The 72089-nt window shown below is 33.4% G+C and overlaps 1 protein-coding gene across 1 annotated transcript; it reads left to right on the top strand.

The window, feature by feature from the left end:
- Positions 1-12317: 12317 nt before the first annotated feature.
- LOC139502275 (low-density lipoprotein receptor-related protein 6-like) lies at positions 12318-51718 on the top strand. Its single transcript, XM_071291706.1, has 16 exons — positions 12318-12568; positions 20908-21301; positions 22118-22518; positions 32225-32362; positions 36095-36295; positions 37235-37430; positions 37941-38191; positions 39072-39212; positions 39942-40234; positions 43309-43535; positions 44226-44410; positions 45334-45537; positions 46263-46403; positions 47179-47393; positions 47923-48122; positions 50092-51718. The coding sequence occupies exons 1-16, from the start codon at positions 12556-12558 to the stop codon at positions 50846-50848; spliced, it is 3957 nt and encodes a 1318-aa protein (XP_071147807.1). The 5' UTR covers positions 12318-12555; the 3' UTR covers positions 50849-51718.
- Positions 51719-72089: the final 20371 nt, after the last annotated feature.

Genomic DNA, 72089 nt, shown 5'->3' with positions numbered 1-72089 from the left:
TTGCCACTGATCGCAATCATCAATCAATTAACATTCTATGTCGTCCTAGCAATCATTCGATCAAGCTATCAAGACTTTTAATTTAATAAAAGTTAATTTGCACGTCACTTGTGTATCAGATGGAGATTACTCGATAGAAACACGTGTTAACTGTTTTCATATTAGAGGTTTTCAATGGAGTTAAAAAGGATAAATAGTTGTTTTATTTTAAAAGCTGTACGTGTATTGCCTCATTAACAATCCCATCAACATCTTCTTTTTTATATCTTATTCTAATTTTCCATAAGACATAAAATTAATGTACTAGGATTGTTAGTTTTAAAAATATTTGTTTTTCTTTACATTTTCCAGCCATTGATTGATTTTCCTTCAGGAAGATGAAACCTTGATAATATTATGTTGCATTGTGGCAGCAAGTTTTGCCTTTCCTTTTAAATTCAAATTTAAGGAAGGATCTGCCGTTTATGAAGCAATTGCCCAAAAACTACATCGGTACGTAGAATATAATTAAGGAATCACGTTTCAAAAGCATTAAATAATTTTCCAAAAATTGCCAAAATGACTTATAATCTTTATGTATTTCATATGCACAAAGAGATCATGTATGTATTTACTTTAAAAATTAAAAACAACACGTTTAATAATTACAATGCGTCAAGCGCTTCTCTGGATTTACATTCATCAGGAACGATCAAATATAAAAAAGAAGACGTGGTATGATTGCCAATAAGACAACTATCAACAAAAGACCAAAATGATACAGACATTAACAACTATAGGTCACCGTACGGCCTTCAACAATGAGCCAAAAAGCCCATACCGCATAGTCAGCTATAAAAGACCCCGATAAGACAATGTAAAACAATTCAAACGAGAAAACTAACGGTCTTATTTATGTAAAAAAATGAACGAAAAACAAATATGTAACACATTAAACAAACGACAACCACTGGAATTTACAGGCTCCTGACTTGGGACAGGCACATACATAAATAATGTGGGCGGGGTTAAACATGTTAGCGGGATCCCAACCCTCCCCCTAACCTGGGACAGTGGAATAACAGTACAACATAAGAACGAACTATAAAAATCTGTTGAAAAAGACTGAACTCATCAGATAGACAAAAATACAAGTGGACGTGGCCGGGTACTTACACATCCCGACACAAAAAACACAATGAACAGATCTGAGAGTACTCGCAGTTATCTGACAGCTAGTTCAAAGCCACTAACAACTAATAAAAAACCATGCATCTAAGACTAAACTATCAATCCGTACACATCCAACATCCAATGGATTTAGTATAAAAACGTCATAAACAGCCAGAGAAAAACATGACCTTGTGCAATGCCAAGTTACAGGTATCGACAGATTGTAGATCCATGAATATGTATATGTATATAACATACTAGTAATATTTAGTTAGCTTTTAATTTACTGATAACAAATCAATATGTATACCAATAAAAACAATATTCAATGATCTTATTACAGTGTTGAATAGGTAACCTTTTAGAATAAGTTATTTAAAGGAGCGACAAGTTTACATGGATCATTTCAAAATTTCTGGGAACGGTTAACAACATTTCCGTAAAAATGAGGATGTGCTATCCCGTTTGAAATAAGTTTTCTACAGGTACAACCAAACTTCAATACCAAATCTTTATATCTATGGAAAAATTTAGTAAAGGTTTTAAGTAATTTATGGTAACGATATCCCTGGTTTAAATTAATAATTTACCAGTAATACATAGGTTGTGTTCGTTAAAATAAAAAACGTCACAACAGACACGGGCCATAGCGAACAAGTTGTGAAATATAAACACCGTAAGATGGTGCCAAGGAACATCACCATCTAAAAATGGAAAATTAACAATAGGGAACGAAAAATCGTCTCTTTTGTCGTAAATTTTAGTGTGGAGTTTCCCGTTTAAAACCGAAATATCTAAATCCAGGAAAGGACAGCTATTACCGAATAAATTTGATTTATTTAAAGTAAGTTCCTTGGGGTAAATTTTAGCACATTTGAAATCCGAGGATGTATAAGTACCGAAACCGTTGAAGAGCTATATAACAAAAAGACCTAAAATTGATAGCCAACTTTGCCTGAGGGAGTTGAAATAAATTTCTTAATAATTTCAAAATAAATAGACGGAAATTTTAGAGGAGACAATTCAAGAACCATATAATATTGTTTACAATGTGTTGGCATGTATTTTGTATTATGTTCTTAATTCACGATGTTCAAACGAACATAACATATTTATGTGCTAAACTGCTCTATTTTTCTTGTAAAACTCTGCTCCTAATTTCTGTTCTAAGCTGACTCATATTGTATATATGTATATAAATAAGACTATTTCTGATACTAACAGGCACGGTGACCGTTTATATTTAATCATCATAATTCACAATCTACTAGTAATCAATTTTCTATAAATGTCATTTCATTTCATCAAACAATGTCCTAAACATCTTTGCATAAACACTTCATCATTTCAAATCTATAAAATACACATTACAATAAGTATACTATAAATACATATTCACTGCAGACGTCATATACACATTTAACAATATAAAAAAAAAATTGTCGGCAAGTCGAGTGGTCACCGCCCAGCCTTCGATAAACTTAAAAACCCGTTTTCAATCTATTAAATACCATACTAATTTGCATAACTAGTTTATTCTATTGTTAAACAATAGACTAAAATAGATCCGAAAATTCATACGCATACCGCACATAAATTTATTGTCGAAAGATGCTGACATTTGAATCTCGCAATAATGTAACATTTCCATACACAAAAAAAAAGATTTTTCTGCATTGTTTGTTTTTCTATTTGTGATCTGGTTTTATCTCGCATAGAACTATTCAATTTTTGGGGATGTTGTTAAAAGTATAATCGATATATATATCATAACATATCGGTCAATATGCTAGTTATCAAAATATCTTTTCTTTTACTTATTTAGTGGTACCTAACACTATAGGGAGATAACTGTGTAATTTAGCTAAAGGTTTTAATCACATTGTATAGTTAAGTAAATATCAAGCTTCTCAATGATCAAAATTAGTATTTGTCAAACTGCTATATATTCAACCAATTCTGTAAGAGAAAGTGATTTGTTCAAGTGTTTTGAATTTTTTATATTTTTTTCAAAGGAATCAAGTAAACATTTTGTCAAAACTTTATCAAAATTAAACAACCATAATTAATTTTAGTCAAGGTTTTGGGTACCACCTTGAATGTGATAGTTTCCGATCTTAAACCCTCACGCCATTTATAATCTATGCACATATTCCTTAACTTTTGCTTTTGAAACAATCAAATAGTAAGTGATACAAAATTTCAATTTAGATGGTACGAAAGAGAGACACTGCAAAGAGAGATTCCATTGCCATTTCCTTTAGGTCGATTGATTCAAATAATGATGGGCACATTACTGCTTATGAGTTTGCCTCACATAATGCCAAAATATACAGACTTGGAAGGAACTACAGCTTGGCTCAATGGAGACGGGCGTTCGTCTTAGCCATGCCTCAACTTGATACTAACGGGAATAACATGCTAGAAATTGACGGTAGGTTTGATAGATTCCATATCTTTAACTTTAAAAGTCGTACCTTGACCTATAATGGTTTACTTTTATCAATTGATATTTGGATGGAGAGTTGTCTCATTTGCACTCATACCACATCTTCCTATATATATCGCCTGAAAACATATTGAATAAATTCATAAAAAAACTAAACGTTATATATGTCACGCGTCCAATGCGCCTTTCAGAACGCTTATTCCGAATTTTTGAAAGCCAATGATATACAATGATTGAAATCGTTAAAAAACTATAATAGTGGGAGATATTATGGACATAATTGTACAAATCGTGATACAAGCATGAAATTTGGTATAAAGGTTGACTACATGATACTTATAAAAAATCCTTTGCTGGCCAGAAAAAAAAATCATTTTTTCAAGATGGCCACCACTAATTTTGGAAATGGCGTCATTACAAATTGGCAATCATTCGTTAATCCGTTGAATGGTATGTTTAGATGTAAAATCCAATGTTAGATTTAATAAAAAGTAACTGACAGTTCCTAAATTACGACTAAACAATACATTAATGAAACTAAGGGTGACTTCCAGTTTCAAAATGCCGGCAAAAAAGTCAAAAAATTGTATTTTTATACTTTCAAGCAACTTCACAAGGGATGTAAATCCTTGAAAGATGTGATATAGGTATAAACCAATGTAAGTTATGATAAAACGTTAAAAACAGTTCCTAAGTACGACAAAACAACACATAAATGCAGAAAAATAGTGATTTCCGGTTCCAAAATGGAGGAAAATACGTAGAAAATATTTTTATAATTTCCATCAACTTAACAAGTGATAACACTCTTTGTTAAGTTTAAATGTCTAGTTTAGTTAGAAAGAGAGGTTGCTTATCTTAAAATTATTTGACAATTGGCTTTACAACAACCCGTACAAGGAAAGCCAGAAAGGTAGCATTAACAGTTACCAACACAGCTGGATTTTTGCCTCCGCATTTCAAAAGTTCCTGAAACGAGAATGCAACGGCAGTCACAGAAGTCCATTTCTGTTTGCAACTGTCATTAATTCTTTCTTTCATCCAACCCCAGTGTTCATGACTTGGTACATGTACCTGTCGAATACATGAATCAGGCTGAACTTAAACAACACCTTGATTTACTTCTCTTTGGATGTGCTCTGGAAAGGAACCTCTTGTATACGGATTTGCATCACAATGCCGTTGCTTCCGGGCAAACAATTCACATCGTCCCTTGCTTCATACTTAAGCCAAAAATTAACGTCCTTTATATCTGACAAAACCTTCCATTGTTAGCCGAGCTGACCCCTTTCCTTTCCCACGACAATTCGACAAAATGTCACATCCACTGAATGCATGGAGGAAAGGAAGAGCAGCTACACAAAGACCAAACGCATTTGATATGTCACGTACAGGAAGCCAACAAAAGTCTTTATTCCTTCTATTACCTATCCACAATGTGTTCTACCTAGTATTGCGATTGCTGCAATTATTGATACTATTAAATCTGTGTCAGTACTACCTAAAATTACATTTAACAACACTTTTCATAATCATGCCGAACATGGACAAACATTCGTGTATCTGCTTCTTCATGATTACAAGTGGTAGATAGGAAGTATCCTTATTGAAATTGCAAAGAATATTTTCACAATGAATAACATACACATTTTAGTCTCTTTTGTCAGCAAGAAACTTGAACAATTTCATTTCGTTGTCATCTTCACAGAGAAAACTACTCCAAACCCTTGGTGTTCTACAAGAACCATCACCTTTCCATCTGGCACAAAAAACCTTGCCTTTGTCTTGCCTTTGTCTTGTCACAGCCTTTAAATTATTCATTTAGTAAACATCAAATACAATGTCTACTCTTGAATACTTATCGATGCAAGATTGTATGTAAAGCAGTATGACATCGTTTGCATAATCATCAACTATCGTTGCCAAACCTTGTGACCTGGAATTAACCATTGCTGCCCACCAACGATCAATGCGTCCCAATTTGGATCAGCAAATCGCAGAATGTTTCAAGTAAACCCATTTGTAGCGATTTAATACCACTATTTCAAGAAACATCCTGAGATAAAGACGGAGGAGAAGTTTCGTTTTTATGGATAAAGAAATATTTCAAGTAAAATTGTCTACTGTGACAAGAAATGAAAAGTCTAGAAAAGATATTGCAATCACTTTTAAGGTTTTCTAGCTTTGTTTTTGACAAAGACGTTTCCAGTTTCAATTTTGCAGCCAAAATAAGACGTTGTTATTTTTATCTGGTTATAAAAAGCAGGTTCTCCTTCGTTTTGTATTTGTTTCAACGATCTTCGTATTGTTTGGACCAATATCTTGGAGTTTACTTACATATCTTACCTGTTCAACAATTTCTTAAATGGAGTATATTTTTTTCCTAATCTGACGACTCTTCTAGAAATGAATTTCCAAACTCGTTCATCACTTTACAAAGCCTTTAAAGCTGTTTAAAGACATCTTTTCGTGTTTTCGTAGCGTCTGCATTAGGTCGTTCATCTGTTATAGAATGACCCAAACCACAAGATCTTTCAAATTCATCGTCTAGTATACTGACTCCTGGTCCAGCTACTAATCATCTGTCTAAATGGGATCTTCGGTTAATCCTATGGCACCAACATCGCACTTCACAATTGCATTATTCAGTTTTTGTGACTGATCAATTGTGTTATAAGAAAGAAATTTGCTGGTCTTACGTACAGTAAAATTATCATTTTCAAATTCCATTGACACCTGTGGGTGATGTTCGGGACGGGAAGTCATATCTTGGAGATGGGTCGGTAACGATCGAGCATAATTAACACGATCATGAAGAAGCAGATACACGAATGTTTGTCCATGTTCGGCATGATTATGAAAAGTGTTGTTAAATGTAATTTTAGGTAGTACTGACACCGATTTATTAGTATCAATAATTGCAGCAATCGCAATACTAGGTAGAACACATTGTGGATAGGTAATAGAAGGAATAAAGACTTTTGTTGGCTTCCTGTACGTGACATATCAAATGCGTTTGGTCCTTGTGTAGCTGCTCTTCCTTTCCTCCATGCATTCAGTGGATGTGACATTTTGTCGAATTGTCGTGGGAAAGGAAAGGGGTCAGCTCGGCTAACAATGGAAGGTTTTGTCAGATATAAAGGACGTTAATTTTTGGCTTAAGTATGAAGCAAGGGACGATGTGAATTGTTTGCCAGGAAGCAACGGCATTGTGATGCAAATCGGTATACAAGAGGTTCCTTTCCAGAGCACATCCAAAGAGAAGTAAATCAAGGTGTTGTTTAAGTTCAGCCTGATTCATGTATTCGACAGGTACATGTACCAAGTCATGAACACTGGGGTTGGATGAAAGAAAGAATTAATGACAGTTGCAAACAGAAATGGACTTCTGTGACTGCCGTTGCCATCTCGTTTCAGGAACTTTTGAAATGCGGAGGCAAAAATCCAGCTGTGTTGGTAACTGTTAATGCTACCTTTCTGGCTTTCCTTGTACGGGTTGTTGTAAAGCCAATTGTCAAATAATTTTAAGATAAGCAACCTCTCTTTCTAACTAAACTAGACATTTAAACTTAACAAAGAGTGTTATCACTTGTTAAGTTGATGGAAATTATAAAAATATTTTCTACGTATTTTCCTCCATTTTGGAACCGGAAATCACTATTTTTCTGCATTTATGTGTTGTTTTGTCGTACTTAGGAACTGTTTTTAACGTTTTATCATAACTTACATTGGTTTATACCTATATCACATCTTTCAAGGATTTACATCCCTTGTGAAGTTGCTTGAAAGTATAAAAATACAATTTTTTGACTTTTTTGCCGGCATTTTGAAACTGGAAGTCACCCTTAGTTTCATTAATGTATTGTTTAGTCGTAATTTAGGAACTGTCATTTACTTTTTATTAAATCTAACATTGGATTTTACATATAACATACCATTCAACGGATTAACGAATGATTGCCAATTTGTAATGACGCCATTTCCAAAATTAGTGGTGGCCATCTTGAAAAAATGATTTTTTTTTCTGGCCAGCAAAGGATTTTTTATAAGTATCATGTAGTCAACCTTTATACCAAATTTCATGCTTGTATCACGATTTGTACAATTATGTCCATAATATCTCCCACTATTATAGTTTTTTAACGATTTCAATCATTGTATATCATTGGCTTTCAAAAATTCGGAATAAGCGTTCTGAAAGGCGCATTGGACGCGTGACATATATAACGTTTAGTTTTTTTATGAATTTATTCAATATGTTTTCAGGCGATATATATAGGAAGATGTGGTATGAGTGCAAATGAGACAACTCTCCATCCAAATATCAATTGATAAAAGTTAACCATTATAGGTCAAGGTACGGCTTTTAAAGTTAAAGATATGGAAACTATCAAACCTACCGTCAATTTCTAGCATGTTATTCCCGTTAGTATCAAGTTGAGGCATGGCTAAGACGAACGCCCGTCTCCATTGAGCCAAGCTGTAGTTCCTTCCAAGTCTGTATATTTTGGCATTATGTGGGGCAAACTCATAAGCAGTAATGTGCCCATCATTATTTGAATCAATCGACCTAAAGGAAATGGCAATGGAATCTCTCTTTGCAGTGTATCTCTTTCGTACCATCTAAATTGAAATTTTGTATCACTTACTATTTGATTGTTTCAATAGCAAAAGTTAAGGAATATGTGCATAGATTATAAATGGCGTGAGGGTTTAAGATCGGAAACTATCACATTCAAGGTGGTACCCAAAACCTTGACTAAAATTAATTATGGTTGTTTAATTTTGATAAAGTTTTGACAAAATGTTTACTTGATTCCTTTGAAAAAAATATAAAAAATTCAAAACACTTGAACAAATCACTTTCTCTTACAGAATTGGTTGAATATATAGCAGTTTGACAAATACTAATTTTGATCATTGAGAAGCTTGATATTTACTTAACTATACAATGTGATTAAAACCTTTAGCTAAATTACACAGTTATCTCCCTATAGTGTTAGGTACCCCTAAATAAGTAAAATAAAAGATATTTTGATAACTAGCATATTGACCGATATGTTATGATATATATCGATTATACTTTTAACAACATCCCCAAAAATTGAATAGTTCTATGCGAGATAAAACCAGATCACAAATAGAAAAACAAACAATGCAGAAAAATCTTTTTTTTGTGGGGAAATGTTACATTATTGCGAGATTCAAATGTCAGCATCTTTCGACAATAAATTTATGTGCGGTATGCGTATGAATTTTCGGATCTATTTTAGTCTATTGTTTAACAATAGAATAAACTAGTTATGCAAATTAGTATGGTATTTAATAGATTGAAAACGGGTTTTTAAGTTTATCGAAGGCTGGGCGGTGACCACTCGACTTGCCGACAATTTTTTTTTATATTGTTAAATGTGTATATGACGTCTGCAGTGAATATGTATTTATAGTATACTGATTTGTAATGTTTATTTTATAGATTTGAAATGATGAAGTGTTTATGCAAAGATGTTTAGGACATTGTTTGATGAAATGAAATGACATTTATAGAAAATTGATTACTAGTAGATTGTGAATTATGATGATTAAATATAAACGGTCACCGTGCCTGTTAGTATCAGAAATAGTCTTATTTATATACATATATACAATATGAGTCAGTTTAGAACAGAAATTAGGAGCAGAGTTTTACAAGAAAAATAGAGCAGTTTAGCACATAAATATGTTATGTTCGTTTGAACATCGTGAATTAAGAACATAATACAAAATACATGCCAACACATTGTAAACAATATTATATGGTTCTTGAATTGTCTCCTCTAAAATTTCCGTCTATTTATTTTGAAATTATTAAGAAATTTATTTCAACTCCCTCAGGCAAAGTTGGCTATCAATGTTAGGTCTTTTTGTTATATAGCTCTTCAACGGTTTCGGTACTTATACATCCTCGGATTTCAAATGTGCTAAAATTTACCCCAAGGAACTTACTTTAAATAAATCAAATTTATTCGGTAATAGCTGTCCTTTCCTGGATTTAGATATTTCGGTTTTAAACGGGAAACTCCACACTAAAATTTACGACAAAAGAGACGATTTTTCGTTCCCTATTGTTAATTTTCCATTTTTAGATGGTGATGTTCCTTTGGCACCATCTTACGGTGTTTATATTTCACAACTTGTTCGCTATGCCCGTGTCTGTTGTGACGTTTTTTATTTTAACGAACACAACCTATGTATTACTGGTAAATTATTAATTTAAACCAGGGATATCGTTACCATAAATTACTTAAAACCTTTACTAAATTTTTCCATAGATATAAAGATTTGGTATTGAAGTTTGGTTGTACCTGTAGAAAACTTATTTCAAACGGGATAGCACATCCTCACTTTTACGGAAATGTTGTTAACCGTTCCCAGAAATTTAGAAATGATCCATGTAAACTTGTCGCTCCTTTAAATAAACTTATTCTAAAAGGTTACCTATTCAACACTGTAATAAGATCATTGAATATTGTTTTTATTGGTATAAATATTGATTTTGTTATCAGTAAATTAAAAGCTAACTAAATATTACTAGTATGTTATATACATATACATATTCATGGATCTACAATCTGTCGATACCTGTAACTTGGCATTGCACAAGGTCATGTTTTTCTCTGGCTGTTTATGACGTTTTTATACTAAATCCATTGGATGTTGGATGTGTACGGATTGATAGTTTAGTCTTAGATGCATGGTTTTTTATTAGTTGTTAGTGGCTTTGAACTAGCTGTCAGATAACTGCGAGTACTCTCAGATCTGTTCATTGTGTTTTTTGTGTCGGGATGTGTAAGTACCCGGCCACGTCCACTTGTATTTTTGTCTATCTGATGAGTTCAGTCTTTTTCAACAGATTTTTATAGTTCGTTCTTATGTTGTACTGTTATTCCACTGTCCCAGGTTAGGGGGAGGGTTGGGATCCCGCTAACATGTTTAACCCCGCCACATTATTTATGTATGTGCCTGTCCCAAGTCAGGAGCCTGTAAATTCAGTGGTTGTCGTTTGTTTATGTGTTACATATTTGTTTTTTGTTCATTTTTTTTTTACATAAATAAGACCGTTAGTTTTCTCGTTTGAATTGTTTTACATTGTCTTATCGGGGTCTTTTATAGCTGACTATGCGGTATGGGCTTTGCTCATTGTTGAAGGCCGTACGGTGACCTATAGTTGTTAATGTCTGTATCATTTTGGTCTTTTGTTGATAGTTGTCTTATTGGCAATCATACCACGTCTTCTTTTTTATATTTGATCGTTCCTGATGAATGTAAATCCAGAGAAGCCTCGTTTAAGGGCAGCCACTCCTATAGATATATCATCAAAATTTGGCTAGTTTGTAGATATTGCCTGGCTGATAATTGTTTTTGTTAATCAAAGTTTTATTTATCTATTATAACTATCATATCAGGCAAAACACAAAAAGGTGAAATTGTCATTAAGGGCTATATAAAAGCAACAGTAATATACCGATGTTTAAAAATAGCTTCAAACAAGTATGGTCAGAGGATTTATTATATTTGTATTAAGGATGTTTGCTTGTCATGATTTGCTGGTAATATCCTTTGTTTTATGTAAACATTGTCATCAAGCGGCAATTACTCTAATGATTGACGCTTTCTACAGAGTTGTCTTACTTGTAGATCTTGTCTTGCTGGTTATATCCTTTGTTTTATGTAAACATTGTCATCAAACGGCAACCACTCTAATGATTGACGCTTTCTACAGAGTTGTCTTACTTGTAGAACTTGTCTTGATGGTAATATCCTTTGTTTTTTTTTATGTAAACATTGTCATCAAATGGCAATTACTCTTATGATTGGCATGTTCTATAGAGTTGTCTTACTTGTAGATCTTGTCCTGATGGTAATATCCTTTGTTTCATGTAAACATTGTCATCGAACGGCAATTAATCTAATGATTGACGCTTTCTACAGAGTTGTCTTACTTGTAGATCTTGTCTTGCTGGTAATATCCTTTGTTTAATGGAAAAATTGTCACCAAACGGCAACTACTCTTATGAATGCCGCTTTCTATAGAGTTGTCTTACTTGTAGATCTTGTCTTGCTGGTAATATACTTTGTTTCATATATAAACAGTCATTCTTTCTTAACAAAACATGGTTTTATATCTCTTTAAACAAAATTTAAATAAGATTTTTCCTTCACGTTTGTCCCTTTTAAATCATTTTTGTTTGTTTTGGGCCGTACATGTACCATTATAAATAATCTTAACGTAGAATGTCTTTATAATTCTATCCTCTTGTCCCAACTACACGTGTTCTTCACTCCACGTACTAACACCTTCTATAATTCTTTTTTCATCATGGAAGAGAGCCTTTCCAGTAGCATAACTGAGATTTCACATATTATGTTCCGTTTTTATTGCTTATTCATGTATAGTTTGTGCTTATAATTTATTGCATATGGTCGTTTATAAGGACATATTACAAGGTAGTTTAATAAAGTGTTATGTCAATGGGTTTTTAATATCTCGTAATCGTTTATAAAGTTGAAATGTATTAAACATTAGATATCTAAGACGAAAGTGAGATCTGACACAAGACAACAAATGACAAGGTTACAGACTCGATACATGAAAAATGAATACGAGGTTATGAAAGGGTTTACACAATTGAAAACAATAGGCTAATAACAAATAGACACACTTGCTTTGTACTTTGCAGGACATTAACAAAAGAGGGGCATACAAACGTAAAACGTCTAAACTTGAAGCAGAAATTGAGGTGTTCTACTGGACTGATGCTGATGGCAACGGTTCCATCTCACCTCAAGAATGGGCTAATTTCTACAGTACATTGAAAGATGGACTTTTACCAAAATATAGTTATAATTTGTGGTTACGTTCATTTTATAATCAAATCACTGAGCCTGGTTTTGACAAAAATAATAACAGTCTAATGGAACTCGGTGGTAAGTTTAATAGCAGTTTTATAGTGTTGCAAAATGTCAAATTGTTTAAACTCTGGAAGTTAGTACTAACTGTTTCATGACCGACATTAATCAATTAATATGTACTAGTATATTATATAATAGTAATATTAGAGTATAAATTTCGTTTCTGGTTTTATAATGTTGTTGGTTTACTGCATGTCTCATTGGCGAATGCCAATCTCCTTTGATTTATAAAAACAAAGTATGAAACATTAATTAATATGCACTTGTCATTTTCTTAGTCACAGACAAACATACGTTATGAAGATTTTTTTTCAAACACGTAGACTCGACTAAAGATTGTAATTTATTGAAAGCTACAGAAAGGAGAATTAAAACCATATATTTATAAATGGAAACTAACGGTATAAGACTTTTTGTTGCAGAAAGTTTTCAAAAGAGAGCACTTCTTATATATGTACATAGATATGAAGATGTCTATAACAATATGTTATAAATAAACTCATCACAGATATCAGGATCAAATTTTGTATTTACGCAAGACGCGCTTTTCGCCTACCAAAGACTCATCAGTGACGGCCGAATTCCAAAAAGTTACAAAGGCTAAATAAAGTAAAAGGTTGAAGAGCATTAAGGACCAAAAATTCTTAAACGTTTTGCCAAATACAGCTAAGGTAATCTATTCCTGAGGTAAAAAAGCCTTAGTATTTCAAAAATTCAAAGTTTTGTTAACAGTTAATGTGTAATTTAGGATAAATGTAATTTTAGCCATGTGTATTAATATCCCAGGGTTAGCTAGTTTGAGACGACCCCTTACTCATGCGCAGCCTCGCAGAGATAGTGACCACATGGCACTGTGATCAGCTTTCGTAAGCATGCCAGCACATTTTTTCTTAAGCTCCTAATCCATAATGGCTAGTACAAGAGAAAAAAGAGATAATGCTGGTGAAAAACTCAAGACATAATTGACAGTTTGAAGCCGAAACACATGGAAACTGAGAGTGATACACACGACAACAAAGAAGATAGCGACAGTGAAAGTGATGGGGAATTTGCGGAGTCCTTTGAAAAGTTAACTGAGGATAATGAAAATGAGGAAATTAATGCCTTAGAAAACGAACTTAAACGTTTGAAAACAGAGAAAAGAAAAGTGGAATTAAAACGAAAAATTGAAGAGGAAAAGGACAATCTTTTAAACCTCTAACTACTGCCAACAGTTCAGCCGTCTGACGCCGCGTTGGTTCAAAATTCTACAAAAGGTGAGCAAAATCATGAATTTTCTGACATTATTGCATGTAGCACAGAGAAATCAGGCAAAGCATTGCAGATTGTTGATTTTCTTTGGCCAGAGCATATCCCTCAGTATCTTATGCCGAGATATGGACTTTCGGGTAGGCAAAAAGAAAACCTTAGGCAAAATTTCTATCGAAGAGTGGGGTTACTCTAACATTAGAATTTTACAGGAATTGCTAAAAAGGAATACCGCGTTAAATGTTAATACATATCTTAACTATACAGCTGACATATTCCCTCTCGTCTCAAAATATGTTTGGTACTCTGTCCTGCTCTATGACAAAGAGTACAGAGACAGGCAGGCGGGGGGAACATTTATATGGGGGCGTATCGTCAGGATTTAAGAGATTTCCAACTTGTGTCCAAACGTGAAAATCCAACAACGAGAGCCATGAATGGTGCTACAATAATAACTCTTGTTACCACCAAGATTGTCGAATGATGCATCATTGTGCCATTTGTGTGTCAAGCAGTCATTCTGCTATCTCAGCTCACGGACACAGCAGTGCCACTTATATGGATAAAGTCGCAAAAAAAACGTATGAGCCTCAGAACTAGGATAACCCATGCAGCAAAAAACTGAAATTGTTTACGTTTTGAGGCGTGGAACCGATTGCTGCCTGCTTCTGTTGAAGACAGATATTTTATCTTAAACGGTGTAAAAGATGGATTTCAGCTTAATGTTGTTTATCGTCCGCATCTGCTTGTAGTTAGAAAAAATTACTCGTCCGCTTTCCGTTTTCATCGTGCTGTTGAAAAACAAATTAAACTAGAAATTGAACTCGGGAATTATGTAGTTACTAAAACTAAACCGATTATAATCAGTTCAATAGGTGCAATAGAAAAATCAAATGGCGATGTGCGTATCATTCATAATGCTAGCCTACTGAAAGGCATTTCTCTTAATTCATACACTTCGGATACTAGTTGTTCTTACATGGATTTACGACACGTATTGAAGATAATTAAATGTGATGGTTATCTCGGGAAAATAGATTTTAAAAGTGCTTATAGATCTGTAAAGTGTCATGATTCTGATTCTGACAGGCCTCCAGTGGACGTTTGATGGGGACGATTCTCCAACATATATGTATGATGCTAAACTTCCGTTTGGTCACGCGAGAAGCCCTAAAAATTTTCAGCAATTAAGTGCTTCTGTCTGAAATCATGAAACGTACATATAATATTACTTGCATTGCGTATTTAGATGATTTTTTAGTGATTGAAGATACGTTTCATAAGTGTCAAACAGGAATTCGTTTTCTAATCGATACTTAACGTAGATTAGGTTTCAACATCAGCTGGAATAAAATTGAGGGTCCATCTCAAAGTTTAACATTTTTAGGGATTGCCATAAACACATGTTCTCTATCTCTCGCTATGCCTGATAAAGAAACGACGAGAATTCCATGATGCCATTTTATCTTTTCAAAACCGCAAACGAGCCAGTGTGAAACAACTACAATCTTTGTGTGGCAAACTTAATTGGGCTTGTCAGATGGTAAAGGGATGTAGAACTTTTGTAAGGTGATTAATTGATAACCTATTAAATGTAAATACAACGAATAGGAATGCAAAAATACTTTTATCTACAGATTTATTTTCTGATACTGCATGGTGGGTTAATTTATGAATGTGTTCAATGGAACAGTAACTTTTTTAGATTCTAAACCAGTTACTTGCTTGCAAACTGATGCTTGTTTACATGGTGGTGCTAGATATTATGAAGGTGATTTTTTTATGTGAATTGGGACACAGATTTACCGAATTTTAAGAACTATCACATGAATATTAAAGAGACTATGGCTGTTGTGTTCTCCGCGATGAGATCGGGACATTTGTGGACTAATAAACGTGTTGTCGTTTCTACAGACAACATGACTACAAAATGCATCATTAACAAAGGTAGTTCTAGAAACAAAACTTTAATGACTCAATTGAGAGAACTTTTCTGGTTGTCGGCTACACACAATTTCGACATTAGAGAAAAATTTATCAGTGGTCGTAATAGTGTTATTGCTGACGCCGCGTCAAGACTTCATGAACCAGGACAATTATCTAGGCTTTATGATAAACTTGTGAGCCACTTATTTTATATACCGTTTACGACTATCGAGCTACTAAAACACATATCTTTTGACTTTTTTAATTCCAGATGGAGAAACAATGGAAACGCAAATGTTGGAGAACAGCGTGGTTCGCTTGAAAAGCAAGGGGTGGGCTAGTTCAACTTCAGGAACTTACCGTACCCATCTCAAGACTTATCTCCAATTCTGTAAAAAATTATGACCTAAAACCAGTGCCATGCACAATCAAAACTGTAGAACTTTACAGTGCTTTTCTTGTAGATGTGAAAAACTTTGCGTTTAGCTCGATACGATCGTATTTGAACGTTATTGTTGTGCTGCATAAATCGCACGACAAACCGGACCCTATTGCAAGCTGTTGGAATGTCCGACATTAACTAACTGGTGTCAAACGGGAACTTGGTACCAGTCAAAATTGTAAGGCACCTGTTACGCCAGAACTGTTAATAAGATTTAAGTCAATTTTAAATCTTGAATGTCATAGTAATATTGTTTTTTGGGCTGCTTGCCTTACCGGTTTTTATGTTTTTTTGCGACCAAACATTTTTTAGTCAAGGTCTTTTTGATCCAGAAATCAATTTGTGAAGGGTAGATGTGCTGCCTTGTAACTTGGGTATGCGTGTAACGCTCAAAGTAACCAATACGCTGCAGTTTCGTTCTAAGCCTATTGAGGTAATTCTCCCTTTGTTACACGGTCACCAGATTTGTCCGTATGAAGCCTTATCCCGCGTGCTTGCCTTACCAGGAGATCCTTTAGATCCTTTATTTAGGTTATCTGACAAAAGTTGTTTGTCTTATACTGTTTTTCTCCAATGCCTTTGTTTTCTGTTGCAACACCTTGTCTGTAATCCTCAAAATTACGGGGGACACTCTTTTCATAGGGGTGCTGCCACTTGGGCAGGATCTGTAGGTTGTTCGGACAGTGACATTAAATTGCTAGGTTATTGGTCAAGTGATTGTTTTTTACGCTATATTGATTCAGATAGAGACCAGCGTCTCAAAGCCATGACGTCTTTCTGTTCTTTAATACCTTCTTTTTAACAAACTACCCCCTTATTGTTTGGGTTTGGGGTTACATTTTTATACGACCGCAAAAATTGAAAATGTTTTGGTTGTATATTGGTATCACGTTGGCGTCGTCGTCGTCCGTCGTTGGCGTCCGAAGACTTTTGGTTTTCGCACTATAACTTTAGTATAAGTGAATAGAAATCTATGAAATGTAAACACGAGGTTTATGACCATAAAAGGCAGGTTGGGATTGATTTCTTGAAGTTTTGGTCCCAACAGTTTGGGTATTAGGGGCCAAAAATGGCCCGAATAAGCATTTTCTTGGTTTTTGCACTATAACTTTAGTTTAAGTAAATAGAAATTTATGAAATTTTGACACAAGGTTTATGGCCACTAAAGGAAGGTTAGGATTGATTTTGGGAGTTTTAGTCCCAACAGTTTAGGAATAAGGGGCCAAAAAGTCAAATAAGCATTTTTCTTGGTTAAGGCACCATAACTTAAGTATAAGTAAATAGAAATCTATGAAATTTAAACACAAGGTTTATGACCATAAACGGAAGGTTGGGATTGATTTTGGGAGTTTTGGTCCCAAAAGTTTAGGAATAAGGGGTCCAAAGGGTCCAAAATTAAACTTTGTTTGAATTCATCAAAAATTGAATAATTGGGGTTCTTTGATATGCCGAATCTAACTGTGTATGTAGGTTTTTAATTTATGGTCCCATTTTCAAATTGGTCTACAATAAGGTCCAAAGGGTCTAAAATTAAAATAAGTTTGATTTTAACAAAAATTGAATTCTTGGGGTTCTTTGATATGCTGAATCTAAATATGTACTTAGAATTTTGATTTTTGGCCCAGTTTTCAAGTTGGTCCAAATCGGGGTCATAAATTAAACTTTGTTTGATTGCAACAAAAATTGAATTCTTGGGTTTTTTGATATGCTGATTCTAAACATGCACTTAGATTTTTTATTATGGGCCCAGTTTTCAAGTTGGTCCAAATCGTGATCCAAAATTAAACTTTGTTTGATATCAACAAAAATTGTATATATGGGGTTCTTTGATATATGCTTAATCTAACCATGTATTTAGATTTTTAATTATGGGCCCAGTTTTCAAGGTTGGTCCAAAATTAAACTTTGTTTGATTTCAACAAAAATTGAATCCTTGGGGTTCTTTGATATGCTGAATCTAAACATGTTCTTATAATTTTTATAATGGACCAAGTTTTCAAGTTGGTCCAAATCGTGGTCCAAAATTAAACCTTGTTTGATATCAACAAAAATTGAATCCTTGGGGTTCTTTGATATGATGATTCAAAACCTGTATTTAGATTTTTGATTAAAGGCTCAGTTTTCAACAAGGTCCATATTGCGGTCCAAAATTAAACTATGTTTGATTTCAACAAAAATTGTATTTGGTTTTTTGATATGCTGAATCTAAACATGTACTTAGATTTTTTATTATGGGCCTAGTTTTCAAGTTGGTCCAAATCGTGGTCCAAATTAAACTTTGTTTGATATCAACAAAAATGGAATAATTGGGGTTCTTTGATATGCTGAATCTAAACCTGTATTTAGATTTTTGATTATATGCCCAGTTTTCAAGTTGGTCCAAGTTGCGCTCCAAAATTAAACTTTGTTTGATTTCAACAAAAATTGTATATATGGGGTTCTTTGATATATGCTTAATCTAACCATGTATTTAGATTTTTAATTATGGGCCCAGTTTTCAAGGTTGGTCCAAAATTAAACTTAATTTGATTTCAACAAAAATTGAATCCTTGGGGTTCTTTGATATGCTGAATCTAAACATGTTCTTATAATTTTTATAATGGACCAAGTTTTCAAGTTGGTCCAAATCGTGGTCCAAAATTAAACCTTGTTTGATATCAACAAAAATTGAATCCTTGGGGTTCTTTGATATGATGATTCAAAACCTGTATTTAGATTTTTGATTAAAGGCTCAGTTTTCAACAAGGTCCATATTGCGGTCCAAAATTAAACTATGTTTGATTTCAACAAAAATTGTATTTGGTTTTTTGATATGCTGAATCTAAACATGTACTTAGATTTTTTATTATGGGCCTAGTTTTCAAGTTGGTCCAAATCGTTGTCCAAAATTAAACTTTGTTTGATATCAACAAAAATGGAATAATTGGGGTTCTTTGATATGCTGAATCTAAACCTGTATTTAGATTTTTGATTATATGCCCAGTTTTCAAGTTGGTCCAAGTTGCGCTCCAAAATTAAACATTGTTTGATTTCAACAAAAATTGTATATATGGGGTTCTTTGATATATGCTTAATCTAACCATGTATTTAGATTTTTAATTATGGGCCCAGTTTTCAAGGTTGGTCCAAAATTAAACTTAATTTGATTTCAACAAAAATTGAATCCTTGGGGTTCTTTGATATGCTGAATCTAAACATGTTCTTATAATTTGTATAATGGGCCAAGTTTTCAAGTTGGTCCAAATCGTGGTCCAAAATTAAACTTTGTTTGATATCAACAAAAATTGAATCCTTGGGGTTCTTTGATATGCTGAATCTAAACCTGTATTTAGATTTTTGATTATATGCCCAGTTTTCAAGTTGGTCCAAATTGCGGTCCAAAATTAAACTATGTTTGATATCAACAAAAATTGTATATATGGGGTTCTTTGATATATCCTTAATCTAACCATGTATTTAGATTTTTGATGTTTGGACCCGGTTATCAGATTGGTCCACATTGAGGTCTAAAGGGTCAAAAATTGAACTTTATTTGATTTCAACAAAAATTGAATTCTTGGGGTTTTTTGATATGCTGAATCTAACCATGTATTTAGATTTTGGATATTGGACCAGAATAGGTAATGTCCAATTTAAAATTTAAAGTTTTTAAGTTGAAGTTCTTATACCACATTCATTATGTGTCAGAAACATGTGTTGTGTCAACTATTTAATCACAATCTTAATTCAGAGCTGTATCAAGCTTGAATGTTGTGTCCATACTTGCACCAATGTTCAGGGTTCGAACTCTGCGGCCGTATAAAGCTGCGCCCTGCGGAGCATCTAATTTAACATATATTATTTAGCCCTCTGTTAAACAGCTTCCACAGCTGTAATATCATGAATATAATACATAAAAAGAATTGAGCTATAATCATAAAAATGCGGTGAAATTTGACCACCAGTGACATGAGTTATTTTGTATTGGGGTTCTTTTGAAATTGATGTAAAATGGCATGCTGAACAAAACCTGACAACTTAACATGTGAAATGTAATTATGAGTTAAAATTAAATTAAAGAATTGTATTTAGTTTTAAACAATGTTCAAAACAGTTATTTAAATCTTAGTTTTAATTAGAATAAGTTATAACATGAATAAGAAAGTATAATGTCAAATATAGTGGAAATTTTTGACACACAATGTTTTTGCATATTAGGTGCATTTTTCTAGTTTATGTTTTTTTCATGTTTGTCATGATTTTTAATTGAGATGGACTTGAAAAGTTTTCTCTCTGAAGACCAAATTTCAATTAATGAAACAAAAGAATAATCTGAATTACAGTATCAGTTCATAGCTGAAAAATGCATACTAAGTGGAAAATAGTCTTGAGGTCAAGTTACAGTAAATGGGCTACATCACAGATTTCGGTAAAATTTTGCATACAACTCTGGCTCAATGAGCTACAACTGAAGATCGAAAAAAAAAATGCATTTATCTCATTTTTCATTTGAAATATAACTGATTGAATTCTTTCAAAATAGGTGAACATTTGTATAGACAGCACATAAAATTAGTGAGAAAAAAACGCCACGCTGTAAATTTTTGTCTTGAAATGATAAAATCTCTGCTTTCTACTCCATAGATTATTCTTTAAAAAATGTCCGCCTTTCTCAGCCCGACACTCCATTCTTCCCATTTTTTTAAGCTTGTTATTTAGACATGTTATTAAAAAACAACAATTTCTAAATATTTTTCAGGAAGTCCCTTGCTGCTTTTTGCCAATCGTAAAGATGTCAGAATGGTGGACGGGAACAATTCTCGAGGTAGTTCCACCGTTGTCGCAGGAAACCTCGAGGATGCTGCAGCAGTGGATTTCCTTTATGAGGACAGATCGGTCTTTTTCACGGACGTCAGCCAGAAAATGATCAAAAGGACATGGTTTAATGGCTCGGAAATTACGGTAAATGTCATCACAACAGGTCTCATCTCTCCAGATGGACTGGCTGTTGATTGGTTGGGTCGAAAGATATACTGGACTGACTCAGAAACGAAAAGAATTGAAGTCGCCAACTTGGATGGAAGTTACCGAAAGGTGCTTTATTGGAATGACCTTGACCAACCAAGAGCCATTGCACTGGATCCATTAAATGGGTAAGTTTGTTTAAGCTATACTTCAGACACGGTGTTCTGGGAAAGACTGAAAAGCAGGTAGATAACTCTTGATTAAACTTTATGACATGATCATATTTTCAAGTCTATATTTATTGAATAAACATACAAAGAGATATTATGTGGTAAACCCCTGAGAATTGCTTCTATATTTGCTGTGAAAAAAACACTACCAAGTTGAAGAGTGTTGTTTGAACTGTATTTACAGAAAAAATATTGGTATTAATTTCAAAAGACTAAATACAAGAAGACAATTTCCATTACAAAGTTGTTCCTTTACTCTTTGTGTTTTGCAGTGCATGTACTGATTTTGTGTCATGGATGGATACCCCTTGTCCTTTCTTTTCTATTAATATCAGAATGAAAAGATGTGGCATGATTGCCAAAGAGATAACTCTCCATCAGAGACTAATTAACATAGATTAGTCAGCGACTTCAATTTTGCTAATAATGGCTAGGTTTAAATAATAAAATTTAAGTAGAAGTCATTTTAATTGAAATATTGAAGATCTAAAAGTATTATCATTCTATTAGTTAAATACATTAATTATTATTTTAACTGGTTTAGTATTATATTAACTATCTTATGTTAATAGTTAAGTATTGTATTAACGTTCTCATGTTAACAGTTAAGTCTTTTATTAACAGTTAAGTATCATATTAACTATCTGAAGTTAACAGTTCAGTATTAGTAATATTTTAACTATCTGAAGTTAACAGTTCAGTATTAGTAATATTTTAACTATCTGAAGTTAACAGTTAAGTATTAGTAATATTTTAACTATCTCATGTTAACAGGTACATGTATTGGATTGACTGTGGAGAGACACCAAAAATAGAACGAGCTGGAATGGACGGAACACATGCACATCGATCTGTCATTATAAAGGAAAATATTCATTGGCCAAATGGACTTACGTTAGATTACGAAGATTCACAAATTTATTGGACGGACGCTAAAAATGCTTTCATACACAGCTGCAAATTCGATGGTTCTGATCGCCGTGTGGTCGTTGAAGGGGAACTCCCTCATCCCTTTGCCTTGACATTGTACGATCGAACCTTATACTGGACCGATTGGAAGGATCGGTCTATCAATTCCTGTGATAAAATTACCGGTAGTAATCGGAGAGTTATACTTAGAGATATATATTCACCAATGGACATCCATTCATTTAGTGCTAGAAGACAACCAAAAGGTAAATAGTATAAATAGTAGAAGCAGTGTCTCTCTATTTATATTTTTAAAAAGCAACATAGGATATGAAATAGCACTTTCCCCTAAATTCACACCATATTTATAAAGAACCATGGTAAAATATAGGACCATATTGTTCTATAAGTCCTTTTGGGAACACTGAGTGGTTGGTTTAATACTCATGTTTACACTATGTTTGAAAATACCATTGAAAGTTATTATGTATTCTACATTACACATCGGAGTAAAAGTTTGACCTAACTTCTCCACATCTTTTTTTCACAGGTAAATTGTAATGAACCTGACAATAAAAACTTTAATTTTACAATTAACACTAAATGTAGAGCATGTAGAGAGTAAGATTTGTTCATGGGGATCCTCAATTAGAAAATGATCTTTCGGTGGTATTTTTAGATTTGGTGTATATGTGGCTCAATAGGGCCTTCTATTGATGTTTGAAAAGAAACACCACTTATTCTAAGATTTCTGAAAAAGGTGTCAAAGAATTACATCATGTAATACAATACAATACAATACCATACAATACAATATTTTTATTTTCCAAATTAAAGGGCCCATTAAGAGCATAACATTAATTACAACATGACATAAACATTACAGAGTGATTAAAGAAACATAAAATAATAATTCAAATGCATGAGGAAAGAATCAGTGGTCAAGGGGGGATAATTTTGATATCTTTTAGAGTATTTAAGTTAACTAGTTTTCTGATTTTCTAAGTTGCAGGCCTTTATCGAGGTATGCACATAAAATAGATAAAAATCTGCTATCTTCATAAATCATGATCCATGAAAAAAGATCTTTTCTGTTTGAATTATCTAAACTGGGGTATTTTTTGATATAATCAGTCACATCTCTTCTGATGTTATTGTAAAGAGGGCATTCCAGAAGAAAGTGCATTTCATTTTCAATACAATTTAAATTACAATATAAACATATCCTCTCATGTCGAGGTAATATTTCATATTTACCACATACATTGGTAATTCGTTCATGTCTGCCAGTTTCTATTCTTAAACAGTGATTGCTGAGTCTGTATCATGTGTATTTTGTAAACAAATGTTTTTGTGGATGTTTTAAATCTAAATAATTTTCGTAGTCAAATAACCTATTGAATGAAAAATAAGTGTCCAATTTGCCTTGATTCTGTAAATAAAAATCTCGCATTTTCTCCCAATCATTTTGAAAATTTAATTTGAGCTGTTTTTTCAGTAAATTTTTAATTTATTTTTGCCTAAATTTTTACATATATTTAGGTCAATACCCACTTTTTCACTGTATAAAATGATATTAGAGAGCCATGAATTATTGGAGCTAGTTTGAGCTTTTATAACTCTCAATCATTTTTAACTCAGCATAAGCACTTTTCAATAAATCAGATGGAGAATTCACTAGTCTATGCCAATACATAAACATATGTGTTAGCAAATTTATATAAAGAGGATATTGACCCAATTCAGACAGGACTACTACATTTGTGCACATCTTTGTAACACCAATAATATACTTACACAATTTTAAATTTAGCTTCTCAAACTCCCAATCTTTAAATATGTCATAAAGGGATAAATTTTTCCTTTTAGGAGTATTGTTGATAACACCCGAATTTTTACAACCATAAGTTACAATTGGCTGTATACAGTGATCAAATAAATGCAAAAGAGTTTTAATAGGAGGATTTAATGATTTCAAATCTTTATAAAGTTTAAAACTGGCCTTTTGACCTTTTTGGAATAATTGTTTCCTGGCTTCATTAAAGTTTCCAGTATTTTGGATGACTATGCCAAGATAATTGTATTGTTTAACACATTCAATAGAATTATTTCCTACATTGAAATCTTCATTAAGGAGTCTACCACTCCTATTGAATATAATAATGTACATAAACATACATGTGACATCCACATGATAAAAAGGCACAGAAAATACAAACTCTCTATGAAAACATGTGCTTTGGAACAGTTTGCGGTTTGTGTAATCTGCTCTGTCATATGTCTGTCCCTGAATCTATTTGTACAAAAAGGATTTTTTAACGAGGAACTATGCCTAACATTGATTTCCATGTTACATAACTTTATTTGTTAAAAATGCTGAAATTTTGAAAAAAATGGCACATTTATATAATGCTATTTTTTTAACAGCAGCTGCTGTTTGAAATAAATAAAGCAAAAACAATTTACATCTTTCATAACTTTTAGCTGATAACAATTAAGACAATAAATTTCTTAATGTAATGTAAATGTTAGGATAGACACCCCGTATGAGAATATTAGGAGGATTCCGCTTAAAAATAGCAGGAACCCAGGCGGAATCCACCTAAAAATTAAGACTTTTAGACGGAATTAAGGCGGACATGGAATATTGAAAAAAATCCGCCTGAAGTATCAAAGACCTTAGGCGAAATATTTACTACTTTCCTGTTGAGTTAACAGGATTTCTTTAGTAAAAGAAATATCATAGACGGAATGCTGGACTTAGTATATTTGTTCAAGTTTGTTAGGAGGAAATTGGACTTAAAAGATTTTGTTCAAATTTATCAGGCGGGAATTGTACTTAGAAATTTTTTCTAACTTTTGAGGCAGAATTGTTCTTTTAATTTTTTTTTCAAATGAAAATGTATCATTACTGATGAGAGAGTGCATGCATGGTGATTATTTGGGCCATAAAGCCAGTATTTGTACCCCCCTGAAATCTAACATATTGAATATTTTTATATTTAAAGAGTCTTATAAAGATGGCATATTAAATTCAATTAAATTTAAATTGTGATAGCATTGTTAGGTAATTTATAACTTTATGTTATGTGTTGCTATTTATTTACATTTAAACATATAAAAAGTGACTAGAATATACTTATTTCACTAACAGTGATAACAATAACTTGTTTTTGAATTTTCCAACATAGGAATTGCAGGTTAAATTAATTTATTTTCAAGTACAATTAATTATTAAGTGTATCTCTATTTAATTAAGTAATAATCATGATAATACACAAATAGTATTTCCATGCAGTCTCTTTCTTATCAGTTAGTGATAGGAATGTTATGTAGGTCCCCCATCTGTTTTCCATTTGCCTCTGTGAAATGGACAGGAAATGATATTTACACACTCAAGAGTTGGGGCCTTATGAAGGAGACCACATTGCTTTGTACATTTCTCTTAAATTGCTACAGTCCAAAATATAAAAATAATAGATAAAAATTGGTGAATATTATTTATTTATTATTATAAATCAAATATTTAAGATTTAGGTAATTAATAGTATAATGATTAGGGAAACATTTCAAGGAATCAAACAACTCCCAAAATAACCCCAACACTCAGGTCAGATTCAAAATTTGAACTTGCAGACATTACAAGAAAAGATGTCTTATTTATCTTGACCAAAATATGAATTTTACCATGGATGTAGAGTTGTGGACTAAAAAGAGCCAAAGTATTCTATTAACATTAAAAAGTGCAGATTTATATATTCTTATGATGACATGACTATTGGATTTGTGAAGATTGATGTTTTCATATATTTTGGATTGAATCTTCTGGTAAGTTGAAATTATGAATATAAGTATTTCAACCTTTTTGAATATTATGAAACTGCTATTTCCTTCAAATAACTTGTGACATATATATATATAAGTACCATGTAGGATCAAGAAAATAACTATATAAGACCATTCAATTTTTGCATAATTACATCATGTACATAATTACTGTGGTATTTGTATATGACACAAGACTTATATCTTTAAGAAAATCTCTTTTATATGATATTATTTAATAGTTAAGTTTTGGCAAAATTGGAGATCTGTTGTATGACTGTAATAATTAAATATATATAATAGACATCTATTCCGAAAAATCATAAAGTGTTATCTTTTAAAATTTAGTACATATGTACTCAATTATCATGATTATGGATCAAATTTAAGATTTTTAAAATGGCAAGACAAACATTTTGTACATGTAAATGCGGGCCTATGATGTTAAAGTAAAATAAAAGCCAATACTACATGTACTAATCAAAGTAAAGAATAACCTATACAATTCATGCACATGAGTATATGTAATAATTATTTTGTTTAATTGTAATAAGACAAATTTTTTTTATATTTCAGAACTGGTAAAACCAAAGAAATTGTTTTCTGATAGGACTGAAGAATGGGCACATTCAATCAGACTTGGAGTAAGTAGTTTTATATGAAAGAAATCCTTATGAATGCTTTTTAAGTAACTTTTGCACATATTGGACTTTTAAAACAATTTGAAAAAAATCAAAAGTTGTAAAACCATCTGTAATATTTTTTTGATATAAACATGATATATATCTTTAAAATAAGCAAATTGAAAACAGGGGTTACAGCCCACAGGTCTTATTTTATTGAGAAAATCCCCAAAACAGGTCATACTAAATTCATTATAATTATCTGCCCTTGATTTTACAAGGATTTTTTTCTTAAATATAATTACTCTTTAAAACATGCTTAACATCTTATTTTTCATAGTTTAATATTATAATTTCAAGTTTTAGATGTTTCTGTTGTACAATGTATATTGAATGATATATGGTAAAAATAGTAAATTCAAGTCAATATGTCAAAATGAAGGAAAACCCCACCTACTTAGGCAGCTCACAATTTACCTGTATAACATAGAGAAATTTGTCAAATTCCTTTTAGTTAAACCAATAATGCATGGTAATTTTAATTTATGTCCTCTTTTTTTCAGGTTATGTTACTGCTTGTTACACAAAACACAACAGATCCATGCAAGATGGTCATATCAATGATGCTGTTACAGAGCAAATCAGTTATGCACGAAATAAATTCAGGAACTTGTGATAATAATTTATATTCAAAGAACACTGAAAAAACCTTAAAAATATGACTAATAACTGAAAATGAAGAAATTGTGAAGAACTAAAAATGAAGAAATTGTGAAGAACTAAAAATGTCAAAATTATACATACATGTATAGTAATTTGTAGTTGCTAAAATAAATTCGATCAAGTTTGATAACACTTTATGCATTTTATTGTATGAAGGCCTTGTTTTTCTTCGCAAGAAGGCATGGCAGTGGTAAAAACCTGAATCTTTGGAATGAAAAAATTCTTTCATTGAAGACAGAATTTTTTCATATTCTTAAGGCAGATTTTTTTTCATATTCTAAGGCCGATTTTTTTTTCGAAGGCGGATATATTTTCCGTTTCATTAGGCGGATATATTTTCCGTCTCTTTAGGCGGATATATTTTTGAGAAAAACATTTTTCCTTTTAATTAGACGGAAATTTTTCCTCCTAAGACAGGCGGATAAATTTGCATATTTCGGCTCTATTCCGCCCGTAACCCGCCTGGAATCCATGTAAGAAAGATTCTTCGTGTAAAAGTGGACTTTAAACGGATTCCCTCTAAAATATCCGCCTGGAATCCGTGTAAAAGACGCCTGGATTTTTTCGTACAGGACATTAGACAAAGTTATTTGTAGATCTATAGTCGTATTGGGCATGATGGATATATTATTTATCTTTTTTTGCCTGCCAGTCAAAAAATCACAAGGTATGCATGGATGTTGTACATGTGTTGATGTTTACATGTGTGTTGATATGTGTACATGTGTTGATGTTTACATGTGTGCTGATATGTGTACATGTGTTGTTGTTTACAATTAGTTAATCAAGCTTGATGAAAACCATGTACTTTTCTATTTTCAATTTTGTTATCGAGAATACATGTTTTCAATGCATTGAGTTTTAAGCCCCCATCTTAGTGGAGGGGCATTAAGTTTTATCCTTGTCCGCCTGTACTTCTCAAAATTAGTTTCCGTTCTCTTAACTTTATTTTGCTTCAACCAAATGTTATGACACTTATACCCACTGCTTTTTATCACAAAACACAGATCAATTTGAATTTTAGTTGCGTCACTTATACTGTTTTAGAGTTATGCCCCTTTACAAATGGAATAATTGCTGAATTTTACGTTTCCGTTATCTAACTTCAGTTTGCCTGAGCCAATTGTTATGAAACTTATATACAACACCTATTACCACAAAACACAGATCAAGTTTGAATTTAGGTGGTATAACTTTTACCTTTCTAGAGTTATGCCCCTTTACAAAAGGAAATATCACTGAATTTTTCGTTTCCATACGCTAACTTAAGTTTGTTTAAACCAAATGTTATGAAATTTATACTCAAGGCTTTTTACCACATAACTCAGATCAAGATTGAAATTTGGGTGCATCAATTTTACCGTTCTCGAGTTATGTCCCAATATATCCATGTTTATTCTGTATAATTATTTTCTGAACAGTGCATAACACTTTCTATACAATATATTTTGTGTAGATAGTGTTGTGCGCTGCACAGTATATTCTATTGAAAATGGTTTATCTTCTTTGTAATAGAAAGTGTTGTGCACTGCACAGAACATTAAAATACAGAAAAAAACAATGAATTTTATATTAAAAAAATTTCAAGCACAAGACATTATGCAAATTCCATAATCAAAATTAACTCCAAGTTGAAATAATACAAAACTTTGCACAGACTAGTGGAAAACCTTTGAAAACATGTAGGATAAAGTTAACCAAAGAAGAATCAGAATTGTCACAATAATTCAGGATATAACGAAAAATAATTGTTGTAAGCATACAAAATCATCTTAACAACTGAAGGTTGAGTACCTTTGATAAAGATCTATAAATTTAGATTAAAGCGAAGCTCATTTCAAATTTCATTATTTTCATGATATATCAGGATTTCATATACATTCAAAAAATCATAAAAAAGAAAAATAATTGTAAGCATGCAGAATCATCACAGGCATGTACTTGTTTCTATCCATAGGATGACCCACTCTCAACGTTTATTTACTTAAATATACGTTGATGAATAAAGTGGATCTTCCTATGGATAGAAACAAGTGCTTGTGAAAATCATCTTCACAATGTTGAGCTAAGCTAACCCAAGACACAATCAAATGTCTCAACATATCAGGATTTCCTATATATTCAAAAAATCATAAAACAGATAAGTAATTGTAAGCATACAGAACCAAGTATCCTTGATATCTATACATGTACATGTAGGTTGAAGCTAACTCAAGAACAATCATAATATTTCAAATTTTTCTATGCATTGTATATAAAAATCATAAAACAGAAAAGTAATTGTAAGCATACAGAATCAATAGAGATTTTGTTGATGTATATATTTTTAGCTTGAGTTTAATCAGATCCATCGCTGGTAGATTACTTCTTAGAATAATCTGCTTAATATCGAGATACTAGATGACTTTATTTATCATGGTTTTTAATCAGTTGGCAGAAAACGTAAAATTTGGCATGGTAGTGTTTGACAGTCTGTTACTTCTCAAGATATATATGTTGTGACGTAACAAAGAATGTTTTATTGTTATTTCCTCAAGCCTGTCTTAGAGGCATGTTTTTGTTACGTAACTCTTGGAGCATATAATGGCTGTTAATTGGCGTTTTTTTCTTGAAAGATTATACTTTTTATCATGTTTATCCAGTCTGCAGTTTTACTTATTAAATAGATGTCAATTATTTCAAGGGATTTTTATAAAAAATAAATTGCATTGCCAATGAGACAACTACCCACAAGCATGACAAGAGATGAACAAAAAAAGTAAAATCAGAAAAATACTGAAATTTGAGGAAAATTCAGAACGGAAAGTCTCTAATCATGCTAATCAAATGACAAAATCAAATGACAAAACACATCAAACAAACGGACAATAACTAATATTCCTGACTTGGTACAGGCATTTTCAAATGTGAAAAATGGTGAATTGAACCTGGTTTTAAAGCGCTTTGAAAGACAGCTGTGTCATATCTCCTTAAATTTTAATTTATTAATATACTAATCTGAGTCCAAGGAATCTTGTAATTTTTACCATTCCAAAACAGAACACAACGCTTTTCAAGCAAATACTAGGCTTCAAAGATTTGATAAATATATACCTTACTACATTTGTATGCTATGTACAAATGTATGAAAAAAAAAAAAAAACGGTTTCATGTTCAAATGTACAAAGTGCAAGTACGAGCCATGTCACACGCTACATGGCCTCAGATGAAAATCTAAAATTCATTCATAAAGCTGTTGATACTTAAGTAAATCTAAGTACAGGACTAGATGACGTCATAGAAAAAGGAAATACTTCATACTTAATACTAACTAAAATTGAAAATTTGAAGAAATAGAGTGGTGTCAAGTGATACCAATTTAATCATGTGGAAGTGTTATAACTTGTTAACTTGTTATTCTGAATATAATAGATTTTGTTAACAATTTCTAATTTCAAATTTCAATTTTTCAAATATTCATTGTCATATAAACTCTGAACAACAAGTTTGTGACAAATAATATAAACATACACAAAATACATTTAACAAACAAAACCATGAAAACAAAAAAAAGCAAAAAAGCAAAACAATCTATCTTTATGATATATAAATATATTTTATAAATAAATCAAGAGTCCCCTGTCCTTAGTTCTAATGCCTGTTTAAAATAGGACCCTAAGCTTTCTACTTCTTTTGAGGTTGATGGACAAAGAAGATATTTAATTTTTTCATTTTCTTGCCAGGACATAAAATCTGGCATATGTTTAATTACATTTCCTATAAAGTTATCTCTAAGTTTAGCATTTTTTTTGCAGTATAAAATAAAATGGGCTTCATCCTCCATTGTATTACATGATGTGCATAGTCTTTTTTCTCTAGGTATTTTTAAATATCTTCCTTTTTCTATTATTAAATTATGATCGCTAATTCTCATTTTTGTTATGTTACTTCTCTTTTCAAAAGATTTACAGTTTACGTAATTCTCCATTTCTAAATTTTGCTTTAAACTTTTATATAAATACAATTTACTTTTTTGATCTATTTTTTGAAATTTTTGTTCAAATATATTTGTGTAGAAATTTAAGAATTGATGTTTTAAGGTTTTTTTTTAACAACTTTGAGTAGTTTTTTCTTTTGTTTCCCTCAAGAATGGATACGTCCATGTTTACCTCTTTCAATATATTTTTAACATATGTAAACCAGGTATAGCAACCTGAATTATCTAAACTTTTAGAAAGTAAAAAGGATTCGTATAATAATGGATTAATTTCAGAATTTAGTAATCTTGATAAGTAAAGTATACTTTGAGTTTTTATATGCATCTCTAGTGGGTATCTCCCTAGCTCTGTTCTCACAGCTATGTTTGATGAAGATTTTCTTGTTCCGAGAATATATTTACAGAAAGACAACAAGCTGATGTTTTGAAACTCATATTTTAGCAAAATCATTACCTTTGAGTGCTTGTAGATTATTGTATCAAGTTTCTTTTATAAGTTCAAGGCCATAAAAAGAATACCATTGTTTGCCCTAGCCCTACTGTAACCCATGAGATAGCTGCTTTCTCAATATCTTTTTAACTTATTGTCCTGGTGTTAAAAAGGTTTTTTTTTATCAGAAAGGCATGAAGACTAAAAACATTTTGACAATTCAATTTCTCTTTGCTGAAAAGAGAAATAAAATGCCACCTATATATATAGCTACCTACCAACTGTCTCTACCGTTTAGGGTTTGAGCAAACCAAAATATTTAACTGTAGCTCAAAAATCTGTAGTTTTGTAAATTAGCTCTGCATTGTAGTAATTTTGGATGATTTATTCTACAGATACAAATGAGAACGCCTGTGATAAACATAATGGTGGCTGTTCACACTTGTGTCTTATGTCACCAGCTCATCCTTTCTACACATGTGCCTGTCCTACAGGAATCAAACTTAAATTGGACAACAAAACATGTAATGAAGGTAGGTATCCACACAGGAATCAAACTTTAATTGGACAACAATACATGTAATGAAGGTAGGTGTCCACACAGCTCATCCTTTCTACACATGTGCCTGTACTACAGGAATCAAACTTAAATTGGACAACAAAACATGTAATGAAGGTAGGTATCCACACAGGAATCAAACTTTAATTGGACAACAAAACATGTCATGAAGGTAGGTGTCCACACAGCTCATCCTTTCTACACATGTGCCTGTCCCACAGGAATCAAACTTAAATTGGACAATAAAACAAGTAATGAAGGTAGGTGTCCACACAGCTCATCCTTCTACACATGTGCCTGTCCCATGGGTATCAAACTTAAATTGGACAATAAAACATGTACATGTAATGAAGGTAGTCGTCCACACAGCTCATTCTTTCTACACATGTGCGTGTCCCACAGGACTCAAACTTAAATTGGACAATACATGTTATGAAGGTAAATGTCCACACAGCTAATTTGTTTACACATGTGCCTGTCCAACAGGAATCAAACTTAAATTGGACAACAAAACATGTAATGAAGGTAGGTGTCCACTCAACTCAGCTTTTCTACACATGTGCCTGTCCCACAGGATTCAAACCTGAATTGGACAACAAATCATGTAATTAAGATAGGTATCCACACAGCTCATCCTTATCCATAAGTGCCTGTCTCAGGGGATTCAAACTTAAATTGGACAACAAAACATGTACTGAAAGTAGGTGTCTACACAGCTCATCCTTTCTAAATGTTCTACACATGTACCTGTCCCACGGAAATCAAACTAAAATTGGACAACAAAACATGTAATGAAGGTAGGTATCCACACAGCTCATCCTTTCTACACATGTGCCTGTCCAACAGGAATCAAACTTATATTGGACAACAAAACATGTAATGAAAGTAGGTGTCCACACAGCTCATCCTTTCTACACATGTGCCGTTCCCACTGGAATCAAATTTAAATTGGACAACAAAACATGTAATGAAGGTAGGTATCCACACAGGAGAAAAACATAAATTGGACAACAAAACATGTAATGAAGGTCAGTGTCCACACAGCTCATCCTTTCTACACATGTGCCTGCCCCATGGGAATAAAACTTTAATTGGACAACAAAACATGTAATGGAGGTAGGTATCCACACAGGAATTAAACTTAAATTGGACAACAAAACACGTAATAAAGGTAGGTGTCCACACAACTCATCCTTTCTACACATTTGCCTGTCCCACGGGAGTCAAACTTAAATTGGACAACAAAACATGTAATTAAAGTAGGTATCCACACAGGAAAAAAACTTAAATTGGACAACAAAACATGTAATGAAAGTAGGTGTCCACACAGCTCATCCTTTCTACATATGTGCCGTTCCCACGGGAATCAAATTTAAATTGGACAACAAAACATGTAATGAAGGTAGGTATCCACACAGGAAAAAAACTTAAATTTGACAACAAAACATGTAATGAAGGTACGTGTCCACACAGCTCATCCTTTCTTCACATGTGCCTGCCCCACGGGAATCAAATTTAAATTGGACAACAAAACATGTAATGAAGGTAGGTATCCACACAGGAAAAAAACTTAAATTTGACAACAAAACATGTAATGAAGGTACGTGTCCACACAGCTCATCCTTTCTTCACATGTGCCTGCCCCACGGGAATCAAATTTAAATTGGACAACAAAACATGTAATGAAGGTAGGTATCCACACAGGAAAAAAACTTAAATTTGACAACAAAACATGTAATGAAGGTACGTGTCCACACAGCTCATCCTTTCTTCACATGTGCCTGCCCCATGGGAATCAAACTTTAATTGAACAACAGATAACAAAGTTTCCAGTGGAACTTCTGTTAGGCGGAACAAATAAACGTTTACATCACACTTAAAAAAAAATCGACCAATCCTGCATAACACTTAGAACATGTAATGAAGGTAGGTGTCCACACAGCTCATCCTTTCTACACATATGCCTGTCCCACAGGAATCAAACTTAAATTGGACAACAAAACATGCAATTAAGGTAGGTATACACACAGCTCATCCTTTCTTCACATATGCCTGTCCAACAGGAATCAAGCTTATATTGGACAACAAAACATGTAATGAAAGAAGGTGTCCACACAGCTCATCCTATCTACACATGTGCCTGTCCCACGTGAATCAAACTTAAATTGGACAACAAATCATGTAATGAAGGTAGGTGTCCACACAGCTCATCCTTTCTACACATGTGCCTGCCCCATGGGAATAAAACTTTAATTGGACAACAAAACATGTAATGAAGGTAGGTATCCACACAGGAATTAAACTTAAATTGGACAACAAAACACGTAATAAAGGTAGGTGTCCACACAGCTCATCCTTTCTACACATTTGCCTGTCCCACGGGAATCAAACTTAAATTGGACAACAAAACATGTAATTAAGGTAGGTATCCACACAGGAAAAAAACTCAAATTGGACAACAAAACATGTAATGAAAGTAGGTGTCCACACAGCTCATCCTTTCTACATATGTGCCGTTCCCACGGGAATCAAATTTAAATTGGACAACAAAACATGTAATGAAGGTAGGTATCCACACAGGAAAAAAACTTAAATTTGACAACAAAACATGTAATGAAGGTACGTGTCCACACAGCTCATCCTTTTTCCACATGTGCCTGCCCCATGGGAATCAAACTTTAATTGAACAACAGAACATGTAATGAAGGTAGGTGTCCACACAGCTCATCCTTTCTACACATATGCCTGTCCCACAGGAATCAAACTTAAATTGGACAACAAAACATGCAATTAAGGTAGGTATACACACAGCTCATCCTTTCTTCACATATGCTTGTCCAACAGGAATCAAGCTTATATTGGACAACAAAACATGTAATGAAAGTAGGTGTCCACACAGCTCATCCTATCTACACATGTGCCTGTCCCACGGGAATCAAACTTAAATTGGACAACAAATCATGTAATGAAGGTAGGTGTCCACACAGCTCATCCTTTCTACACATGTGCCTGTCCCACGGGAATCAAACTTAAATTGAACAACAAAACATGTAATTAAGGTAGGTGTCCACACAGCTCATCCTTTCTACACATATGCCTGTCCCACAGGAATCAAACTTAAATTGGACAACAAAACATGTAATTAAGGTCGGTATCCACACAGCTCATCCTTTCTACACATGTGCCTGTCCAACAGGAATCAAACTTATATTGGAAAACAAAACATGTAATGAAAGTAGGTGTCCACACAGCTCAACCTTTCTACACATGTGCCGTTCCCACGGGAATCAAATTTAAATTGGACAACAAAACATGTAATGAAGGTAGGTATCCACACAGGAAAAAAACTTAAATTGGACAACAAAACATGTAATGAAGGTAGGTGTCCACACAGCTCATTCTGTCATATGCCTGGCTTGATGCAGGCATTTTCTTAAATAGAAAATGGTGGATTAAACCTGGTTTTACAGCTAGCTAAACCTCTCACTTGTAGAACAGTCACTTAAAATTCCATCATATTGACAACAATGTGCGAACAGAACAAACAAACATAACAGATGAATATGTTAAAATAAGGGTACAGCAGTCAACATTGTATTACAATCTTAATCACAATAAAAACCAACAAATATGTCAAGTAACAAAAACTAAAATGCATATAGATTATGCAAATCCAAGTAAAATTATTTTGTTTTGTTATTTGTAGGATATGAGCAGTTATTACTGTTAGCCAGGAGAACAGATTTAAGGAGGATATCACTAGACACACCAGACTACACAGATGTGGTATTAGAACTCACCAATGTACAGCATGCAATAGCTATTGATTTCGACCCGGTTGATAACCAAGTATATTGGACCGATGATGAGGTCCATGCTATTTGGAGGGCCAATATTGATGGAACAGGTAAAGATGGAGTAAATTCTTATTTTCAGTTTTATGCTCCATTTATGGGCATTATGTTTTTCAGTCTGTGTGTCCGTTTGTTCATTCTTCTGTCCTAATTCAGGTTCACGTTTTCGGTCATGGTAGCTTTTGATGAAGTTGAAGTCCAATCAACTTAAAACTTAGGATACATATTCCATATGATATGAACTTTCTAATTTTAATGACAAATAAGAGTTTCGACCCTCAATTTCACAGTATATTGAACATATAAAAGTATAGTGTGATTGGGGCATCCAGGTACTATGGACACACTATGTTATGGCTTAAATTTAGCAGGAGTTGTATCCCTTGTGGGCAAAATTTTGCATAGGTTTCTCATGAAATGAAGATATGGTATGATTGCCAATGAGACAATTCTCCACAAAAGACTTGACAATTTCAAACTAGAATTAGCAGTATTTCATGTTTAAGACTTTTCAAACACTGTGGAAATATTTCTTAGACATCATTTCTTAAACAAAATCTTTTATTTTGTTCTAATTTTTTACAACTTTTTGAAGAAATGATGTTCTTTGGTCTAAACTTGATAAATTTGTGTTGATTTTCCAGAAGTGTAAATATAAATTACCTAATGAAAAGAGAGACAACTCTTGCCAATACAATGCTGATGAAATTAAAATTAAAAAAAAACAAACAATAGCACATCCAATGATGCAATGTTCCATGGTGTCTCAAACTTTCACATTATATTTTTACTTGGCTTTCCTATGATTTCAACAGACAGAACTCATGAACATTACTCACTATCAAGTTTTGATTTTTGGCAAATTTTATGATGAATTTTATATAAGATTACATTTCAACAAAAGAATGTTAAAGTAAACAATTCAGTCTTTCTGATTGTAGAATAGCAGTATTAAGAATGTATATATTGATAAATTGTCTGAATGTTTTCAGGTCAGGAGAAGGTTATTGCCAACCATCTGATGCACTCTGACGGTATTGCAGTTGATTGGATTGGTCGTAATTTGTACTGGACAGACACAGGCACAGACAGAATAGAAGTCTCAAGACTAAATGGAACCTCTCGTAGAGTTTTGATAGCTGAAGATCTAGAAGAACCAAGGGCAATAACTCTTGATCCAATCTCTGGGTAGGTTTAATTAGTAAATTATTTACCATGAAAAATTAAAATTTATGTGATTTAAATATCAGGATTATGTCTGTTTATGAAATATTTTGCATGTCTTTGTAAATGTAGAGATGGGGTTGGATTGCCAATGAGACAACTAAGAATTATGTATCCTAGAAGATGATGAATTCCTTTTTGGGTAAAAATTGCATGAAATGCAATCAAAACCCTCATTGACCTTATGTTACTGACCTGATATATATATTGTGCATTTAGCATAACATATTTTATACATCCTATCCATGAACATTCCTAGAAATTTATCAATGATCAGAAATTCAAGTTACAAAATGATGTTATATTGACTAGGGTTTTAAGTTTCCCTATCAAAGGTCAATGTTTTTTTCTCCTTGCACTACGTCTTCCTCCACCAATAAAAGCTGGGCGCCAAAAATGGTGTTAAAACACCAACAATCAATCAAATAAATTACCTAACTGCAATCTCTATATAACATTTTTTTTCTGTTTCAGATACATGTACTGGACAGATTGGGGAAAGAAACCAAAAATAGAACGAGCTAACATGGATGGTTCTGGTCGGTTGGCTCTGGTTAACTCATCATTAGGTTGGCCTAATGGGATCGCAGTGGATCACGCTGAGATGAAGATATATTGGGGGGACGCTAGTTTTGATAAAATAGAAGTGGCCAATTATGACGGGACAGGGAGACGTGTATTAGTCAATAAAAATGTACCTCATTTGTTTGGATTTAGTTTGTTAGGTAAGTTCATGAGAAAAAAATTATGGTTCAATTGGTTATAGTTTTGTTTACACCAATATTTTTTCATACTTCTTCGTCTTATTATTTTACTAATAAGTAATGGTATAAAATCTTGCCAAATGACCTTAACATTTATCATGTCTATTTTTGGTGCATGACGACAAAATAAATGCTCATTTTCTTTATGAGGAACAAAAAATTGATTGACTAATTTTGAAATCGTTTGGACAAATTTCTAAATTTTTAACCAATTTGATCGTAACGGTAGTAGAAAATAAACTCATCATAGATACCAGGACTAAATTTAGTATATACGCCAGACGCGCGTTTCGTCTACAAAAGACTCATCAGTGACGCTCGAATCCAAAAAAGTTGAAAAGGACAAATGAAGTACGAAGTTGAAGAGCATTGAGAACCAAACGTCCTAAAAGTTTTGCCAAATACAGCTAAGGTGATCTATGCCTGAGGTAGAAAAGCCTTAGTATTTCAAAAAATTCAAAAATTTGTAAACAGTAAATTTATAAATATTACCAAATCAATGACAATTCATGTCAGCACAAAAAGTGCTGACTACTTGGCTTGTGATAAAATGACTGTTGGAAGACTGATGGTAAAGGAAATTTCTACCTTCAGTTATGTATTATTTGAGTATTTTTTCAAACAGTTTAAAATTGGTTTCAACAGGATGAAGGTTCTGACTGGAATAGTGCTTTTTAAAATAATCTATAGGGTAGACACTATAACTTAGGGGTGGTAAAGCAAGCCAAATTGAATTATATTATTTTTTTTTTTTTGTTGGGGCTGGAGGACCCAGTCACATATATATCTATATATGTCTTGTATTTGTGATTTTGTATCAATAAAAGAATTAACATTACAGGTGATTACATCTATTGGACCGATTGGCAGACACGGTCAATAGAACGTGTTGATAAACGGTCAGGCATTGATAGGAAGACCATTGTTGACCAACTATCAGATCTAATGGGACTGAAGGCAGTCAACCTAGTCAAAATTGAAGGTAACATCTTTTTCTAGATAGGATTTATATTCTTTTGATTTAGAACTTATCAAGTGCATTTATTATTGCTATTGTTGAGAAACATGACCCAAAAATGTGAGATAAAAGATTGCCGTTTTAGTAAAATCTTCATACAAATAATGCTATCAAAATTTAAGATGAAAGATTTGAAAACTGTTTGCTTATCTCTTCTTGTCGTAGTATTAACGATATTGAAAAACATAAATAACAAAGTTTTCTTTTCCATTTAGGGATTTAGGTTCTTTGAATCCTGTTGTCTATAAATTTAAAGGAAACAGAAGGCAACGTGTTTACAGATAAGCCTCTTCATTAGGTTTTAGATAATGTGTGTTTATTTGATTGCCAGGCCAAATATTTCATGATAATTTGTTAATCTAGGACTGTATTTTTGATAATTTGATTATCATATTTAAAGATTAATAAATGATTATATGATTATATTGTCAAATAATTTGTGAGGGGCCTCACAGATGTTCCAAACTTGTATACCTCATCAGTTTTAGTTAAAAATCACCAAGCTTGTCAGACCTTAGATATCAGATAAAAGCAACTACAGATCACTGGATTGCCTTTAACAATAAGCAAAACCCATTTATTTAAGACCAAAACATGACAAAATCTGAAACATTCAAAAAATCTTTTGTATGATCTTTTGTATGTTTTGCAATTTTATGTTTCAATAATATATTTTAATGATTTTAATTCTAGGCACCAACCCATGTGCTCACAACAATGGAGAATGCAGCCATCTTTGTCTAATTACCCCTAATAAATCAGTATGTGCTTGCCCAATGGGGCTAGAGCTCAGTGGTTACAGTAAGACATGTATTATACCCGAGGCCTTCCTTATATTCAGCGGGCAGCAGAACATCAAGAGACTATCGCTGGAATCCAATCACAGAATCCGACCAATCCCAATCCGAGGGATCAAGGAAGCTCCTATTGCCATAGATTACGATATTAATGACAATAGGATCTATTGGACAGACGCAACAGAGAGAGTATGAGCATTATTTTTCTTCAATGTGTTTTAAAATTAAGGCTGTTTTGTTATGAATTTTGCCTGTTGCAAATATGAATGTATGTGGGAATCAGAACCATTTTGTTTTACCTGCCAACAATAAAATAAGAAAAAGACAAATACTTCAATGTTCAAGCAATTTTGAGCTCACCTGGCCCAAAGGGCCAAGTGAGCTTTTCTCATCACTTGGCGCCCGGCATCTGTCGTCGTCGTCCGTCGTCATTAACTTCTACAAAAATCTTCTCCTCTGAAACTACTGGGCCAAATTTAACCAAACTTGGCCACAATCATCATTGAATGTTATTATAGATAAAGATAAACTGTAAACAGCAATAATGTTCAGCAAATAAATATCTACAAATAATTCAACATGACGAAAATGGTCAGTTGACCCCTTAAGGAGTTATTGTCCTTTATAGTCAGTTTTTAACAATTTTTCTTAATTTTTTGTTATCTTTTACAAAAATCGTTTCCTCTGAAACTACTAGGACAAATTTAACCAAACTTGTCCACAATCATTATTAAGGTATCTAGTTTTAAATATGTGTCCGATAACCCCGCCCGCGAACCAAGATGGCTTTCCATGGCTAAAAATAGTACATATGGTAAAATGCAGTTTTTGGCTCATATCTCTGAAACTGAAGCAGTTAAAGCAAATCTGACTACATAAAATTGTTCATTAGGTCAAGATCTGTCTGCTCTGAACTTTTCAGACCATTCAGGCAACCTGTTGTTGGGTTGCTGCCCCTGAATTTGTAATTTTAAGAAAATTTTGCAGCTTTTTATACGACCGCAAAAATTGAAAATTTTTTGGTCATATATTGATATCTCGTTGGCGTCGTCGTTGTCGTCGTCGTTGTCGTCGTCGTCCAAAGACATTTGGTTTTCGCACTCTAACTTTAGTAAAAGTAAATAGAAATCTATGAAATTTGAACACAAGGTTTATGATCATAAAAGGAAGGTTGGGATTGATTTTGGGTGTTTTGGTCCCAACAGTTTAGGAATGAGGGGCCAAAAAGGACCCAAATAAGCATTTTTCTTGGTTTTTGCACAATAACTTTAGTATAAGTTAATAGAAATCTATAAAATTTTAACACAAGGTTTATGACCACAAAAGGAAGGTTTGGGTTGATTTAGGGAGTTTTGGTCCCAACGAATTAGGGGCCAAAAGGGTCAACAATTAATCTTTGTTTGATTTCATCAAAAAATGAATTATTGGGGTTCTTAGATACGCTAAATCTAACCGTGTATTCAGATTCTTAATTTTTTGTCCTGTTTTCAAATTGGTCTACATTAAGGTCCAAAGGGTCCAAAATTAAACTTTGCTTGATTTTAACAAAAATTGAATTCGTGGAGTTCCTTGATATGCTGAATCTAAACATGTACTTAGATTTTTTATTATGGGCCCAGTTTTCAAGTTGGTCCAAATCGGGGTCCAAAATTATTATATTAAGTATTGTGCAATAGCAAGAAATTTCCAATTGCACAGTATTCCGCAATAGCAAGAAATCTTCAATTGCACAGTATTGTGCAATAGCAAGAAATTTTCAATTGCACAGTATTGTGCAATAGCAAGAAATCTTTAATTGCACAGTATTGCGCATTAGCAAGAAATATCTAATTGCACAATATTGCGCAATAGTAAGACATTTTCTCAATTGCACAGTTTTGCGCAAAAGCAAGAAATATTCACAGTATTGTCCCGTTTTCAAATTGGTCTACTTTAAGGTCCAAAGGGTCAAAAATTAAACTTTCACTATTTGTTTGATTTCAACAAAAAATTAATATATGGGGTTCTTCAATATGCTAAATCTAACCATGTATTTAGATTTTTAATATTTGGGCCCGGTTATCAAATTGGTCCACATTGAGGTCTAAAGGGTCTAAAATTGAACATTATTTGATTTCGTCAAAAATTGAATTCTTGGGGTTCTATAATATGCTGATTTGGGATATTGGACCATAATAGGTAAATGTCCAATTCAAAATTTAAAGTTTTTAAGTTTAAGTTCTTAGACCACATTCATTCTGTGTCAGAAACCTATGGTGTGTCAACTATTTAATCACAATCCAAATTCAGAGCTGTATCAAGCTTAAATGTTGTGTCCATACTTGCCCCAACTGTTCAGGGTTCGACCTCTGGGGTCGTATAAAGCTGCGCCCTGCGGAGCATCTGGTTGGTTATTATCTTGAATTTTATTATAGATAGAGATAAACTGTAAACAGCAAAATAAGATCTGAAAATAAGTCAACATGAACAAAATGGTCAATTGACCCCTTATGGAGTATAGCCCTTTATATTCAATTTTTAACAATTTTCATAAATTTTGTAAATTTTTGCAAAACATTTTCCACTAACTACTGGGACAAGTTCATTATAAATAGAGATAATTGTAAGCAGCAAAAATGTTCAGTTAAGTAAGATCTACAAACACATCACCATCACCAAAACACAATTTTGTCAAAAAAACGTATATGTGTCCTTAGTTTGATATGCACAGAGACCAAGGTGAGCGACACAGACTGTTTAGAGCCTCTAGTTTTAAGAAATCTTCACCCATTTAGTTGTGATACAAGTGTCTAAAATGCATGTCCAATAACTTGATGTCCGTACTTAAAAAATATGTGATTTTTTATTTCGATCAGAAGAAAAATAGAATCAAAAGGTGGAAATATTTATAGAAATCTCCTACCACCCTCCCTATTTTTATAACATGAAATTAATATGTAACTGTCGAATGAAATAGTTACAATTAATGTATTTCACTGTCGGGTGAAATAAATATACATACACTGTAGTTAACTATCTTCATAATTACAATTCATGTAATTAACTATTGAATGAAATAGTCATGTATTCAACTGTCGGATAAAATAAGTATACTTTTCATTCTAGGATGAAATACTATGTATTTTATAGTACTAAGATGAAAAAAATTTGTATTTTATAGTAAGATGAAAACAATATGTATTTTATAGTAAGATGAAAATAATACATATTTTATAGTAAGATGAAATAAATATGGATTTTAATATGTATTTTGTTCATTGCAGACAATAAGCCGAGCTTTTATGAATGGTAGTGCAGTAGAAAAGGTGATTCAGTATGGTCTAGAATATCCAGAGGACATGGTGGTAGATTGGGTGGCTAAAAATATCTATTGGGTAGATACTGGATCTAAGCGAATTGAAGTGGCTAGGACTGATGGTACATCTCGGAGAGTTATTGTATGGAAAGATCTACATCAGCCAAGAGCTTTAGCTATTGATCCAGCTAATGGGTATGTCGATTTTGTGTTTGGTTGACTTGAAATGATGTGGGGTACTAACTTTTGTTGGTATTCCGAAACTACTATTTTTTTTCTATCCGCTTGTGTTCACATTTGTCATGAGAATTGTTGCACATTGAAATATATGAAAGTCTCTTTTGGGCATGTTGGGTTTACAGAATAGAAAATAATTGGTTAACAAATATAGAAAAAGGCCTTAAGAAATTAAAGAATACCATGGGGATATTTGATTTCATAAGTGGAAAAAGAAGCCACAACTCCATTGCAGAAAAAAAAAGAAAAAGACAGCAGTATACAAAACACAACAAATATAACTAAAGGTTGAGCAACACAAACCCCAACAATAACCATAAAGGTCAGCCACTAAGGCAAATGACTGATTATAAATGACAAACTTACTGTTGACTTATTTGTTTTTGTGGATTGATGGAAAATGAACATTTGGTGGATATTTGATTTCTTGGTTTTGCAAATGTCTTCAGACAAGCCTATACTAAATTTGTATTTCATTGAATGTCTTAATTCATGTTTCACTATTTTCCCCGAAATCCATAAAAATTGGAATCCAAGGAATTATTATAAAGGATTGTAAAATATTTCAACCAGACTCAGTGGAGATGCAATTTTCCAGCAAGAATTATTCTGAAAATCCATGAAAACTTTTTACTTTCATTTTACAAGGCACATATACTGGACGGACTGGTCTGAACCAGCCAGGCTTGAGAGAGCAGCATTAGACGGAACAGGCAGACAGGTTGCTGTTGAGGATATAGGCAAAGTTCATGCTATAACTATAGATTTCACAGAGAAAAAGATCTTCTGGGCGAGTATTGACAAAGCCATGATTGAATCAGCAAACATTAATGGTATGCTTAAAAATTATGAGAAGAGATAAATAATTGTGTGCTGTTACAATGAAAACAAATACAGTTACGGATTAGTGCCAATTGATACGATATTCCCGTGCTTGCATTTCCTATCATGATTTTCTTGATAAAGGGATTGCTGCTCACAAGGAAGCTATTAAACCAAGAGTTCCAAATGGTGAAGTTGAAATCATCCCTTCGTAAATTTTACGGACGCCATCACGATTTGGTTGACCGTTATGGAATAACCGTTTCACAAATGATATCGGATATGTTCCTTACGTCGTAACTACAATCCACTTCCCTTTCATGAATGTGACCTACCGGACGGGTGCCACATGTGAAGCAGGATCTGCTTACCCTTCCGGAGCACCTGAGATCACCCCTAGTTTTTGGTGGGGTTCGTGTTGTTTATTCTTAAGTTTTTTATGTTGTGTACTATTGTTTGTCTGTTTGTGTTTTTCATTTTAAGCCATGGCGTTGTCAGTTTATTTTAGATATATGAGTTTGACTGTCCATTTCTTATCTTTCGTCCCTCTTTTAGAATAGAGGACCCTTTTTTGAAAAAAGTATATATTTTTTTTTCAATCATATGAAAACCAGTTTTTTGGGCTAGTTTTGAAGGCGAATTACACATATGTAATTGGAAAAGGAAAAAAGATCATAACAGAAAAGTTTAATAAAAAGAAAACAATTATCACAAAAAAACAATTTTACAAAAAAGAAACAATTAACGCAAGAATTTAATTGGGAAAGGTTTTCATGTATATCCTACACAATGGTCTTTAGCTGACAATTATGATGGAGTCTGAATGTGTAACCTTAAAACAGGTAAATTTTAGACCCCACTAACCATGAAAACTGATAACATGAGGAAAGATCTTCACAGAAATATTCCAAACATTTTTCTGGTCTCTTTTTAGGTACTAACAGAACTCAGATTATTACAAACCAGGTACCCAAACCCATGGGTTTAACACTGTACAAGGACTTCATATTCTGGGTTGACTGGGAGCAGAAGACGGTAGAGAAAGCAAACAAGACCAATGGAAATAATCGTACCACACTTAGAGATCACATGGGTGTTGTCATGGATATATTGGTCTATCATTCTTCAAGACAAGCAGGTATGGAAAATATTAGTGGAGAAAGCTGAAATACTGTGGTTTATGTTGAAGTGTGTGATTATTTTATGATTATTGGGAACTAGGTTTCTTGTCATTAATCACAATTTACCAAGCATGACTAATGTAAATTCAGAAATTATTGCAATCTTTTTATTATTGGGGAAAAAATGCCACAGGGTTATAATTGCAATAATTTAAACTTAAATTTTGAAAACTTTTATATAAATTCAATAGGATTTTTCTCAACATTGCAAACATTATAATCACATTTAAGTAAAAAATGACAAAATCGCAATAATAAATGCACAGTAAATTGCACTTCTGAATTTACAGTAAATTGCAATTGTTAGTAGATATAAGAAGACGAGATATAAGTGCCAATGAGATAACACTCCATCCTAGTCGAATTTGTAAAAGTTAACCACTATAGGTCATAGAATGGCCTTCAACATGGAGTCTTGTCTCGCACACAGTACAGCAAGCTATAAAAGGCCCCAAAAATGACTAGTGTAAAACCATTCAAACAGGAAAACCAACAGTATAATCTATATAACAAACAAGAAATGAGAAACACTTATGAACCACATCAATGTTTTAAGAAGAACACATTTAAATGCTTGTTGTACCTTTGTCGCACACTTATCACAGCAATTTATTATAGATATTTGCTCAGAATTTAGTTACTTGTTGCAGTAATAACTGTTTTCAAACACTTTGTTTTATAGGAACCAACAGTTGCCATGACAAAAATGGAGGATGTTCCCACTTGTGTTTTGCACATCCTATAGAAGATAGTAAAAATCTGAGTCATCACTGTGCTTGTCCTACTCATTATAAATTAAATGCTGATAACAAAACATGCTCAGGTAGGTACATTATAAAGAAGATGATGATGGAAGGCTGCTTGCCCAATGGCAAATTAATATGCATATTCAGGACGAAAACATATTCATGTGGTATGTGTTGTACCAGACCAAAGCTCTTGAGCCGGATATTAATGTGCTAGTTCACAGTCAGAAGGAAGACAAGTTGCCTTACCCGGACATATTATTCTGACTTCTAGATGACCAGTCTTTGCTCTTGCTCATTAATGCTGCATGCTTAGCGGAGAAGTAGCAGATACTAATTCTATAGTCCTTGGTTTGACCCTGCTGCTGCTTGAAACCTACAACCCCCCCCAACTTCAGACGAACACGCTACAACGAGAACACTGAGGCATAAATAAGAACATACAAAAATCTTAATCATCAGTTTTCTTGTCGATCATTGAAAACAAAGTGTTGACTGAAGAATGTGTTTGAATTTGCTGTTTCTGAATCTAATGCGTTCTTGATAATATTTTCAAAAGTGTACATCAAAACATGTGATTTGTTACAAATGTCCTAAACAATTGAAATGTGACATTATTTTCTTTTCAGATATGAAAAATAAAATTACCCATAGTACTTTAGAATCTGAAACAACCAATTGGTAATATTCCTTTGCCACCCCTGCAGATATTCGAAATTTATGGTGAATAATCTCAAGGAATTTCATAAATCTGAAGAATTGCTCACTATATACCTCCAACCTAATACAGATTTTGAATGCATTAAGATTTCAACATAATAGCATTTATTTCACCATTTGTTTCTATTTCAGCTCCAAAGACTTTTCTTCTGTTTAGCCAGAAAAAAGTGATTAGTCGTTTAGTGATTGATAACGATGATGTTGACCCACAGACCCCAGAAGTAGTGTTACCTATTCCTCATTTAAAAAATGTGAAAGGACTAGACTACGATCCAGTCGATCATTATATATACTGGATAGAAAGGAAACAAAACAATATAAAAAGGTCAACCGATAACGGTACCAATGTAAGTATATATAGATGTTCATTAATACAACTATCCTCAGCAGACCAAAAAAAAAAAGAGAAACGAGAAATACTTACCAACCGCATCATGATCAACAAACGGCAACTACTGAATATCAGCTATAAAAGGACCAGAAATGTGAAATAGTACAATTCAACCGAGACACAAATAGAACTTATGTAATAATCCTAACTTTTTAAGTGGTAGAGGGTTTGATCCTAAGCTGATTCGCAAACCAAGGACTTGAAATTTGTCATTTTCAGCTTCTATATATGCTAAAAATTGCTTGCTGCATTTAATAGTACAGCTTATAGTCAGAACAAAGTTTGCCACTATACTCATGAGAACCTTGTGAACAAACAAGATAAATATTTGGCTCAGCCTTGAGCTCCGAGTCTTGTACAAAGCAGTATTCATATTTCACATTGACATGTCCTGATATTCATATGATATCTTGTTGTTAAAAACAAATTCATATAATCATCAACATTCGAAGCTATTTTTAAACGTTGTATATTTTATTTTCCAGGTACAAGTGATAGTCCGTAATGATAATGAGGCTTACAAGCCGTATGACATGGCCATCGATCCATACTCCAGGGTTATATACTGGACCGATGCTAAGAGAAATGTTATAAACATCACACGGCTAGATGGTACATCGCTTGGTGTGGTCATAGAAGGAGAGAAGGAGAAACCAAGATCTATTGTGCTTAATCCACTCAAAGGGTAATTTTGTCAAATTTCAAGAAGATGGTCCTTGGGAAGGGGGATATTGTACACAAGATAAATTGATTGTGTTTAAGGCTTCTTTCCGCACACTGTCACTCCGCTAAATCACGGCAGCCAGTTTCTATTAACAGAGTAAACCAATGTACCAGGAGAAATTCACTGACATTCAGCAGGAAAACTGACAATCCTGGTCAATTAAGATAGTATTTAAACACACCTTGCAGCCAGTTGTGTTGGAACTCTTTCCCCACAGTTGATAGGGCAGCTAATGATCACTGCAGTTGAACTTCTCACTTGCATTTTAGGCCCTAAAGAACTTGAGACAAAAATCCTGGAAAGAAAAAAGTATCAAAGAATTTAAGACAATTGCATTTGAAAAAAAAATATGTGGGTGTTATCATGGTCATCAAGAAGACTTCACCCCCCCCCCCCTAAAAAAACGGGACACTGAAGGTCAACTTTGTAAAACATGATACTAACATTTATTTATGAAAAAAATAATGATATCAATGAATGACAATACTAGTTTATTGTTGTTAAAATCTAGTAAATCCATTAAGATTACACTAAACAATATAAAAACAATACTAAGGGGTACAAACTCCAAACAGAGTGGGTCGGAGGCTATGTGTACATCACCTGTCATGCCATGTTAATCCACCTTTATTCAAAATGGCACAGTAGACAAGAAGACACAATCAATAAAGTACAGATCAACTATTCTGGTATTGAAGAAAAGAGTGGAAAATAAAGGCAACAGTAGTATACCGCTGTTCAAAACTCGTAAATCTATGGACAAAAAACAAAATCGGGGTAACAAACTAAAACTGAGGGAAACGCAGTAAATATAAGAGAACAACGACACAACATTAAAATGTAACACACACAGAAACGGACTAAGCATTAGACAAAATCCGATGAGAATAACAAATATAACATCAAAACCAAATACATGAATTTGGGATAGAAAAGTGTTATAGTAATGTGAATTCACACTCAAATATAAGAGAAAACAAACGACACAACGGAAACACAACGTAAAAATGTTACACACACAGAAACGAACTATGATATAACATTGACCATTTTCCTGACTTGGTACAGGACATTTTTAAAGAAAAAAATGGTGGGTTTAACCTGGTTTTGTGGCATGCCAAACCTCGCACTTTAATGGCAATGTTAAATATAACATTAAATTGACAACATAATATTACAGGACTACAATACAAATAACTAGCTAGGAGAACGTATAGGCAAAGAAACACATGATTAATGAATGACAAAAGGCATAAGGTTTAAAATGCAATACGTCAAAGACGCGCCCGTCCACACAAGACTTACCAGTGACGCCCAGATATAAAAGTTTGAAAGTCAAAAAAAGTACAAAGTTGTACAGCACTGAGGATCAAAAGTTGAAAAAGGTTGTGCACAATACGGCTAGGGTTTTCTGCTTGACGTGATAAGAAACACATTTCTCTAATTATCTGTGCTATTTCAAAATTTCTTGAGCGGTGTGAGAAAAAATATTTCTCATTGCTGGTGAAATATCTGTTTTCAGCAAATGATTAATCGAAATTTAATTACATTTATGACGTTAAATTTTCTTTGATTTTTTCTGAATTTTCTATTGTGGTGTCTTGAAAAACAGTTAACATGCCTGATAACGCCACATATACAAAACTACAAATTTCTGCAAATCAGTGAAAAGGAAGGATAAAAATCATTAGAGAACCAGATTCCACCACTATAAATTGTGTTACAATATTTCTGCACTTGAGACCGTTAAATTTAAATATTTGAAAAGCTTGACAAGCCTCGCTTTAGATATCGATATAGAAATTGAACTGTATTTAGTGGAGAAATATGGTAACACACTTGTTGCAGTGATGGAATCTATATTTCTCTTGGGAGTTGAGACACACACACACTCTATATTGTTCAATGTTATTTTATTTATATTTTGCAGACACATGTATTGGGTGAACATGGTACAGCCTCCAACAATTGATAGAGCAGCCATGGATGGCAAAGAAAGAATGACATTGTTTTCCAAAGCTTTAGGAAAACCTGGTCCACTGGCAGTGGATGTACAGAACTCTAGATTATATTGGGCAGATGGAAATCTCAATCGAATCGAATGTTCCGACCTTTCGGGTGGCAACAGGAAAGTTTTAGTTGATGGTCAGATTACTAGTCCCAAAGGAATGGCCGTTCTTGGCAAATATTTGTACTGGATTGACAGGGATCATATGCTGATGTCCAGGGCGGACAAATTAAACGGGAAGGACCGTACTTACATCCAAGGTCGCTTGAAGGGCCTTAGTGACCTTCATGTTGCATTGAACGTGTTGCCAACGCATATGGAACATCCGTGTGCACATAACAATGGAGGTTGTTCACATATCTGTGTTGCTAAGGGAGACGGCAGTTCGCGTTGTGCTTGTCCGACTTATTTAGACCTAAAAGACGACTTGAAAATGTGTGCCGATCCTCCTACCTGTTCTCCTGATCAGTTCGCTTGTCTGAGTGGAGATATACATTGTATTCCACGTACTTGGCGCTGTGACAAAGTTGAGGAATGTCAAGATGCATCTGACGAATTGAATTGTCCCATTTGTCATGCTGATCAGTTTCGTTGTAACGATAATCATTGTATCGATCAGAGTTCTGTTTGTGACGGGACGCCGCAGTGTCATGATTATAGTGACGAGGAGCACTGTTGATTGGAGGGCGATTTATTCTCCTTATGTTTATGTATATAACCAATACTTACCTAGTACTTATACTGAAAAGACCAAATGTCCGTAAAATTCTCTATATATCCAATTAATCAGGTCAAAACCCCGAGTTATGTCGTCATCAATATCTAATCATAATTTCTGATATGAATAAGTATCCAGTGGTTGATAAATCAGAAAATTTCATATTTGTACATATATGGTTCACAGATAACTTAAAAATGGCGCATTATCCAATTGGTCGCATATGCACGCGTAATAAAGAACTACTTTCCTCCCCGCACACCCTCCCAACATCGGATGTTAAATTTTCAACTGTATTGCTCTTTCACTATATAGCTTCAGTTACTTAAAATTTTTATATTTCAGTGCTTCGTGTCAATTTTTTTTTTGTTACTTTCTTTTGTGCCTCGTATCAAACTTTTGAGTTGAGCCAAATGCAACTGATTTTTTTTTCAGTTTATTGTAATGTTGTCCGGTTACACCAGCCGGTGGGGTTGTGCGAGTCACACTCTGTACATGTGTCTGTCCCAGGTCAGGAACCTGTAGTTCAGTGGTTTTCGCTGGTTCATGTCTGTCATATTTTGTTCGTAAATTGTTTTTGATAAAACAGGCTGTTTTTTTTAATTCGTTTGCATTGTTTCACATTTTTCATGTCGGGGAGGGGGGCTTTATTACCGACTATACGGTTTGGGTTTTTCTCATTGTTGAAGGCCATAAACGGTGGCGTCGTATAGCTTATTAAAAGGAATGATTTTAACCTTGATATAGATAGTTGTCAGGCTCATTGGCATTCAAATCACATATTGATGTCCTCTATTTTACGTATAATAAAATTAAAAACACTTTCAACAAGTAGAGAAGTAATGTGTACAGAAAACAACTAGCAATCAAACAAAATCTTACCGTTACAACTTTCTGTTTGACCTTGTTTGACTGTGACCTCTATGGTCACTGATGTCACTGACTTCTGTTCGTATTTCGAATGCAACTCCCTAGTCACTTTGGTTGTTGACTGCATGCACTCAAACGAATTAAAAATAGATCATCAAACAGTTGACATATATCGTATTAAATAGGAAACGGTATCATATGACAAATTAGGCAATTAGGTGTTTGAGGGCAAAACAATACAAGAAAACAATTAGATAATCTATATTTTGTTATTTTTATCCATTTCCCACTTTTTCATAGATCCTAGCCCTTTATTAAACCTCTTTCCCACATATCAACCTTTTTCATTCACTATATCCTACATCTTCGTGTTAAACCCCCTATAGCCAAGATACCAAGAGAGTGCGAACTCTCTCTCCCTCTTTTCAGTGATCTCGTTCTTCTCCTGCAGCATTTCTGATTCTTGAACGGTAAATGTCTATTGTCATATTCGTACTTCAACATATGTAATGCCAAATGGTCAACGACATTGAATTTGTATTAAAACAAAGAGCAAAGCAAACGATTTTGTTAATTTGAATCTTTTTTATCACTCAGAAGCCAATGAATCACATTTATTAGGAAGCTAAGGGGCATAACTCTAGGTAAGGTCGATTTATTTTTTCGCCTGTATTTGCTAGTCTATGGGATCATGGTCATATTTATGAAGAAGGTACTGTACTTATCACCCGGAAACAGATAATTTTTTAGATAACTCAGGGGCATAACTCTTGACCACATTACTAGTATAAAGGATATTAACGTTTAGTTTAGGTGGGTCTCATTATGGACGTCAAGTTGGTTACTTATTCCCTATTCCCTATTCGTTACCACCAGAGACATGAATACAATTGATAATCCATTTCTAAAAGATGCAACGTATAACAAACGTATTATAAGCGAATAAGGAACGAATAAGTAACAGGGTATTAACCGAGCGCTGGAACGGGTACATGCGCGCTAATAGGGTCATTTCATCCCTAAGAACACATTATTACCACCAGAGACATGAACACAATTAAAAATCGATTTATTTCAAGGTGCAACGAATACCCTGTGCATTAAAGCGAATAGGGAACGAATAAGTAACCGGGTATTATCCGAGCGCTGGAACGGGTACATACGCGCTAAAAGGGGTATTTCATCTATAAGAACACATTATTACCACCAGGGATATGAACACAATTGAAAATCCTTTTCTAAAAGTGAAACGTACAACAAACGTATTAAAAGCGAATAAGTAACGAATAGGTAACGAATAGGTAACAGGATATTAACCGAGCGCTGGAACGGTACATGCGCGCTAATAGGGTCATTTAATCTCTAAGAACACATTGTTACCACCAGAGACATGAACACAAGTGAAAATCCTTTTCTAAAAGGTGCAACGTACAACAAACGTATTATAAGTGAATAGGTAACGAATAGGTAACAGGGTATTAACCGAGCGCTGGAACGGGTACATGCACGCTAATAGGGTCATTTCATCTTTAATTACACATTGTTACCACCAGAGACATGGACACAATTGAAAATCCTTTTCTAAAAGGTGCAACGTACAACAAACGTATTATAAGTGAATCGGTAACGAATAGGTAACAGGGTATTAACCAAGCGCTGGAACGGGTACATGCGCGCTAATAGGGTCATTTCATCTCTAAGAACACATTGTTACCACCAGAGACATGGACACAATTGAAAATCCTTTTCTAAAAGGTGCAACGTACAACAAACGTATTATAAGTGAATAGGTAACGAATAGGGAACAGGGTATTAACCGAGCGCTGGAACGGGTACATGCGCGCTAATAAGGTCATTTCGTCTCTAAGAACACATTGTTACCACCAGAGACATGAACAGAATTAAAAAACGATTTATTTCAAGGTGCAACGAATACACTGTGCATTAAAAGCGAATAAGGAACGAATAAGTAACCGGGTATTATCCGAGCGCTGGAACGGGTACATACGCGCTAATAGAGGTATTTCATCTATAAGAACACATTGTTACCACCAGGGATATGAACACAATTGAAAATCCTTTTCTAAAAGGTGCAACGTACAACAAACGTATTAAAAGCAATTCACGCTAGTTGGGCCATTTAATCTCTAAGAACACATTGATACCACCAGAGACATGGACACAATTGAAAATCCTTTTATAAAAGGTGCAACGTACAACAAACGTATTATAAGTGAATAGGTAACGAATAGGTAACAGGGTATTAACCGAGCGCTGGAACTTGTACATTCACGCTAATTGGGTCATTTAATCTCTAAGAACACATTGATACCACCAGAGACATGGACACAATTGAAAATCCTTTTATAAAAGTGCAACGTACAACAAACGTATTTTAAGTGAATAGGTAACGAATAGGTAACAGGGTATTAACCGAGCGTTGGAACGGGTACATGCGCTCTAATAGGGTCATTTCATCTTTAAGAACACATTGTTACCACAAGAGACATGAACACAATTAAAAAACGATTTATTTCAAGGTGCAACATATACTTACCCCGCGCATTAAAAGCGAATAAGGAACGAATAAGTAACAGGGTATTATCCGAGCGCTGGAACGGGTACATACGCGCTAATAGGGGTATTTCATCTATAAGAACACATTATTACCACCAGAGATATGAACACAATTGAAAATCCTTTTCTAAAAGGTGCAAAGTACAACAAACGTATTAATAGCGAATAAGTAACGAATATTTAACAGGGTATTATCCGAGCGCTTGAACGGGTACATATGCGCTTATAGAGTTATATCACCTCTAAGAACCCAAATCTGCCACTAGAGACAACAAAACAATTGAAAATCATGTTTTAAAAGGTGCAACGTATGATACACGTATTATAAGCGAATTATAAGCGAGTGATGGAACGAATTAAACAAGGTAATAGCATGCTCCGAAACGATGTACACCCTGCTAACATGTTTAACCCCACCACATTATGTTAGTATGTGCCTGTCCCTAGACAAGATCCTGAAATTAAGTAGTTATCGTACATATTTGTTTTCCATTTATTTTTTTGTATATGAAATACGGCCGTTAGTTTTGTTGTTTGAATTGTTTACGATTGTCATGTCTGGTCCTTTTATAGGTGACTACACGGTTTGGGCTATGCTCATTGTTGAAGGCCGTACAGCGACCGATAGTTGATAATCTCTGTCATTTTAGTCTATTGTGGGGTGTTGTTTCATTGGCAATCATACCACATCTTTTTTTATGCAAGCGCTAACACGGTGATTTCATCCCTTCGAACCAAGATCCATCTTAAACATACGGACATAAAGCAGTTAAAAGGTAGAACGTATAAAAATCAAATAAGGAACAAATGAGTATCGAACATAAAGTGAAAGGATCGGTTGAGCACAAACACATATAAATAGGTCATAAAAAGATCATTTTACCTCAACAAATTTAGAACTATTACCAGATATAAGAGTATAAACAATTAAAAAGGGGGAAGGATATTAAAAATCGAATAAGTAACGAATAAGGAATAGGGAATAAGTAACGAATAGGTAACGATAGGGAATAGGGAATAAGTAACGAATATGTAACGAATAGGGAATAGGGAATATGTAACGAATAGGTAACGAATTGGGAATAGGGAATAGGTAACGAATAGGTAACGAATAGGGAATAGGGAATAGGTAACGTAGGAATAGGGAATAGGTAACGTAGGAATAGGGAATAGGTAACGAATAGGTAACGAATAGGGAATAGGGAATAGGTAACGAATAGGTAACGAATAGGGAATAGGGAATAGGTAACGAATAGGTAACGAATAGGGAATAGGGAATAGGTAACGAATAGGTACTAGGGAATAGGGAATAGGTAGCGAATAGGTAACGAATAGGGAATAAGGAATAGGTAACGAATAGGGAATAGGGAATAAGTAACCAACTTGACGTCCATATAAGTAACAGGGTATCAGTGTAGCGATGAAACGGGTAAATATGCGCTAATAGGTTTTTTTCATCTCAGAGAACACATAATTACCGCCAAAGACATGAAAGCAATCGATAATCGATTTATTTCAAGGTGCAACGCATACCACACGTATTAAAGGCGAATAAGGAACGAATAAGTAACAGGGTAACAGTCGAGCGCTGAAACGGGTACAAATGTTCTATTAGAGTTATTTCACCTCTAAGAACCGACAGTTACCACCAGAGACACAAAAATATTTCTTTTTTAAAGTGCAACGCATAACACACGTTTTATAAGCGAATAAGTAACGAATAAGTAACAGGGTATCAGTGTAGCGCTGAAACGGGTACATACACGCTAATAGGGTTATTTCATCTCTAAGAACACATTGTTACCACCAGAGACATGAACACAATTGAAAATCCTTTTCTAAAAGGTGCAACGTATAAAAAACGTATTAAAAGCGAATAAGGAACGAATAAGTAACAGGGTATTATCCGAGCGCTGGAACGGGTACATACGCGCTTATATGGTTATTTCATCTCTAAGAACACATTGTTATCACCAGAGACATGAACACAATTGAAAATCCTTTTCTAAAAGGTGCAACGTATTACAAACGTATTATAAGCGAATAAGTAACGAATAAGTAACAGGGTACTAACCGAGCACTGGAACAGTTTCATACGCGGTAATAGGGTTATTTCATCTATAAGAACACATTATTACCACCAGAGACATGAACAGAATTGAAAATCATTTTCTAAAAGGTGCAACGGATAACAAACGTATTATAAGCGAATAAGTAACGAATAAATAACAGGGTATTAACCGAGCGCTGGAACAGGTACATACGCGCTAATAGGGTTGTTTCATCCCTACGAACACATTGTTACCACCAGAGACATGAACACAATTAAAAATCGATTTATTTCAAGGTGCAACGCATAACACACGTTTTATAAGCGAATAAGGAACGAATAAGTAACAGGGTATCAGTGTAGCGCTGAAACGGGTACATATGCGCTAATGGGCTTTTTTCAACTCAGAGAACACATAGTTACCGCCAGAGACATGAAAGCAATCGATAATCGATTTATTTCAAGTTGCAACGTATACCACGCGTATTAAAAGCAAATAATAAGGAACGAATAGGTAATAAGGAATAAGTAACGAATAGGGAATAGGGAATAAGTAACGAATAGGTAACGAATAGGGAATAGGGAATAAGTAACGAATAGGTAACGAATAGGGAATAGGGAATAGGTAACGAACAGGTAACGAATAGGGAATAGGGAATTAGTAACGAATAGGTAACGAATAGGGAATAGGGAATTAGTAACGAATAGGTAACGAATAGGGAATAGGGAATAGGTAACGAATAAGTAACGAATAGGGCATAGGGAATAGGTAACGAATAGGTAACGAATAGGGAATAGGTAACGAATAGGGAATAGGGAATAGGTAACGAATAGGGAATAGGGAATAGGTAACGAATAGGGAATAGGGAATAGGTAACGAATAGGGAATAGGGAATAGGAAATAGGTAACGAATAGGGAATAGGGAATAAGTAACCAACTTGACGTCCATGGTCTCATTAGGGTCTAAATGTGACGCGTGATTGCCGATTTTTTGTAAGCCTGACACATGAAGGTCAAATTATTGTGCCGTGAAAACGAGAAATGAAGTCTAGCGGGACACGGGAAATTACAAAAAAATGAGAATTGCTAACGTGCAAATAGTGTAAGCTGGATACGGGAATCTTGCAAAACTTAAACACATATTATTGTCTAAATATACATTAGGATTGGATACAAGTTATAACAACTTAAAATAATCCTCTCCAAATAAGTACAATATACAAAATTTCAAGATGACAGCAATTATATAATTCAGTACAATATGAAATATATACAATAAATATATTATGTTTAAAGAGTAACAGTTGGTTATGAGTACACTTTAAGATACAGCAATATTAATCAAAGAATCTTTTTGTATGGCGTATATAACTGTATACATTTCTGCAAATGATTGTGTTTTGTTCACAGTAATTTCGTCTGTTCCAAATAAAATATGTTCTATGGAGATAGCAACTAATTGTTGAATGTTTTTGAATATCTGATTTCTTAAATTGATGAAGAGTGGACATTTTAAGAAAAAATATATTAAAGGACCACTGGAGTCCGTATTTTTTAGTCTGTCCAAAGTCAAAAGTCCCTTGCATTTATTAGTCTTGTATGTTGTTTTTCTAAAATTTTGGTTCATTTATATGTCTCGGAGTTTAATGTGACATCCATTTTCACTGAACTAGTACACAATTTCGTTTAGGGGCAAGCTGAAGCCCGATTCCGAGAGCGGGATTTTCTCGCCTGTGATGAAGACCCATTGCATGGTGGTCGTGTGCTTTTTTATTCTTCTTGGTCGGGTTTTTGTCTCTGTGACACATTCCCCGTTTCCAGTCTCAATTCTATTCAAAGAAAACTCCTCCTGCACGTATCTTTGGGGGGGGCTTAACATATGACCGTGACTGTAAGGTAGTTGATTTATTGGTTATTGTTGTTGTTTATTGAATGTACATTGGCAAATATTTCATGGATTTTCTAGAGAGCAAATTAAACATTTCATACAATAGGTAGACTATGTTAAGTGGGTCGTTGAGGAAGGTTCTCAAACTGGCAATGATGAAGGATTTTATGTATGTGTCTCTAGAAAATCAGCGCATCTTGGTAATGTGTAATATTGTGTAAAACAGCAAGACCCCTACGGAAGAGAGATTGTTGTTAAAAACGTTATTATTGTAACATGCCGAAATCGCAATGGTTATCGGATTTCTCCCAAGCGTAAACATTCGTACATAAATCTATACATTTGGAACCTCCTACTGGGATTTGGAGGTAACTTTAGTCACTTTCTTAAGCTTTATGTGCTGTTTTGTTAGCCAACTAATTGATATTAATAAGGTGGAGGGTTTAGAAATGCACAATTTGGTTTGACCCTTCCTCATATTGGTGTACCTCTCCAGGACCAGGAACATGTCAGTGGTTATATATGTTTTTGTTTAGGGGACAGCTGAAGAACACCTCCGGGTGCGGGATTTTCTCGCTGTATTGAAGACCAATTGGTGGTCTTAGGCTGATTAAACTTTCCGCTATTTGGTAGGGTTGTTGTTCCTTTGACACATTCCCCATTTCCGTTCTCAATTTTAAGTCGTATGTTGTATACATATATATATATATATAAAATCGAGTTTGGTGTTTATATTGTATTTCGATCTTTTTTCATCATATTGGCTCAAGACGAGTTACAGTTTAACTGACATCTATTTTAAGATTGTATGTTGTCCTCTAGATGTATTTTGCTTGGTTACTTTTGTCTTTGGGTTGCTATCCCGTTGACGTTTAGTCCGTCATCTCCTTTAACTCATGTGTCTGGAAAAGGTTATATTAATTTAGTTTTTTTCATCTTCGCTAGCCAAGGGTTACGATCCACTCCCGCTCTCTTCACCCTTGGCGGATTGAGCCAACATTTGTGATAGCAATATTGCACCATCTATCGGAAGAGAAAAATCACGCCCATTCCGAATACATTATTATTGACCAATGGTAGAACTTGAACTCTTCAATTTGGAGGTAAAACACGGTAGCGTATATATATATAAACTGGACCCCTGTTGTGTTCACTTATCGCTACACATAGCAATATATTTGCTTAAATGAGTTTCAAATTTGCATTTTTTTGGTTTACAATTCACTCCAATTTTGTTTACCCCAAGATGGTACTTGACATGGGGGACTTAATATTAAATGATACAGGGTTAGAAATAATTTCTATTTGAAAGCTTATCAATAAGGGTTTTGAAATTTAGGAAAATTGAATCCACATTTTATAATGTAGAAAAATCAGTCAAAATGACTAATTAAAAAATGAAAAAATAACCCTTCCCTTTAAGTCTGACATATAAAATGAGTTTCTTAAATTTTAAGTTTATGGAAACTATTTAACCAATGCATGTATGTATACTAAACTAAGTCTTGCATGCAAGTTTTCTTGTAACATTTATTACACAAATATAATGTAATATGATCTTAGAAATTGCCTCAAAACAACTTATTTAGATGATTTTTGTTGACACTTTAAAGTTCTTTGCTGTAAGTTTATCTGTTGGTCTTGAATATGTCTTACAAGGATAGTTGGTAAAATTTACAAGTTGATTATTTGATTTGCAATTTTTTTTTTTGAAACATGTTCACTGAAACAGGGAACATTATTTGCTTAAGATATAAACTGCAGTTTAAATAAAATTGTGCAATTGTCAGTGCTTTATTAATGTTCTTGTTTGTCCACACCATACTTATATGAAATTATTCAAACTACTCTTCCAATCTTTCCATGGGTGATATCCATCACTTTGATTGTATCACCTCGGCAGAGTCAAAAAGCGAGATATAGGTATGCTGTTTCCTGCCTCGGAATTAAAAAACAATTATATTAGTTTGTGATTAGGTCAGTTCAAAGGGAACCATATGGTAGGCCAATGTTAAATGTATGCAGTTGTATAAGAATTAGCACATCTCATTTCCATAAAGAATATTTTGCCCAACCCCCCTCAGTTATGGTATATTGACTTCGAATATTTGCATACTTTCATGTTTAAGTATGGCTTTTTTAATTTCACCATTGTATTATTACAAAATTACAAAAAGGCGAGACATGTCTTTGTGATAACAGTTTATTTACATTGATTAGACCTTGGGTTTTCCTGTTTGAATGGTTTTACACTAGTCATTTTTAGCTGACCGTTCCGAAGGAACTGTGAGCTTTAGCCATCACTTGGCGTCCGTCGTCGTCCGTCGTCGTTATCCATCTGGTGTAAACTATTTCAAACATCTTCTCCTCTGAAACTACTGAACCAATTCCAACCAAACTTAAGCTGTATGATCCTTAGGGTATCTAGAATACAGTTTGTGTTTTATTTTCTTTTTCGTCAAAAAACATGAGCGCCAATGGCTTGAAATAGAACATAGGGGTAAAATGCATTTTTTGGCTTATATCTCAAAAACCAAAGCAGTTAGAGCTAATTTGATAGGAGTTAAAGTGTTCATTAGGTAACGTTCTATCAGCCCTGAAATTTTCAGATGAATCTTATAATCCATTGTTGGGTTGCTGCCACTAAATTGGAAATTTTAAGGAAATTTTTGGTTATTATCTTGAATAGTATTAATGATAAAGACAAACTGTAAACAGCAAATATGTTCAGCAAAGTAAGATCTACAAATTAAGTTTCATACTACCAAAATTGTCAATTGACCCCTTAAAGAGTTATATCCCTTTAAGGACAATTTTACACCATTTGCTTATCATGTTTTCTAACTTTAAAAAAATCTTCTTTTCTGAAACCACTGAACCAATTCCAATCACACTTAAGCTGAATGATCCTTAGGGTGTCTAGTATAAAGCTTGTGTTTTGTTTTCTTTTCCGTCAAAAACATGGCCGACTTAGCTAAAAGTATAACATAGGGGGGAAATGCAGTTTTTGGCTTATATTTCAAAAACCAAAGCAGTTAGAGCAAATTTAACATGGGTTAAGTGTTTGTAAGATAAAGTTCTATCAGCCCTGAAATTTTCAGATGAATCTTATAACCCATTGTTTGGTTGCTGCCACTAAATTGGTAATTTTAAGAAAATTTCGCAGTGTTATTATCTTGAACCAAATATAGAAAAGAAGATATCTTCTATGATAATCAATGAGACAGTTATTTGCAACAGATTAATCAACATTGATGTACATTGTAAGCACCTTCAGGTCAACTGCAGTTAATCACCTTTTAAAAACCTAACAAACTTCAAATCCAACACCAAACACCTTTGTCTTTTGCGTTTGGAGAAAGTATGACAAAAAACTGCATTTTCAAACACTTATTAATATACATTAAACAAAAACAAAAAACTACGAACAAATTGGACACTTAAACTCTTAAACGAAAGATAAATGCCAAAAAATCAAGGTGAGCGATTCAGGCTCTTGAGAATCTCTGGTTTTTCATAGTTTGCCTTTTGGTGTGATCCAAGGATTTGTGTTGAAGACTGTACTTTGAACCGTTATGGTTTTTCTTTTACAAATTGTGACTTGGATTGATAGCTGTTTCATTGGCACTCATACCACATCTTCTTATATCTATTTGCCAAATGACAATTACTAAATTTTCGAGTGCCACATCAGTTTATAAACAGTGATAAATGTAAGAATATTTGGATGTCAGAGACAGTCTTCATTTGTGTCTCGAATTGAAGCAGCCAAAAAGTAAGACGCTGGTATGGTGTTTCTGGCGTCCGTGGCGGCGGCCGTCAACAATGTTTTAGTTTGTGATTAGATCTAGCTTATGGTTAACGACAAGTGGTAGGTCAATGGTATTTGGTTTGCAGTTGTACAAGCATTGGCACATCTCATCTCCATAGCGATTGTTTGTCCCTGTCCCCTCAGTCATGGTTTATTGACTTTGAAACTTTTGCTCAGTTATTGTGACATGTATTAGTTTGTGGTTAGGTCAGTTTATGGGGAACCACTTGTGGTAGGTCAATGATAGTTTGTATGCAGTTGTATAAGCATTAGTATATATAATTTCCATAGAGGTTATCTGGTTCTGCCCCTTAGTTATGGTCTATTGACTTTGAAAAAAATTGCTTAGTTTACATGTATTTGTTTGTAATTAGGTCAGTTCAAGGAGAACCATTAGTGGAAGGTCAATGTTAATTGGCATGCAGTTGTATAAGCAAAAACACATCTCATTTTCATGGAGAATATTTGGTATTTGCAAGTATCGTTTCCATGGAGAATATGCAGCCTCACCCCTCATCATGGTTCATTGACTTTGAAACTTTTATATGTTTTACAAGATAATGTTTGTGTCAAGTTTATTTTTAAAAGAGGGACAAAAGACACCACAGGGACAGTCAAACTCATAAATCGAAACTAAACTGACAACGCCATGACTACAAATAAAAAAAGACAAACAGACAAACAATAGTACACATGACAGAACATAGAAAACTAAAGACTGAGCAACATGAACCCCACCAAAAGCCAGGGGTTATCTCAGGTGCTCCCGAAGGGTAGGCAGATCCTGCTCCACATGTGGCACACTGCCTTATCGAATTTTGCTTCTGCCTGATGATAGCCACAATAAACGAGCTGATTATTATGCCATGTCTTAGGTGCACATACAGATCCCTTCCCCCACCCCTATTTGATAATTTAGTACAGCTTTGTTAGCGAGGCTTTAAAGGTCTCGACTGACGGTGCTGATGCAACCCCAGGTGGGAGAGCGTTCCAATCCCTGATCGTTTTCGGGAAAAATGAGTATTAATTTTCCTGTAATCACTTCTGAATGCTGGAATTTGGAAACTTTTGTCGTGCATGTTCCTCGACAGTCGTGTGGGTTGCATAAGACTACCTTCCTTATTTACAGCCACTTTGTTGTATTCTATTTTATAGGGCATAGTTAGTCTAGCGTCTTTTTGCATTTTTCCAAAGATGGCCTTTCCATTTATTTACATTAATCTATTTTAGTAAGGTATCTTGAATTGTGACATTTTAAGCACGAAAATCAATAGCCTTTATCATCCAATGGTTTAAGTTTCGTCTAAATTGAGTTTCTGAACAACAGACAGGAAGACCGATGGGCGGAAGAAATTAAAAAGTGAAGTTTATATGCTGCCGGAATATTTGATAGAGCTTTATATTATATTGCAGGTGAAAAGCTGAATTTATGCATCAACCTTTATTTCGTGTTTTTCCAATCGAAAATACTAAAAATAATGGACATAGGAAATTGCACAAAACATTATTTCCGTAGTTCAAAAATGGTTCAAAAGACATAAACAATTATACATATACACATTTTGGTTGTCATGACAACCATCAACTTAAGAAACAAACCGCGATATACAACATTGGAAATATCACAATGTGATGCAAGAGAAAGTCTTAATTTATAATGGAATTGATATTCCGAATTCTCCTTTCTCGGTGCCGTAGGACCTTTTGTTAATGCCGGATCATATTTTAATTTTATTCTGATAGTTTTATTTGAATGCATCATATTTGCTGAATAATTATTAACTCACGTTTTGGATATCTCGGAAGGTATCCGATGACAGTTGCTGCTTCAATTACAACAACTAAAATAACCTTTCTTCAGCAGGTAGCTTCTGCAATGACTCCCCATTATGTATTTTTTAGGTCATAATTTTCCACAGGTATATTTTGTGTTTTTTTTTTACTAGCAATTTGAACTCTGGCTGCATGTGTACAAATGTCGTCTCTGTTTTATACTAGTAAATGGATTGAAGCGCAGTAATTTTTGTATATATTAATATGACAATTCTTAATAATATCATCATAGATACGAGGATAGTTAACCGTTTTATATCGTGTGCTCGATTAAGTATACAATAAAAAAAAAACAACATCTTGTTTCTTGTTTTATGTGTACCACAACAGGCTACAGCACACTTCAATAAATATATGGAATCTCATTTTAATATTAGGTTCGGAGAAAGATAATATGTGTATTTGAAATACATTTTTATATAACAGTTGTTTTAAGAATAACGAAAATAGTCTATACCAATCTTGTTGATGACATTACTGAAATTTGACCTTTTTCTTATCACATCACGTGATTTTATGTTTTTCGGATGCAGATGACTGTAAAACATGTTTTGGCCATTGCAAATTGAAATTGGATAAGAAAAATATAAAAATATTTGATTGCATGATAAAGTATAAGTGACCAACATACAAAAGAAAAATCGCCATAGACGGTAAGCAAATGGTAAGTTTATTTTGATTAAATTTCGATTTCGAAACTTTAGTAAAATTAGCTATAACCATATAGACGGTTTATCTGTTTTGATGCAACGATAATGAAAAGTTATCTTTCCACCTATCATTATTTTTTTAATTTAGAATTTTATCCACCCTTCACACCTAAAGAAAATTTATGGATAGAGGTAATAAAAGTTCAATTCTTACTTTTTATTTCAATTTCAGATGATAAAAGAAATAGTCAGTAAAATTGAGAATAGAATTTGAGTATGTGCTAAAGAGAAGAAAACAGCCCGAGGCCAGCGATCTGTCTTCAACACAGCGGGGAAATCCTGCACCCGAAGGCTGGCGTCACCCGCACCTAAACTCACATTTGTACTTGTTCATAGATCAACCACCCTCCTTTTTTTTATCATAAAAGTAATAATAAAAAAATTTGTTCCTAATGCATCATATTGGAATTAAGAATAACCATCTCCATAATATTTTATTTTTGATGTTTTGAGTACATTTTGTGAAATAACGAAACCCTTAAAGTTGACCTTAAAGAAAATAAAACAAAGCAAGTTCTACACGAAATGATAATATAACTTTACTATAAACTTAGCGTTGATACCAGGATTCTTTTTTTCGCCAGACGTGCCAAACGCGTCTTTTAAAGATTGAGAAGTGACGTCAGAACCCCCCTAAAAAAAACTGCAAAAAAAGTACGATTTTGATGATGATTTGTAATCTATTTTTTTGGGTAAAAAAATCTAAGCATTTCTCAAGATTCAAAGTTTTGTAACATTTCAAATTAATGTCGGTTCACTTCAAACCACTAAAAGTCTGGAATGGCCTATATCTGTACTAGATTTTTACTCGACTAGTCTGAATAGGTCTGAAATTTACTTATTACTACTCGACTTTTGTCTGAACCAATCTTATTAGTCTGAACTTGTACTTAATCGTTTTAAAAGTGTCTGAGCCACACTTGACATAGCCTGAACCATACTCGAACAAGTCTTCACCAACATAGACCTATGTTTTTGTATCTATCTATTGTATCTATCAATTAAGGAGATGTTTATAACAACAGCTTTTTTCCTTTTGCTTAACATTTGAACAACAATTTGAAATTAAAAAAGTATTCATTATAGCAGTTAAACCAAAATTTAACAATAAAGATAATATAACTTCAACACCATATTTAACAATACTTTCACATATATTTAACCTTTAAAATAAAAATAAAACAAGCTGATCAATATATCTAAAAACTGAATTGTGACTTATATTTTCAATGTTATTCAATTTGTTTTTTAATATTTCAGATATAGCGTATGATAACTGAACAATTATTATAATTTTTTTAACTTAAGTCTAATACAGATTAGTTGAGTTTAGTTAATAATGCAGTAATTTATTTTCAATAAAATATATATACATGTGAAAGAGTATATAAAGCAACTTAATAAATTAAAAAAGATATTATCATTATAATAGAACTTCCATAGCAATTCTTGATAACCTTTTAGAAAAGGAAATGAGTTCCAAAGTTGCAGTATACATTTATTTATTTCAATTAAATATAAATATTTTTTTGTCAAAATTAAAGACATGACATTCAAAAAGCACTTTTTATTAGGTTTGATAACCTCAGTACAAGTGTGTTCTACGTGTAAAAAAAAGTCATATTTTTCTTACACTCGTGTATAACTTATCTAGTGAATTCAAAAAGCCTTGCGATTTAATTTGTACAGGATGTTGCAATTTTGGATGAAAGTCATATATAATTTAATACTCTCTGACCAGGTGTGATCTGTTTAATGAGTTTGCCCCAAGCAGGAGGTATCAGTTTAATTTTATTTATTTGACCACTAATCAGAAGTTCAGTTTCTATGATTTTTATTCTTTTTTAAACTTGATATATATTATGTATAATATACTATACTCTAAATTGTAATAAAAGATTTATTTCTTATATAATGTATTTTTTTTTACATTTAAAAAAGCTTTGGTAGTTTTCTGTTGACTTTTGTTCACTATATGAATTTTACACATCATTAACCCTCAGCGTAATTAGGCTATTTCCACCAAAATCGACATACGTAGCTAGAATTGCTTGCAACAAAATTTAACAGTTTAATGAAAATAACTGTTTCGGAAACAGGAACTTGCAAATTGAGTAATTTGTGAGTACCTAGCACAAGTTGTGATACCGGAATATTTATACAGCATTTAGTACTGTAAGTTTTACTTTAAATAATTAATCAAAGTTTAAGAAACGGATTAATATAAGTTAACAGCTTGTTTCTGGATCCTATTGATTATTCACTTGCATTATTATGTAAATGCCTATTTGTGTACCTTACTTTACCTGAATTTAATTAATAAAATATGTTTACACTTAAAATCTTATTGTTGAAAACAGCAAGCACTATTTGGTTTATTGTCGAGCCTTCAACTTTTGTCGAAAAAGCGAGACAAAGGGATTCTGCATCCCGTCGTCGTCGGCGTCCACATATTTACTATGTGGTTAAAGTTTTTGAAATTTTAATAACTTTCTTAAAATATCCTGGATTTCTACAAAACTTCTACAGAAGATTGTTTATGATTAGAAGATAGTATCCAGAATTAAATTTTGTAAAAAATATCTTGTTTTTCTGTATTTCACTGATAAACTGAAGTTTTTTTTTCTGCCAGGAAACATAACATTTACTCTGTGGTTATGAGTTTTTAAACTTTCAATAGCTTTCTTAAACTATCTGGATTTGTATCAAACTTAAACAGAAGCTTGTTTATGACAAAAAGCTAATATATAGAAAGAAATTATGTTAAACTGGTGTTCTTGTTTTTTCTTATTTTACTTATTATTTGACTTAGTTTATCTTCCAGTTAACATTATATACAGTCTGCAGGTAAAGTTTTAAAACAATTATTAGATTCATTAAACCTCTTGGATTTTTTACTAAACTTGGACAGAAGCTTTTTAAAATCAAAAGATAGTATCAAAAGGAATATTTTTATGTATTGTTTTACTCATTTTTGTTGAGCCTGGGATTAACAGCAAACGTATCGAGTTACTGGGTTCCGTGGAACCCTTGCGAATTTTATTTCCTAAATTCGCTCTAATCAATTTGTCATAAGCTTCCATTTTCAATAAGTTCATGTCTCAATTTGCTAACAAGTCTTCAACTTCTGTATAAGTATTTAAAAACAAATCTTGACTCATCTTTAAATGTTGAGATAAATTGTGCTGACCCTTTACCAATGATTATATTTGTGCCAGACCTTTGTTATCACTAATGTTATGAACATGTATAGAATTTTTCCAATAGGACGTTATACAACAAACAGTCAATCAATTAATCGTTTTCACTACCTCGCGTATATTCCCAAGGATGGTGTCATTTCAAGGTTTATCTCGACTGTTGTATTTCTTAACGTTGTTAATATCATGATTAATATTCAGAAATGAACAGACCCTTGATTTAGAATAAAGCAAAACAGTATTTCACACAAAACGTAACCAAAAGTAACTGTGCATTATTCCTTTACGCTGCACTAGTGCGCATACAGCTTTAAATATTCGATGTTATCAGTGACAAAACATACTTTCAAATGTTTCGTTTGCAAATTCATGCAATTTAGAAATGTGATAGTGTCAATTTCATTGATTTTCATGTAATAACCATATTGTTTTAGATTTTATCTTCTTGAACAAATACCGCTATATATAATATCTGAGAATAATGCCAATCAGAAAATGTAACAAAAACTGTACTTTTGTTCTTGCTTAACAGATTACTTCACATAAAAAGAAATTAACATAAGCTATACTAAAAAGATATAATTTGCCTTAAAAAAAGTTCATTACACTAAATTTATTTCTTTAACGTGCTATTAAACTTGCGTTGTGATTATTGGATATATCTTTTTAGAAGTACAAAGGGTTTTCCCCAATATATTCTAACACAATTGCTAAAACCTTTCTTCTTTTTAGTCCATTTTGCCAATAAACAAATTATTTTCATTATTAAACTTGTGTACATTTAATTTTTCCTAAGGCAATTCTTTAATTTGTCCACATTTAGAAGAAGTTTACCTTTTTAATTGCTTGCTTCCAGGAAGCAATTCGCAGAAATATTTTCTGTATGAAAGTGACCTTAGCGTGAACCTCCTCGTAAAAATCCGGGTATCTTAATACGCATGGATCCGTCACTGAAATGTATCGATTATCAGGTGTTCTGCAAAATGATATCGTAAAATATTAGCTGCACAAGTCACAACATGAAGTTTTTTGTCGAGTGAGCTTCATATTGTGTCGAGCAGCTGTTATTTTTACAATATCAGGTTTTTCTTTGATTCATCATCAGACCGAAAGACGTATTGATAACTTCAGGTCATACGTAACTTATCAACGTCGGTTCTAACATTATGACGTCGTTGATATGTCCGGGTAATAGTTATAAAGGTCGGGTCAACGTTTTTGACGTCACAAAGCCGTGATATATAGAGAATAATACATGGCTAAATCTGTATCACATGCCGTATCATCCCGAGATACCAATATCAGCCTGAGGGCCTTTAGGCCCTCAGGCTAATATTGGTCAAGGGTGATACGGCATGTGATACAGATTTAGCCATGTTTTATACGCTTTATCATATATTTCAACAGGAGAGTATATATGAAATATTTCTGGTCCTTAGCACCTGGCAAGAACGTATATTAGAAGGATAGGAAACTCCCGATACCGTCTTGATAAAATCCGAGAAGTGCCGCGAATCGCTAGAAAACACGAGATCTGCAGAAAGCTTCAGCGGGAACCGCCGCTTCGAGATTTCTTCATCAATTTGTAAGTATAAAAACATTATATGAATAAACAAAAACATATTAAGTAGACTGATGTAATTTTATGGTATTAAATGATATTTCACTACAAAAACATCATAAGACGCTTATAAACATCATAATGAGTGATTATAAGTAAGGATGCCAGATGCTGCCCATGATGCTGAGACCGAGGTGGTATGACCCGTCATGTTGCATTGAAATTATTCCTTTTTATTGCATTTACTTGTTCAAAATTATTTAATTTCAAGTTTTAGATAATATTTACTTTTGCAGATGAAATTAGAGCGTCTTTTGTTGTGTATTTCACGTGTAATTTAACATATAAACCAGCACTTTTCAGTAAACAAAATGGCGACTTCCATGGAGAATGGCCTTGTATTTTTTTCAGCTAAAGTTGCATTTTTGGTGTTAAAAGACAATCTAGGTTGAATGAGTTCTTTGCCTGTTTTATATTTACGTTTGCATAGCAAGTTTCAACTCTATTTGTTAAGTGGTTAGTCAAATATTGAAGTTATTTCACCCCCTCCATCTTTTTTGTCAATTATTTACCAATCAGAGCAGGGATGCTATTTTCCAGCTATATTGTTGAATATAGGCTACACAATCACATATTGCATTATTTTTTCCCATTTCTTAGACCTTTTTACACTTGCATAGCAAATTTCAGCTTCTTATGTTGAGTATTTGATTAGATATTGAGCTACAAAATGAACAATTGTTTAACAGCTCTGTTTTGTTTCATAATATCTACCTATCAGAGCAGAGCTGCTAGTTTGTAGGTATAAGGTCAATGCACATTGCATAAAAATGCATTAAAGTTATTTTGTTCCTTACATTAGATATATTTAGACTTGCAGAGAAAAAATGAGCTTCCTATTTTGGAAAATGAAATAGATATTGAGCCTTTCTTTGCTAATATTAATTTTCATTTTTTTCGTTCTCAAAATATCTGAACCGGGGCAAGGCAGTTAATTAGCAGCTCCAGAGTCAATATAGGAATAGTAAACAAAATTTACTTTAATGGTCTTAATTTGTTCCTTACATGCTTTTGAGCTTACTGAGCAAAATTAAGCCTCCTATCTGGCATAAAAACAAAGATAGACCGTTGGTTTTCCCATTTGAATGGTTTTACACTGGTAAATTTGGGGCCCTTTATAGCTTGTTGTTCAGTGTGAGCCAAGGCTCCATGTTGAAGGCTGTACATTGACCTATTATGGTTTACCTTTATAAATTGTTATTTGGATTTCACACCACATCTTCCTATATCTATATTTTTTTATTTGTCTTATACTTCTGTCTCAGTTATCAGGGGTCCCTCATCATGCTCATGCAATATAAAAAATGATGAAAAAGAATAATCGTGTTAAGAAACAATAATTAGTGCGGTCGGGGTTGCATAATAGGTTTTAGCACGCAGCTTCTCTGGATTGTCAAGGTCAACATCCAGTGTTATAAAGTAATACAGTCCTGAACTGGAATTATCAATGTTTAAAACAACATCTACAGACTCAACATTCATATGCAATACTCACACACTTAAGAAACAGGTGATCACAATATTAGTACATCAATTCCCAAGTATCAATGTACATTTTTTTCCCACAGCACTTGCTAAAATCAATTTGAAACAAGCATTTGGTTTACTTATCAAAGTTAACACACTTTGACACACTGAATTTGTTATAAAATATGATTTGGTATGAAATATATATTATTCCAGGTTGACATATACATGTTTTGGTCATTGTTGGTGTTTGTATGCTTTAATCGAATGATTTTAGTGAAATAATCAATAAATCTTAACGCCAGGTCAAAATGTACAACTTGCAAAAATTACAATTTAAATAATATAAATAGTTTTTTATACGCCCATATTAATTTTTGGTATAACGTTGTCTGTTGTCAACATGTCGGACACTAGCTCAAAAATAGTTTAATCAATATTTAGATTATACTTTGGTGAATTGTTTATATCTATTGACTAGAGCTCCATTTTGGTTTTTTTAACAAATTTTATATTATATGTTTCCTAGTTTGTTTTTTTTCTTCTGTTTATTAATTTCCGTCCTCATTACTTTATAGAATGCCTAAGAGGAAGTAATGGTAGAATGTGCCATATCACAGGAAAAGACGTGGAACTGGCAAACCAAAATTAGACAAAGGTCAAACTGAAATACATGCACGTACGCCAGACATCGCACATGATGAAGATCTTTTGTCATCTGAAACAGAAGAGCTTACATGCACCAGTGTGGATTCAGTCTCTTTGGATCATTCATATTTGTCTGATAACCAGACAGTGGCAGAACTTTGTTTATATGAAGAAATTGATGTTAATCAACATATTAAACTTGAATGCAAAAAAGAATGTGTAATATCTTCAGATCTAGAAGACCCTTACAAGGCATTGAAAAAGACAGTTTGTACAAGTCCAACTTTTCCATATGTATATAATTCTGCTTCCAGTGACCACTTGCAAATTATAGAACATTATCCATCATTTAAAAGTGTGTATGTTAAATTAACTATCCTAATCAACAAAGATTTTTCAGCAAAGTTATATGTTCACGGCATCGACCTTAGTAGAGAACATGATATCTGGTTAGGATTGCCAAGTGTGTATGACAACATAACAAGTATTGAGAGACTATTATCTAAATTAAAGAGTTACACTGTTT

This window comes from Mytilus edulis, chromosome 13 (genome assembly GCF_963676685.1).
Source record: "Mytilus edulis chromosome 13, xbMytEdul2.2, whole genome shotgun sequence".
NCBI classification, from domain to species: Eukaryota; Metazoa; Mollusca; class Bivalvia; order Mytilida; family Mytilidae; genus Mytilus; species Mytilus edulis.
The sequence above is the reverse complement of the archived record's forward strand: the minus strand, read 5'-3'. Positions and strand labels throughout refer to the sequence as shown.

Coding starts and splice junctions, on each gene's coding strand:
- LOC139502275 (XM_071291706.1), top strand. Junction 22,519..32,224: donor TGCTAGAAGACAACCAAAAG/GTAAATAGTATA, acceptor TTTATTCTACAG/ATACAAATGAGAACGCCTGT. Junction 32,363..36,094: donor CAACAAAACATGTAATGAAG/GTAGGTATCCAC, acceptor TGTTATTTGTAG/GATATGAGCAGTTATTACTG.